General features: G+C 44.9%; 2 protein-coding genes across 2 annotated transcripts; one reads left to right on the top strand and one right to left on the bottom strand.

Annotated features, from left to right (window-relative positions):
• Positions 1–31,983: 31,983 nt before the first annotated feature.
• On the top strand, positions 31,984–34,760 carry RPL37A (ribosomal protein L37a). The gene is made up of 4 exons (XM_007520052.2): positions 31,984–32,094; positions 32,389–32,517; positions 32,881–32,963; positions 34,638–34,760. The coding sequence occupies exons 1-4, from the start codon at positions 32,092–32,094 to the stop codon at positions 34,699–34,701; spliced, it is 279 nt and encodes a 92-aa protein (XP_007520114.1). The 5' UTR covers positions 31,984–32,091; the 3' UTR covers positions 34,702–34,760.
• A 4,153-nt stretch (positions 34,761–38,913) lies between these two features.
• Positions 38,914–39,669, bottom strand: LOC103110834 (cell division control protein 42 homolog). Its single transcript, XM_060193940.1, has one exon. The coding sequence runs from the start codon at positions 39,571–39,573 to the stop codon at positions 38,998–39,000; it is 576 nt and encodes a 191-aa protein (XP_060049923.1). The 5' UTR covers positions 39,574–39,669; the 3' UTR covers positions 38,914–38,997.
• Between the last annotated feature and the right edge of the window lie 31,843 nt (positions 39,670–71,512).

Here is a 71,512-nt window from a genome sequence, read left to right as displayed (position 1 = left end):
CATGTAGGCTGGTGGTTTAACAGGCTGAGTTATATTGGGAGTTGGGGGTATGTTTTGTGAGTGGTGAAGTAGGGTTGCAGGTACCTCTCTCTCTCTCTCTCTCTCTCTCTTCCTCCCTATTTCCCACACCCTTTCAATTTCACTGTCTATATACATATTTTAGAAAGTAGCTCTTCTCACGGCCAGGTAGTGGCTCACCTGGTTAAGTGCACACACTACAGTGCGCAAGGACCCAGGTTCAAGCCCCTGGTCCCCACCAGCAGAGGAGAAGCTTCACGAGTGGTGAAGCTGGGCTACAGGTGTCTCTCTGTCTCCCTCCTCCTCCCCTCTCAATTTCTCTATCTCTTATTCATAATAAATAAAAATTTAAAAAAATGAAATGTCTTTTAAAAATGTAGTACTTGTCTAAGTATCAGTGAACAAGGCACTTGTAATTGGAGTCATTGGATCTTTCGACAATCAGGTAGCATAATAGTTGTGTAAAAGACTTCCATGCTTGGGGGTCAGGTGGTGGTGCAGTGGGTTAAGTGCACGTGGCGCAAAGCAAAGTGCAAAGACTGACTTGAGGATCCCAGTTCGAGCTCCCGGCTCCCCACCTACATGGGTTTGCTTCATAAACAGTGAAGCAGGTCTACAGGTGTCTCCCAGTCTTCCCTTCCTCTCTCAATTTCTCTCTGTCCTATCCAACAACAACACATCAATAAAAACAACAATAGTGGTCCAGTAGGTGGTGCAGTGGAAAAAGCACTGGACTCTCAAGCATGAGGTCCTGAGTTCAATTCCCGGTAACACATGTACCAGAGTGATATCTGGATTTTTCTCTCCTCCTATCTTTCTCATAAATAAATAAATAAATAAATAAAATCTTTACAAAAAACACAATAATTACTACAACAATAAAACAACAAGGGCAACAAAGGAGAATAAAGAAAAATTTTTAAAAAATAACAGGGCAACAAAAGGGAAAAATATCCTCCAGGAGCAGTGGATTCACAGTCCAGGCATGGAGACCAGGAAAAAAAAAAAAGAAAAAGAAAAAATGTCATCCCAAATGGGCCTCTGCGGGGTGCTCTCCAACATCTCCATCCTCTGATTCTTCACCCCCGCATCCCTGCCATCTCCATCATCTCCATCTTCTCCTTCTGCGTCACCTGAAACCTTCCCATTCCATCATCTCCAACCTCTGCTTCAGCATCCCCTGCAAGCCACTATCTCCATCCCCTCCATCTCCATAATAACCCAAATCCCAGCCATCTCCATCCTCTCCATCTCCCTCTTCTGAAGATGAAGATGATGGAGATGGTGGGCATGTGGGAATTGCAGCAGAAGGAAACGGGAGAATATAGAGATGGCAGGGATGGGGAAGATGCAGAAGAAGGCGAAGGAGATGATAGAGATGGTGGGGATGGAGATGATGGAGATGGCGGGATGGGGATGATACAGAAGACAGGGATAGAGATGATGAAGAATGCGGGGATGGTGTGGTCCGGGAGGTGGCGTAGTGGTAAGGCTTTGGATTCTCAAGCATGAGGTCACGAGTTCAATCCCCAGCAGCATATGTGCCAGAGTGATGTCTGGTTCTTTCTCTCTCTCTCCTCCTATCTTTCTCATAAATAAATAAAATCAAAAAAAAAAGGAAGAATGTGGGGATGGGGAAGATGCAGAAGGAGGTATGGAGATGATGGAGATGGTGGGGATGGGGATGATGCAGAAGGAGGCAATGGTGATGATGGAGATGGCGGGGATAGGGATGATGCAGAAGAGGGCGATGGAGATGATGGTGATGGCGGGGATGGGGATGATGCAGAAGGAGCGGATGGAGTTCTGCATCATCCCCATCCCCACCATCTCCATCATCTCCATCCCCCTCTTCTGCATCATCCCCATGCCTGCGATCACCATCATCTCCATCCTCTTTTTCTGCATCTTCCCCAGCCCCGCCATCTCCATCATCTCCTTCCACTCCTTCTGCATCATCTCCATCCCCGCCATCTCCATCATCTCCATCCCTGTCTTCTGCATCATCCCCATCCCTGCAATCTCCATCCTCTCCATTTCCCTCTTCTGTATCTCCCGCATCCCCGCCATCTCCATCCTCTGTTTCTGCATCTCCTGCATCCCTGCTATCTCCATCTTCTACATCCTCTGCTTCTGCATCACCCGAATCCCCGTCATCTCCATCCTGTCCATCTCCCTCTTCTTCATCCTCCGCATCACTGCCATCTCCATCATCTCCATCTCCCTCTTTGCATCAGCCACAACCTCACCTTCTCTACCATCTCCATTCTATGCTTCTGCATCTCCTTCATCTGCGTCAGCAGCAAGTCCACCAAGGCGCTTTGGGTGATCACAGCTGAGGTAGAGAGACTGAAAACCACAGTCTGTAGTGAGTGTGCCACCGTCTCCAGCTTTCAGACTTCAGACTTGCCTCAGTACTTGACTCAACTAATATGGGTGGAACTTTCTTAGGAACTCTGATCAATTTGACACTTCTTTACTTCTAAAGAGTATCTATCTTGGGGTGGGGGTTGTTAGGAATAAAAGGAAATGATGGTGGCTGGGTGGTGGCAAACCCAGTGAAGCACACAAAGTACTAAGTGCAAGTACCCATGCAAGGATCCAGGTTGGAACCCCACTCCCCACCTGTAGGAAGTGCGCTTCACAGATGGTGGAACAGGTCTGTAGCTATGTCTCTCCATCCTCTCTCAATTTCTCTTTGTCTTTTCCAATAAAATAGAAAAAATGGCTACCAGCAGCAGTTTACTCATAATATAGGCACCGAGCCCCAGAAATAACCCTAAAGGAAAACAAATGAAAAAAAGGAACATGATGATGACAAGAAGGGATGAGGTGGAGACCAGAGTATTGTTCTGGCATATGAGACACCAAGCATTGAACTCAGGACCTCATGCTTTAGAGTCTAGTGCTTTGTCTACTGGGCTACATTCCAATGCCACCTATTTCAAATTTTCTAAATTTTTTTGTGTGTGTGTGGTCATAAGTTTCCCTGTCAGGTTGCATTTTTATTAAAAATACATCTTTATAAAAAGGACCCCTGGGGGAGTAGTTAGCGTGATAGTTATGCAAGGAGACTCTCATGCATAATTTCAAATTTTCTAACTTTTTCATATTATCGAACTTTTTTTTTTTTTTTCCTCCACCAGGTTTATTGCTGGGCTCGGTGCCTGCACCATGAATCCACCGCTCCGGGAGGCCTTTTTTTTTTTCCCCCTTTTGTTGCCCTTGTTGTAGCTTCGTTGTGGTTATTATTTTTGCCCTTATTGACATAATTTGTTGTTCGAAAGGACAGAGAGAAATGGAGAGAGGAGGGGAAGACAGAGAGGGGGAGACAAAGATGGACACCTGCAGACCTGCTTCACTGCCTGTGAAGCGACTCCCCTGCAGGTGAGGAGCCAGGGGATCGAACTGGGATCCTTTCGCCGGTCCCTGCACTTTGCGCCACATGCGCTTAACCCACTGCGCTACCGCCCGACCCCCTATCTAACTTTTTTTTTGTATGTGTGGTCATAAGTATGTTTCCCTGTCAGGTTGCAGTTTATGAGAATGGATCCTTCATACACACGTACACACACACACACACACACACACACACACACACACACCACACACTTTGGGGAATGATTTATTTATTTATTTATTTTTAATTTCTTTATTGGGGAATTAATGTTTTACATTCAACAGTAAATACAACAGTTTGTACATGCATAACATTCCTCGGTTTTCCATATAACAATACAACGCCCAATAGGTCCTCTGTCATCCTTCTAGGACCTGTATTCTCCGCACCCACCCTCCCCAGAGTCTTTTACTTTGGTGCGATACGCCAATTGATTTCAGTTGTGTGTGTGTTTTTTTTCTTATCTTGTTTTTCAACTTCTTCCTGAGAGTGAGATCATCCCATATTCATCCTTCTGTTTCTTTTTTTATTTTATTTTATTTTATTTACTTATTTATTTATTTCCCCTTTTGTTGCCCTTGTTGATTTATTGTTGTAATTATTATTGTTGTGGTTGTTAATGTCATCGTTGTTGGATAGGACAGAGAGAAATGCAGAGAAGAGGGGAAGACAGAGAAGGGGAGAGAAAGACAGACACCTGCAGACCTACTTCACCACATGTGAAGCGACTCCCCTGCAGGTGGGGAGCCGGGGGCTAGAACCGGGATCCTTCCGCTGGTCCTTGCCCTTTGCGCCACATGCGCTGAACCCGCTGCGCCACTGCCCGACTCCCCATCCTTCTGTTTCTGACTTATTTCACTTAACATGAACTTTTCAAGGTCCATCCAAGATCGGCTGAAAACGGTGAAGTCCCCATTTTTTACAGCTGAGTAGTATTCCATTGTGTATATATACCACAACTTGCTCAGCCACTCATCTGTTGTTGGATACCTGGGTTGCTTCCAGGTTTTGGCTATTACAAATTGTGCTGCTAAGAACATATGTGCACACAGATCTTTTTGGATGGGTGTGTTGGGTTCCTTAGGATATATCTCCAGGAGAAGAATTGGAGAACCATAGGGTAGGTGCATTTCTAGCCTTCTGAGTCTTCTCCAGACTGTTCTCCACAGAGGCTGGACCAACTGACATTCCCACCAGCAGTGTAGGACGGTTCCTTTGACCCCACAACCTCCCCAGCATTTGCTGCTGTTCCCTTTTCTGATGTATGACATTCTCACAGGAGAGAAATGGTATCTCATTGTTGTCTTGATTTGCATTTCTCTGACAATCAGAGACTTGGAGCATTTTTTTCATATGTTTTTTGGCCTTTTGGATCTCTTCTGTGGTGATTATGCTGTCTATGTCCTGCCCCCATTTTTGGATGGGGTTATTTGTTTTCTTGTTGTTGAGTTTGGCAAGCTCTTTATATATATTGGTTATTAAAGTCTTGTCTGATGTACGACATGTCAAGATCTTCTCCCATTCTGTGAGGGGTCTCTTGGTTTGGGTAGTGATTTCTTTTGCTGTGCAGAAGCTTTTTAATTTGATGTAGTCCCATAGGTTTATACTTGCTTTAGTCTTCTTTGTAATTGGATTCGTTTCACTGAAGATGTCTTTAACATTTATGCGGAAAAGAGTTCTGCCAATATTTTCCTCTAAGTATCTGATCGTTTGTGGTCTAACATCCAAGTCCTTGATCCACTTGGAATTTAGGTTTGTATTTGGTGAAATACAGTGGTTCAGTTTCATTCTTCTGCATGTTTCAACCCATTGTTTCCAACACCATTTGTTGAAGAGATTCTGCTTTCCCCATTTAATAGTCTGGGCCCCTTTGTCAAAGATTAGATGTCCATAGGTATGGGGGCTCACTTCTGGGCTCTCAATTCTATTCCACTGGTCAATGTGTCTATTCATGTTCCAGTACCAAGCAGTTTTGATGACAATGGCCCTATAATACAATTTGAGGTCTGGGCGTGTGATGCCTCCGGTTCTGTTCTTTTTTCTCAAGATTGTTTTGGCAATTCTAGGTCTTTTCTGGTTCCAGATAAACATTTGTATCATTTGTTCTATTCTCCTAAAAAATGTGGTTGGGATCTTGATGGGATAGCATTCAATTTGTAGATGGCCCTGGGTAGTATATTCATTTTGATGAGGTTAATTCTTCCAACCCATGAACATAGAATATCTTTCCACTTCTTTGTGTCTTTTTCAATTTCCTTGAGGTTAATTCTTCCAACCCATGAAGATAGAATATCTTTCCACTTCTTTGTGTCTTTTTCAATTTCCTTGAGTAGTGACTCATAATTTTCAGTATACAAGTCTTTCACGTCTTTGCTTAGGTTTATTCCTAGATATTTTATTGTTTTTGTTCCTATGGTAAAAGGAATTGATTTCTGGATTTCAATTTCTTCTGACTTAGTGTTTGCATAGAGGAATACCACTGACTTTGTATGTTAATTTTGTAGCCTGACACCTTACTGTATTTCCTGATGATTTCCAAAAGCTTCTTGCTGGATTTTTCAGTCTTTCTGTGTATACTATCATGTCATCTGCAAATAGAGAGAGTTTGACTTCTTCTCTTCCAATCTGTATTCCTTTAAATCCTTGCTCTTGCCTGAGTGCTATGGCAAGAACTTGCACCACTATGTTGAATCGTAATGGTGATAGTGGGCAGCCCTGTCTAGTACCTGATCTGAGGGGAAATGCTTCCAGTTTTTCACCATTGAGTATGATGTTGGCTGTAGGTTTGCTATATATAGACTCCACTATCTTCAGGAAATTTCCATCTATTCCCATTTTTTGTAGTGTTTTGATCATAAAGGCATGTTGTATTTTGTCAAAGGCTTTCTCTGAATCTATTGATATGACCATGTGGTTTTTGGTCTTGCTTTTGTTGATGTGGTGGATCATGTTGATTGATTTACTTATATGAAACCAACCTTGCATACCTGGGATAAACCCCACTTGGTCATGATGAAGGAGAGGATGGAGTTCTACATCATCCCAATCCCCACCATCTCCATCATCTCCTTCCACTCCTTCTGCATCATCCCCATGCCCGCCATCACCATCATCTCCATCCTCTTTTTCTGCATCTTCCCCATCCCCGCAATCTCCATCATCTCCATCCCCCTCTTCTGCATCATCCCCATCCCCGCCATCACCATCATCTCCATCGCCTCCTTCTGCATCTTCCCCAGCCCCGCCATCTCCATCATCTCCTTCCACTCCTTCTGCATCATCTCCATCCCCGCCATCTCCATCATCTCCATCCCTGTCTTCTGCATCATCCCCATCCCTGCAATCTCCATCCTCTCCATCTCCCTCTTCTGTATCTCCCGCATCCCCGCCATCTCCATCCTCTGTTTCTGCATCTCCCGCATCCCTGCCATCTCCATCTTCTACATCCTCTGCTTCTGCATCACCCGAATCCCCGCCATCTCCATCCTGTCCATCTCCCTCTTCTTCATCCTCCGCATCGCTGCCATCTCCATCATCTCCATCTCCCTCTTTGCATCACCCACAACCTCACCTTCTCTACCATCTCCATTCTATGCTTCTGCATCTCCTTCATCTGCGTCAGCAGCAGGTCCACCAAGGCGCTTTGGGTGATCACAGCTGAGGTAGAGAGACTGAAAACCACAGTCTGTAGTGAGTGTGCCATCGTCTCCAGCTTTCAGACCTCAGACTTGCCTCAGTACTTGACTCAACTAATATGGGTGGAACTTTCTTAGGAACTCTGATCAATTTGACACTTCTTTACATTAAAGAGTATCTATCTTGGGCTGGGGGTTGTTAGGAATAAAAGGAAATGATGGTGGCTGGGTGGTGGCAAACCCAGTGAAGCACACAAAGTACTAAGTGCAAGTACCCATGCAAGGATCCAGGTTGGAACCCCACTCCCCACCTGCAGGAAGTGTGCTTCACAGATGGTGGAACAGGTCTGTAGCTATGTCTCTCCATCCTCTCTCAATTTCTCTTTGTCTTTTCCAATAAAATAGAAAAAATGGCTACCAGCAGCAGTTTACTCATAATATAGGCACCGAGCCCCAGAAATAACCCTAAAGGAAAACAAATGAAAAAAAAGGAACATGATGATGACAAGAAGGGATGAGGTGTAGACCAGAGTATTGTTCTAGCATATGAGACACCAAGCATTGAACTCAGGACCTCACGCTTTAGAGTCTAGTGCTTTGTCTACTGGGCTACATTCCAATGCCACCTATTTCAAATTTTCTAACTTTTTGTGTGTGTGTGTGTGGTCATATGTTTCCCTGTCAGGTTGCATTTTTATTAAAAATAAATCTTTTAAAATAGGACCCCTGGGGGAGTAGTTAGCGTGATAGTTATGCAAGGAGACTCTCATGCATAATTTCAAATTTTCTAACTTTTTCATATCATCGAACTTTTTTTTTTTTGCTCCTCCAGGGTTATTGCTGGGCTCGGTGCCTGCACCATGAATCCACCGCTCCTGGAGGCCTTTTTTTTTCCCCCCCTTTTGTTGCCCTTGTTGTAGCTTCGTTGTGGTTATTATTTTTGCCCTTGTTGACACAATTTGTTGTTCGATAGGACAGAGAGAAATGGAGAGAGGAGGGGAAGACAGAGAAGGGGAGACAAAGATGGACACCTGCAGACCTGCTTCACTGCCTGTGAAGCGACTCCCCTGCAGGTGGGGAGCCAGGGGCTCGAACTGGGATCCTTTCGCCGGTCCCTGCACTTTGCGCCACATGCGCTTAACCCACTGCGCTACCGCCCGACCCCCTATCTAACTTTTTTTTTGTGTGTGTGGTCATAAGTATGTTTCCCTGTCAGGTTGCAGTTTATGAGAATGGATCCTTCATACACACGTACACACACACACACACACACACACACACACACACACACAGCACACACATTGGGGAATGATTATTTATTTATTTTTAATTTCTTTATTGGGGAATTAATGTTTTACACTCAACAGTAAATACAACAGTTTGTACATGCATAACATTCCTCGGTTTTCCATATAACAATACAACCCCCACTAGGTCCTCTGTAATCCTTCTTGGACCTGTATACTCCATACCCACCCACCCCAGAGTCTTTTACTTTGGTGCGATACGCCAATTGATTTCAGTTGTGTGTGTGTTTTTTTTCTTATCTTGTTTTTCAACTTCTTCCTGAGAGTGAGATCATCCCATATTCATCCTTCTGTTTCTTTTTTATTTTATTTTATTTACTTACTTATTTATTTATTTATTTATTTTCCATTTTGTTGCCCTTGTTGTTTTATTGTTGTAATTATTATTGTTGTGGTTATTAATGTCATCGTTGTTGGATAGGACAGAGAGAAATGCAGAGAAGAGGGGAAGACAGAGAAGGAGAGAGAAAGACAGACACCTGCAGACCTACTTCACCACCTGTGAAGCGACTCCCCTGCATGTGGGGAGCCGGGGGCTAGAACTGGGATCCTTCCGCTGGTCCTTGAGCTTTGCGCCACATGCGCTTAACCCGCTGCGCCACTGCCCGACTCCCCATCCTTCTGTTTCTGACTTATTTCACTTAACATGAACTTTTCAAGGTCCATCCAAGATCGGCTGAAAACGGTGAAGTCCCCATTTTTTACAGCTGAGTAGTATTCCATTGTGTATATATACCACAACTTGCTCAGCCACTCATCTGTTGTTGGATACCTGGGTTGCTTCCAGGTTTTGGCTATTACACATTGTGCTGCTAAGAACATAGGTGTACACAGATCTTTTTGGATGGGTGTGTTGGGTTCCTTAGGATATATCTCCAGGAGAAGAATTGGGTAGGTGCATTGAGAACCATAGGGTAGGTGCATTTCTAGCCTTCTGAGACTTCTCCAGACTGTTCTCCACAGAGGCTGGACCAACTGACATTCCCACCAGCAGTGTAGGACGGTTCCTTTGACCCCACAACCTCCCCAGCATTTGCTGCTGTTCCCTTTTCTGATGTATGACATTCTCACAGGAGAGAAGTGGTATCTCTTGTTGTCTGATTTGCATTTCTCTGACAATCAGAGACTTGGAGCATTTTTTTCATGTGTTTTTTGGCCTTTTGGATCTCTTCTGTGGTGAATATTCTGTCCATGTCCTCCCCCCATTTTTGGATGGGGTTATTTGTTTTCTTGTTGTTGAGTTTGGCAAACTCTTTATATATGTTGGTTATTAAACTCTTGTCTGATGTACGACATGTCAAGATCTTCTCCCATTCTGTGAGGGGTCTCTTGGTTTGGGTAGTGATTTCTTTTGCTGTGCAGAAGCTTTTTAATTTGATGTAGTCCCATAGGTTTATACTTGCTTTATTCTTCTTTGTAATTGGATTCGTTTCACTGAAGATGTCTTTAACATTTATGCGGAAAAGAGTTCTGCCAATATTTTCCTCTAAGTATCTGATCGTTTGTGGTCTAACATCCAAGTCCTTGATCCACTTGGAATTTACTTTTGTATTTGGTGAAATACAGTGGTTCAGTTTCATTCTTCTGCATGTTTCAACCCATTGTTTCCAACACCATTTGTTGAAGAGATTCTGCTTTCCCCATTTAATAGTCTGGGCCCCTTTGTCAAAGATTAGATGTCCATAGGTATGGGGGCTCACTTCTGGGCTCTCAATTCTATTCTACTGGTCAATGTGTCTATTCATGTTCCAGTACCAAGCAGTTTTGATGACAATGGCCCTATAATACAATTTGAGATCTGGGCGTGTGATGCCTCCGGTTCTGTTCTTTTTTCTCAAGATTGTTTTGGCAATTCTAGGTCTTTTCTGGTTCCAGATAAACATTTGTATCATTTGTTCTATTCTCCTAAAAAATGTGGTTGGGATCTTGATGGGGATAGCATTCAATTTGTAGATGGCCCTGGGTAGTATATTCATTTTGATGAGGTTAATTCTTCCAACCCATTAACATAGAATATCTTTCCACTTCTTTGTGTCTTTTTCAATTTCCTTGAGTAGTGACTCATAATTTTCAGTATACAAGTCTTTCACGTCTTTGCTTAGGTTTATTCCTAGATATTTTATTGTTTTTGTTCCTATGGTAAAAGGAATTGATTTCTGGATTTCAATTTCTTCTGACTTAGTGTTTGCATAGAGGAATACCACTGACTTTTGAATGTTAATTTTGTAGCCTGACACCTTACTGTATTTCCTGATGATTTCCAAAAGCTTCTTGCTGGATTTTTCAGTCTTTCTGTGTATACTATCATGTCATCTGCAAATAGAGAGAGTTTGACTTCTTCTCTTCCAATCTGTATTCCTTTAAATCCTTGCTCTTGCCTGAGTGCTATGGCAAGAACTTGCACCACTATGTTGAATAGTAATGGTGATAGTGGGCAGCCCTGTCTAGTACCTGGTCTGAGGGGAAATGCTTCCAGTTTTTCACCATTGAGTATGATGTTGGCTGTAGGTTTGCTATATATAGACTCCACTATCTTCAGGAATTTTCCATCTATTCCCATTTTTTGTAGTGTTTTGATCATAAAGGCATGTTGTATTTTGTCAAAGGCTTTCTCTGAATCTATTGATATGACCATGTGGTTTTTGGTCTTGCTTTTGTTGATGTGGTGGATCATGTTGATTGATTTACGTATATGAAACCAACCTTGCATACCTGGGATAAACCCCACTTGGTCATGATGAACAATCTTTTTAATATACTGCTATATCTGGTTGGCTAGACTTTTGTTCAATATTTTAGCATCTATGTTCATCAGAGATGTTGGTCTGTAGTTTTCTTTTTGGGTTGTGTCCCTGTCTGCTTTTGGTATCAAAGTGATGTTGGCTTCATAGAAGCTGGCAGGGAGTAGTCCAGTGTTTTCAATCTTCTGGAAGACTTTTAAAAGTAGAGGTATTAGTTCTTCTTTGAAGGATTTTGTAGAATTCGTTTGTAAAACCATATGGTCCAGGACTTTTATTTTTGGGGAGATTTTTGATGACTGTTTCAATTTCATTAGCTGTGATGGGCCTGTTCATGTTATATCCACTTCCTCTTTACTTAGTTTTGGAAGCTGGTAGGTATCTAGGAAATCGTCCATTTCTTCCAGGCTCTCTAGCTTGGTGGCATATAGTTGTTCATAGTTATTTATTTATTTATTTTTAACCAAAGCACTGGTCAGCTCTGGCTTATGGTTGGGGGGCGGTATCGAACCTGGATTGAACCTTCAGAGCCTCAGGCATGACAGTTTGCATAACCATTATACTATCTTCCCCTGCCCTGTAGTGTCTTTTTTAATTTTTATTTTCCCAAAGCACTTCTCAGCTCTGGCTTATGGTGGTGTGTGGGGAATTGAACCTGAGACCCAGAAGCCTCAGGCATAAGAGTCTCTTTGCATAACCATCATGCTATCTACCCCCCCACGTGTCTTTTTTTTTTTTTTAGCTTTATTTTTTATTATTTATATGAGAGAAGAGGAAACGAAAGAGGACCACTACTCAACTCTTATTTAAGGTGGTGCCAGGGATTGAACCTGTGGTCTCTGGGGTCTCAGGCATGTAGGCTGGTGGTTTAACAGGCTGAGTTATATTGGGAGTTGGGGGTATGTTTTGTGAGTGGTGAAGTAGGGTTCCAGGTACCTCTGTCTCTCTCTCTCTCTCTCTCTCTCTCTCTCTCTCTCTTCCTCCCTATTTCCCACACCCTTTCAATTTCACTGTCTATATACATATTTTAGAAAGTAGCTCTTCTCAGGGCCAGGCAGTGGCTCACCTGGTTAAGTGCACACACTATAGTGCGCAAGGACCCAGGTTCAAGCCCCTGGTCCCCACCTGCAGAGGAGAAGCTTCACGAGTGTTGAAGCTCGGCTACATGTGTCTCTCTGTCTCCCTCCTCCTCCCCTCTCAATTTCTCTATCTCTTATCCATAATAAATAAAATAAAAAAAAATGAAATGTCTTTTAAAAATGTAGTACTTGTCTAAGTATCAGTTAACAAGGCACTTGTAATTGGAGTCATTGGATCTTTAGACAATCAGATAGCATAGCATAATAGTTGTGTAAAAGACTTCCATGCTTGGGGGTCAGGTGGTGGTGCAGTGGGTTAAGTGCACGTGGCGCAAAGCAAAGCGCAAAGACTGACTTGAGGATCCCAGTTCGAGCTCCCGGCTCCCCACCTACATGGGTTTGCTTCATAAACAGTGAAGCAGGTCTACAGGTGTCTCCCAATCTTCCCCTCCTCTCTCAATTTCTCTCTGTCCTATCCAACAATGACAAATCAATAAAAACAACAATAATGGTCCAGGAGGTGGTGCAGTGGAAAAAGCACTGGACTCTCAAGCATGAGGTCCTGAGTTCAATCCCCGGTAACACATGTACCAGAGTGATATCTGGTTTTTTCTCTCCTCCCATCTTTCTCATAAAGAAATAAATAAATAAATAAATAAATAAAATCTTTACAAAAAAACACAATAATTACTACAACAATAAACAACAAGGGCAACAAAGGAGAATAAAGAAAAATTTTTAAAAAACAACAGGGCAACAAAAGGGAAAAATATCCTCCAGCAGCAGTGGATTCACAGTCCAGGCATGGAGACCAGGAAAAAGAAAAAGAAAAAGAAAAAATGTCATCCCAAATGGGCCTCTGAGGGGTGCTCTCCAACAACTCCATCCTCTGATTCTTCACCCCCGCATCCCTGCCATCTCCATCATCTCCATCTTCTCCTTCTGCGTCACCTGAAACCTTCCCCTTCCATCATCTCCAACCTCTGCTTCGGCATCCCCTGCAAGCCACTATCTCCATCCCCTCCATCTCCATAATAACCCAAATCCCAGCCACCTCCATCCTCTGCATCTCCCTCTTCTGAACATGAAGATGTTGGAGACGGTGGGCATGCGGGAATTGCAGAAGAAGGAAACGGGAGAATATAGAGATGGCAGGGATGGGGAAGATGCAGAAGAAAGCGAAGGAGATGATAGAGAAGGTGGGGATGGAGATGATGGAGATGGCGGGATGGGGATGATACAGAAGACAGGGATAGAGATGATGAAGAATGCGGGGATGGTGTGGTCCGGGAGGTGGCGTAGTGGTAAGGCTTTGGACTCTCAAGCATGAGGTCACGAGTTCAATCCCCAGCAGCACATGTGCCAGAGTGATGTCTGGTTCTTTCTCTCTCTCTCTCTCTCTCCTCTTATCTTTCTCATAAATAAATAAAATAAAAAAAAAAAAGGAAGAATTTGGGGATGGGGAAGATGCAGAAAGAGTCACTGGAGATGATGGAGATGGCGGGGATGGGGATGATGCAGAAGGAGGCAATGGAGATGATGGAGATGGCGGGGATAGGGATGATGCAGAAGGAGGCAATGGAGATGATGGAGATGGCGGGGATGGGGATGATGCAGAAGGAGGCAATGGAGATGATGGAGATGGCAGGGATAGGGATGATGCAGAAGAGCGGGATGGAGATGATGGTGATGGCGGGGATGGGGATGATGCAGAAGGAGAGGATGGAGTTCTGCATCATCCCAATCCCCACCATCTCCATCATCTCCTTCCACTCCTTCTGCATCATCCCCATGCCCGCCATCACCATCATCTCCATCCTCTTTTTCTGCATCTTCCCCATCCCCGCAATCTCCATCATCTCCATCCCCCTCTTCTGCATCATCCCCATCCCCGCCATCACCATCATCTCCATCGCCTCCTTCTGCATCTTCCCCAGCCCCGCCATCTCCATCATCTCCTTCCACTCCTTCTGCATCATCTCCATCCCCGCCATCTCCATCATCTCCATCCCTGTCTTCTGCATCATCCCCATCCCTGCAATCTCCATCCTCTCCATCTCCCTCTTCTGTATCTCCCGCATCCCCGCCATCTCCATCCTCTGTTTCTGCATCACCCGAATCCCCGCCATCTCCATCCTGTCCATCTCCCTCTTCTTCATCCTCCGCATCGCTGCCATCTCCATCATCTCCATCTCCCTCTTTGCATCACCCACAACCTCACCTTCTCTACCATCTCCATTCTATGCTTCTGCATCTCCTTCATCTGCGTCAGCAGCAGGTCCACCAAGGCGCTTTGGTTGATCACAGCTGAGGTAGAGAGACTGAAAACCACAGTCTGTAGTGAGTGTGCCATCGTCTCCAGCTTTCAGACCTCAGACTTGCCTCAGTACTTGACTCAACTAATATGGGTGGAACTTTCTTAGGAACTCTGATCAATTTGACACTTCTTTACTTCTAAAGAGTATCTATCTTGGGGTGGGGGTTGTTAGGAATAAAAGGAAATGATGGTGGCTGGGTGGTGGCAAACCCAGTGAAGCACACAAAGTACTAAGTGCAAGTACCCATGCAAGGATCCAGGTTGGAACCCCACTCCCCACCTGCAGGAAGTGCGCTTCACAGATGGTGGAACAGGTCTGTAGCTATGTCTCTCCATCCTCTCTCAATTTCTCTTTGTCTTTTCCAATAAAATAGAAAAAATGGCTACCAGCAGCAGTTTACTCATAATATAGGCACCGAGCCCCAGAAATAACCCTAAAGGAAAACAAATGAAAAAAAAGGAACATGATGATGACAAGAAGGGATGAGGTGGAGACCAGAGTATTGTTCTGGCATATGAGACACCAAGCATTGAACTCAGGACCTCATGCTTTAGAGTCTAGTGCTTTGTCTACTGGGCTACATTCCAATGCCACCTATTTCAAATTTTCTAACTTTTTGTGTGTGTGTGTGGTCATATGTTTCCCTGTCAGGTTGCATTTTTATTAAAAATAAATCTTAAAAAAAGGACCCCTGGGTGAGTAGTTAGCGTGATAGTTATGCAAGGAGACTCTCATGCATAATTTCAAATTTTCTAACTTTTTCATATTATCGAACTTTTTTTTTTTGCTCCTCCAGGGTTATTGCTGGGCTCGGTGCCTGCACCATGAATCCACCGCTCCTGGAGGCCTTTTTTTTATTTTCCCCCTTTTGTAGCCCTTGTTGTAGCTTCGTTGTGGTTATTATTTTTGCCCTTGTTGACACAATTTGCTGTTCGATAGGACAGAGAGAAATGGAGAGAGGAGGGGAAGACAGAGAAGGGGAGACAAAGATGGACACCTGCAGACCTGCTTCACTGCCTGTGAAGCGACTCCCCTGCAGGTGGGGAGCCAGGGGCTCGAACTGGGATCCTTTCGCTGGTCCCTGCACTTTGCGCCACATGCGCTTAACCCACTGCGCTACCGCCCGACCCCCTATCTAACTTTTTTTTTGTGTGTGTGTGGTCATAAGTATTTTTCCCTGTCAGGTTGCAGTTTATGAGAATGGATCCTTCATACACACGTACACACACACACACACACACACACACACACACACACCACACACTTTGGGGAATGATTATTTATTTATTTTTAATTTCTTTATTGGGGAATTAATGTTTTACATTCAACAGTAAATACAACAGTTTGTACATGCATAACATTCCTCGGTTTTCCATATAACAATACAACCCCCACTAGGTCCTCTGTCATCCTTCTTGGACCTGTATACTCCGCACCCACCCACCCCAGAGTCTTTTACTTTGGTGCGATACGCCAATTGATTTCAGTTGTGTGTGTGTTTTTTTTCTTATCTTGTTTTTCAACTTCTTCCTGAGAGTGAGATCATCCCATATTCATCCTTCTGTTTCTTTTTTATTTTATTTTACTTACTTATTTATTTATTTATTTATTTTCCCTTTTGTTGCCCTTGTTGTTTTATTGTTGTAATTATTATTGTTGTGGTTATTAATGTCATCGTTGTTGGATAGGACAGAGAGAAATGCAGAGAAGAGGGGAAGACAGAGAAGGGGAGAGAAAGACAGACACCTGCAGACCTACTTCACCACCTGTGAAGCGACTCCCCTGCAGGTGGGGAGCCGGGGGCTAGAACTGGGATCCTTCCGCTGGTCCTTGAGCTTTGCGCCACATGCGCTTAACCCGCTGCGCCACTGCCCGACTCCCCATCCTTCTGTTTCTAACTTATTTCACTTAACATGAACTTTTCAAGGTCCATCCAAGATCAGCTGAAAACGGTGAAGTCCCCATTTTTTACAGCTGAGTAGTATTCCATTGTGTATATATACCACAACTTGCTCAGCCACTCATCTGTTGTTGGATACCTGGGTTGCTTCCAGGTTTTGGCTATTACAAATTGTGCTGCTAAGAACATATGTGTACACAGATCTTTTTGGATGGGTGTGTTGGGTTCCTTAGGATATATCTCCAGGAGAAGAATTGGAGAACCATAGGGTAGGTGCATTTCTAGCCTTCTGAGAGTTCTCCAGACTGTTCTCCACAGAGGCTGGACCAACTGACATTCCCACCAGCAGTGTAGGACGGTTCCTTTGACCCCACAACCTCCCCAGCATTTGCTGCTGTTCCCTTTTCTGATGTATGACATTCTCACAGGAGAGAAGTGGTATCTCATTGTTGTCTTGATTTGCATTTCTCTGACAATCAGAGACTTGGAGCATTTTTTTCATGTGTTTTTTGGCCTTTTGGATCTCTTCTGTGGTGAATATTCTGTCCATGTCCTCCCCCCATTTTTGGATGGGGTTATTTGTATTCTTGTTGTTGAGTTTGGCAAACTCTTTATATATGTTGGTTATTAAACTCTTGTCTGATGTACGACATGTCAAGATCTTCTCCCATTCTGTGAGGGGTCTCTGGTTTGGGTAGTGATTTCTTTTGCTGTGCAGAAGCTTTTTAATTTGATGTAGTCCCATAGGTTTATACTTGCTTTATTCTTCTTTGTAATTGGATTTGTTTCACTGAAGATGTCTTTAACATTTATGCGGAAAAGAGTTCTGCCAATATTTTCCTCTAAGTATCTGATCGTTTGTGGTCTAACATCCAAGTCCTTGATCCACTTGGAATTTACTTTTGTATTTGGTGAAATACAGTGGTTCAGTTTCATTCTTCTGCATGTTTCAACCCATTGTTTCCAACACCATTTGTTGAAGAGATTCTGCTTTCCCCATTTAATAGTCTGGGCCCCTTTGTCAAAGATTAGATGTCCATAGGTATGGGGGCTCACTTCTGGGCTCTCAATTCTATTCCACTGGTCAATGTGTCTATTCATGTTCCAGTACCAAGCAGTTTTGATGACAATGGCCCTATAATACAATTTGAGATCTGGGCGTGTGATGCCTCCGGTTCTGTTCTTTTTTCTCAAGATTGTTTTGGCAATTCTAGGTCTTTTCTGGTTCCAGATAAACATTTGTATCATTTGTTCTATTCTCCTAAAAAATGTGGTTGGGATCTTGATGGGGATAGCATTCAATTTGTAGATGGCCCTGGGTAGTACATTCATTTTGATGAGGTTAATTCTTCCAACCCATGAACATAGAATATCTTTCCACTTCTTTGAGTCTTTTTCAATTTCCTTGAGTAGTGACTCATAATTTTCAGTATACAAGTCTTTCACGTCTTTGCTTAGGTTTATTCCTAGATATTTTATTGTTTTTGTTCCTATGGTAAAAGGAATTGATTTCTGGATTTCAATTTCTTCTGACTTAGTGTTTGCATAGAGGAATACCACTGACTTTGTATGTTAATTTTGTAGCCTGACACCTTACTGTATTTCCTGATGATTTCCAAAAGCTTCTTGCTGGATTTTTCAGTCTTTCTGTGTATACTATCATGTCATCTGCAAATAGAGAGAGTTTGACTTCTTCTCTTCCAATCTGTATTCCTTTAAATCCTTGCTCTTGCCTGAGTGCTATGGCAAGAACTTGCACCACTATGTTGAATAGTAATGGTGATAGTGGGCAGCCCTGTCTAGTACCTGGTCTGAGGGGAAATGCTTCCAGTTTTTCACCATTGAGTATGATGTTGGCTGTAGGTTTGCTATATATAGACTCCACTATCTTCAGGAATTTTCCATCTATTCCCATTTTTTGTAGTGTTTTGATCATAAAGGCATGTTGTATTTTGTCAAAGGCTTTCTCTGAATCTATTGATATGACCATGTGGTTTTTGGTCTTGCTTTTGTTGATGTGGTGGATCATGTTGATTGATTTACGTATATGAAACCAACCTTGCATACCTGGGATAAACCCCACTTGGTCATGATGAACAATCTTTTTAATATACTGCTATATCTGGTTGGCTAGACTTTTGTTCAATATTTTAGCATCTATGTTCATCAGAGATGTTGGTCTGTAGTTTTCTTTTTGGGTTGTGTCCCTGTCTGCTTTTGGTATCAAAGTGATGTTGGCTTCATAGAAGCTGGCAGGGAGTAGTCCAGTGTCTTCAATCTTCTGGAAGACTTTTAAAAGTAGAGGTATTAGTTCTTCTTTGAAGGTTTTGTAGAATTCGTTTGTAAAACCATATGGTCCAGGACTTTTATTTTTGGGGAGATTTTTGATAACTGTTTCAATTTCATTAGCTGTGATGGGCCTGTTCATGTTATATCCACTTCCTCTTTACTTAGTTTTGTAAGCTGGTAGGTATCTAGGAAATCGTCCATTTCTTCCAGGCTCTCTAGCTTGGTGGCATATAGTTGTTCATAGTTATTTATTTATTTATTTTTAACCAAAGCACTGGTCAGCTCTGGCTTATGGTTGGGTGGGCGGTATCGAACCTGGATTGAACCTTCAGAGCCTCAGGCATGACAGTTTGCATAACCATTATACTATCTTCCCCTGCCCTGTAGTGTCTTTTTTAATTTTTATTTTCCCAAAGCACTTCTCAGCTCTGGCTTATGGTGGTGTGTGGGGAATTGAACCTGAGACCCAGAAGCCTCAGGCATAAGAGTCTCTTTGCATAACCATCATGCTATCTACCCCCCCACGTGTCTTTTTTTTTTTTTAGCTTTATTTTTTATTATTTATATGAGAGAAGAGGAAACGAAAGAGGACCACTACTCAACTCTTATTTCAGGTGGTGCCAGGGATTGAACCTGTGGTCTCTGGGGTCTCAGGCATGTAGGCTGGTGGTTTAACAGGCTGAGTTATATTGGGAGTTGGGGGTATGTTTTGTGAGTGGTGAAGTAGGGTTGCAGGTACCTCTCTCTCTCTCTCTCTCTCTCTCTCTCTTCCTCCCTATTTCCCACACCCTTTCAATTTCACTGTCTATATACATATTTTAGAAAGTAGCTCTTCTCAGGGCCAGGCAGTGGCTCACCTGGTTAAGTGCACACACTACAGTGCGCAAGGACCCAGGTTCAAGCCCCTGGTCCCCACCTGCAGAGGAGAAGCTTCACGAGTGGTGAAGCAGGGCTACAGGTGTCTCTCTGTCTCCCTCCTCCTCCCCTCTCAATTTCTCTATCTCTTATCCATAATAAATAAAAATTTAAAAACATGAAATGTCTTTTAAAAATGTAGTACTTGTCTAAGTATCAGTTAACAAGGCACTTGTAATTGGAGTCATTGGATCTTTCGACAATCAGGTAGCATAATAGTTGTGTAAAAGACTTCCATGCTTGGGGGGTCAGGTGGTGGTGCAGTGGGTTAAGTGCACGTGGCGCAAAGCAAAGCGCAAAGACTGACTTGAGGATCCCAGTTCGAGCTCCCGGCTACCCACCTACATGGGTTTGCTTCATAAACAGAAAGCAGGTCTACAGGTGTCTCCCAGTCTTCCCCTCCTCTCTCAATTTCTCTCTGTCCTATCCAAAAACGACACATCAATAAAAACAACAATAGTGGTCCAGTAGGTGGTGCAGTGGAAAAAGCACTGGACTCTCAAGCATGAGGTCCTGAGTTCAATCCCCGGTAACACATGTACCAGAGTGATATCTGGTTTTTTCTCTCCTCCTATCTTTCTCATAAATAAATAAATAAATAAATAAATAAAATCTTTACAAAAAACACAATAATTACTACAACAATAAACAACAAGTGCAACAAAGGAGAATAAAGAAAAATTTTTAAAAAACAACAGGGCAACAAAAGGGAAAAATATCCTCCAGGAGCAGTGGATTCACAGTCCAGGCATGGAGACCAGGAAAAAAAAAAAGAAAAAGAAAAAATGTCATCCCAAATGGGCCTCTGAGGGGTGCTCTCCAACATCTCCATCCTCTGATTCTTCACCCCCGCATCCCTGCCATCTCCATCATCTCCATCTTCTTCTTCTGCGTCACCTGAAACCTTCCCCTTCCATCATCTCCAACCTCTGCTTTGGCATCCCCTGCAAGCCACTATCTCCATCCCCTCCATCTCCATAATAACCCAAATTCCAGCCACCTCCATCCTCTCCATCTCCCTCTTCTGAACATGAAGATGTTGGAGATGGTGGGCATGCGGGAATTGCAGAAGAAGGAAACGGGAGAATATAGAGATGGCAGGGATGGGGAAGATGCAGAAGAAGGCGAAGGAGATGATAGAGAAGGTGGGGATGGAGATGATGGAGATGGCGGGATGGGGATGATACAGAAGACAGGGATAGAGATGATGAAGAATGCGGGGATGGTGTGGTCCGGGAGGTGGCGTAGTGGTAAGGCTTTGGACTCTCAAGCATGAGGTCACGAGTTCAATCCCCAGCAGCACATGTGCCAGAGTGGTTCTTTCTCTCTCTCTCCTCTTATCTTTCTCATAAATAAATAAAATCAAAAAAAAAAAAAAAGGAAGAATGCGGGGATGGGGAAGATGCAGAAGGAGGCAATGGAGATGATGGAGATGGCGGGGATAGGGATGATGCAGAAGGAGGCAATGGAGATGATGGAGATGGCGGGGATGGGGATGATGCAGAAGGAGGCAATGGAGATGATGGAGATGGCAGGGATAGGGATGATGCAGAAGAGCGGGATGGAGATGATGGTGATGGCGGGGATGGGGATGATGCAGAAGGAGAGGATGGAGTTCTGCATCATCCCAATCCCCACCATCTCCATCATCTCCTTCCACTCCTTCTGCATCATCCCCATGCCCGCAATCTCCATCATCTCCATCCCCCTCTTCTGCATCTTCCCCATCCCCGCAATCTCCATCATCTCCATCGCCTCGTTCTGCATCTTCCCCAGCCCCGCCATCTCCATCATCTCCTTCCACTCCTTCTGCATCATCTCCATCCCCGCCATCTCCATCATCTCCATCCCTGTCTTCTGCATCATCCCCATCCCTGCAATCTCCATCCTCTCCATCTCCCTCTTCTGTATCTCCCGCATCCCCGCCATCTCCATCCTCTGTTTCTGCATCTCCCGCATCCCTGCCATCTCCATCTTCTACATCCTCTGCTTCTGCATCACCCGAATCCCCGCCATCTCCATCCTGTCCATCTCCCTCTTCTTCATCCTCCGCATCGCTGCCATCTCCATCATCTCCATCTCCCTCTTTGCATCACCCACAACCTCACCTTCTCTACCATCTCCATTCTATGCTTCTGCATCTCCTTCATCTGCGTCAGCAGCAGGTCCACCAAGGCGCTTTGGGTGATCACAGCTGAGGTAGAGAGACTGAAAACCACAGTCTGTAGTGAGTGTGCCATCGTCTCCAGCTTTCAGACCTCAGACTTGCCTCAGTACTTGACTCAACTAATATGGGTGGAACTTTCCTAGGAACTCTGATCAATTTGACACTTCTTTACTTCTAAAGAGTATCTATCTTGGGGTGGGGGTTGTTAGGAATAAAAGGAAATGATGGTGGCTGGGTGGTGGCAAACCCAGTGAAGCACACAAAGTACTAAGTGCAAGTACCCATGCAAGGATCCAGGTTGGAACCCCACTCCCCACCTACAGGAAGTGGGCTTCACAGATGGTGGAACAGGTCTGTAGCTATCTCTCTCCATCCTCTCTCAATTTTCTTTGTCTTTTTCAATAAAATAGAAAAAATGGCTACCAGCAGCAGTTTACTCATAATATAGGCACCCAGCCCCAGAAATAACCCTAAAGGAAAACAAATGAAAAAAAGGAACATGATGATGACAAGAAGGGATGAGGTGCAGACCAGAGTATTGTTCTGGCATATGAGACACCAAGCATTGAACTCAGGACCTCATGCTTTAGAGTCTAGTGCTTTGTCTACTGGGCTACATTCCAATGCCACCTATTTCAAATTTTCTAACTGTGTTTGTGTGTGTGGTCATATGTTTCCCTGTCAGGTTGCATTTTTATTAAAAATAAATCTTTAATAAAATGACCCTGGGGGAGTAATTTGCGTGATAGTTATGCAAGGAGACTCTCATGCATAATTTCAAGTTTTTTAAATTTTTCATATTATCGAACTTTTTTTTTTTTTCCTCCTCCAGGGTTATTGCTGGGCTCGGTGCCTGCACCATGAATCCACCGCTCCGGGAGGCCTTTTTTTTTCCCCCCTCTTTTGTTGCCCTTGTTGTAGCTTCGTTGTGGTTATTATTTTTGCCCTTGTTGACACAATTTGTTGTTCGATAGGACAGAGAGAAATGGAGAGAGGAGGGGAAGACAGAGAAGGGGAGACAAAGATGGACACCTGCAGACCTGCTTCACTGCCTGTGAAGCGACTCCCCTGCAGGTGGGGAGCCAGGGGCTCGAACTGGGATCCTTTCGCCGGTCCCTGCACTTTGCGCCACATGCGCTTAACCCACTGCGCTACCGCCCGACCCCCTATCTAACTTTTTTTGTGTGTGTGTGGTCATAAGTATGTTTCCCTGTCAGGTTGCAGTTTATGAGAATGGATCCTTCATACACACGTACACACACACACACACACACACCACACACTTTGGGGAATGATTATTTATTTATTTTTAATTTCTTTATTGGGGAATTAATGTTGTACATTCAACAGTAAATACAACAGTTTGTACATGCATAACATTCCTCGGTTTTCCATATAACAATACAACCCCCACTAGGTCCTCTGTCATCCTTCTTGGACCTGTATTCTCCGCACCCACCCACCCCAGAGTCTTTTACTTTGGTGCGATACGCCAATTGATTTCAGTTGTGTGTGTGTCTTTTTTCTTATCTTGTTTTTCAACTTCTTCCTGAGAGTGAGATCATCCCATATTCATCCTTCTGTTTCTTTTTTTATTTTATTTTATTTACTTATTTATTTATTTATTTTCCCTTTTGTTGCCCTTGTTGTTTTATTGTTGTAATTATTATTGTTGTGGTTATTAATGTCATCGTTGTTGGATAGGACAGAGAGAAATGCAGAGAAGAGGGGAACACAGAGAAGGGGAGAGAAAGACAGACACCTGCAGACCTACTTCACCACCTGTGAAGCGACTCCCCTGCAGGTGGGGGGCCGGGGGCTCGAACTGGGATCCTTCCGCTGGTCCTTGCGCTTTGCGCCACATGCGCTTAACCCGCTACGCCACTGCCCGACTCCCCATCCTTCTGTTTCTGACTTATTTCATTTAACATGAACTTTTCAAGGTGCATCCAAGATTGGCTAAAAACAGTGAAGTCACCATTTTTTATAGCTGAGTAGTATTCCATTGTCTATATATACAACTTGCTCATCTGTTGTTGGACACCCGGGTTGTTTCCAGGTTTTGGCTATTACAAATTGTGCTGCTAAGATCATATGTATACACAGATCTTTTTGGATGGGTGTGTTGGGTTCCTTAGGATATATCTCCAGGAGAAGAATTGGAGAACCATAGGGTAGGTGCATTTCTAGCCTTCTGAGAGTTCTCCAGACTGTTCTCCACAGAGGCTGGACCAACTGACATTCCCACCAGCAGTGTACGAGGGTTCCTTTGACCCCACAACCTCTCCAGAATTTGCTGCTGTAACCTTTTCTGATGTATGGCATTCTCACAAGAGTGAAGTGGCATCTCATTGTTGTCTTTATTTACATTTCTCTGACATTCAGAGACTTGGAGCATTTTTTCATGTCTTTCTCAACCTTTTGGATCTCTTCTGTGGTGAATACTCTATCCAAGTCTTCTCCACATTTTTGGATGGGGTTATTTGTTGTCTTGTTGTTGAGTTTGGCAAGCTCTTTATATATGTTGGTTATTTAACTCTTGTCTGATGTATGGCATGTAAAGTTCTTCTCCCATTCTGTGAGGTGTCTCTTGGTTTGGTAGTGGTTTTTTTTGCTGTGAAGAAGCTTTTTAATTTGATGTTGTCCCATAGGTTTATACTTGTCTTAGTGTTCTTTGTAATAGGATTCATTTCATTGAAGATGCCTTTAAAATTTATGCAGAAAAGAGTTCTGCTACTATTTTCCTCTAAGTATCTGATAGTTTGTGGTCTAACATCCAAGTCCTTGATCCACTTGGAATTTATATTTGTATTTGGTGAAATACAGTGGTTCAGTTTCATTCTTCTGCATGTTTCAACCCATTGTTTCCAACACCATTTGTTGAAGAGGTTCTGCTTTCCCCACTTAATATTCTGGGCCCCTTTGTCAAAGATTAGATGTCCATAGGTATGGGGGCTCACTTCTGGGCTCTCAATTCTATTCCACTGGTCAATGTGTCTATTCATGTTCCAGTACCAAGCAGTTTTGATGACAATGGCCCTATAATACAATTTGAGATCTGGGCGTGTGATGCCTCCGGTTCTGTTCTTTTTTCTCAAGATTGTTTTGGCAATTCTAGGTCTTTTCTGGTTCCAGATAAACATTTGTATCATTTGTTCTATTCTCCTAAAAAATGTGGTTGGGATCTTGATGGGGATAGCATTCAATTTGTAGATGGCCCTGGGTAGTATATTCATTTTGATGAGGTTAATTCTTCCAACCCATGAACATAGAATATCTTTCCACTTCTTTGTGTCTTTTTCAATTTCCTTGAGTAGTGACTCATAATTTTCAGTATACAAGTCTTTCACGTCTTTGCTTAGGTTTATTCCTAGATATTTTATTGTTTTTGTTCCTATGGTAAAAGGAATTGATTTCTGGATTTCAATTTCTTCTGACTTAGTGTTTGCATAGAGGAATACCACTGACTTTTGAATGTTAATTTTGTAGCCTGACACCTTACTGTATTTCCTGATGATTTCCAAAAGCTTCTTGCTGGATTTTTAAGTCTTTCTGTGTATACTATCATGTCATCTGCAAATAGAGAGAGTTTGACTTCTTCTCTTCCAATCTGTATTCCTTTAAATCCTTGCTCTTGCCTGACTGCTATGGCATGAACTTCCAACACTATGTTGAATCGTAATGGTGATAGTGGGCAGCCCTGTCTAGTACCTGGTCTGAGGGGAAATGCTTCCAGTTTTTCACCATTGAGTATGATGTTGGCTGTAGGTTTGCTATATATAGACTCCACTATCTTCAGGAATTTTCCATCTATTCCCATTTTTTGTAGTGTTTTGATCATAAAGGCATGTTGTATTTTGTCAAAGGCTTTCTCTGAATCTATTGATATGACCATGTGGTTTTTGGTCTTGCTTTTTTTTTTATTTATTTTTTATTTAAGAAAGGATTAATTAACAAAACCATAGGGTAGGAGGGGTACAACTCCACACAATTCCCACCGCCCAATCTCCATATCCCACCCCCTCCCCCGATAGCTTTCCCATTCTCTATCCCTCTGGGAGCATGGACCCAGGGTCATTGAGGGTTGCAGAAGGTAGAAGGTCTGGCTTCTGTAATTGCTTCCTCGCTGAACATGGGCATTGACTGGTCGGTCCATATTCCCAGTCTGCCTCTCTCTTTCCCTAGTAGGATGGGTCTCTGGGGAAGCTGAGCTCCAGGACACATTGGTGGTGTCTTCAATCCAGAGAAGTCTGGCCGGCATCCGGATGACACCTGGAACCTGGTGACTGAAAAGAGAGTTAACATACAAACCCAAACAAATTGTTGAGCAATCATGGACCCAAAGCTTGGAAAAGTGGAGAGGAAGTATTAGGGAGGTACTCACTGCAAACTCTAGTATACTTCTGCTTTCTTACTTTGGTGCCATACTCCAAACTCAGTCAATTTCTGCTTTGCGTTTCTACTTCTTTTTTTTTTACATGCATAACATTCCCCAGATTCCTATTTAGCAATACAACCCCCACTATTTCATTCATCATTTTTCATGGACCTGTATTCCCCCCACCCACCCACCCACCCCAGAGTCTTTTACTTTGGTGTAATACTCCAATTCCATTTCAGGTTCGACTTGTGTTTTCTTTTCTAATCTTGTTTTTCAACTTCGGCCTGAGAGTGAGATCATCCCATATTCATCCTTCTGTTTCTGACTTATTTCACTCAACATGATTTTTTCAAGGTCCATCCAAGATCGGCTGAAAACGGTGAAGTCACCATTTTTTACAGCTGAGTAGTATTCCATTGTGTATATATACCACAACTTGCTCAGCCACTCATCTGTTGCTGGACACCTGGGTTGCTTCCAGGTTTTGGCTATTACAAATTGTGCTGCCAAGAACATATGTGTACACAGATCTTTTTGTATGGATGTGTTGGGTTCCTTAGGATATATCCCCAGGAGGGGAATTGCAGGGTCATAGGGTAGGTCCATTTCTAGCCTTCTGAGAGTTCTCCAGACTGTTCTCCACAGAGGTTGGACCAATTGACATTCCCACCAGCAGTGCAGGAGGGTTCCTTTGACCCCACACCCTCTCCAGCAATTGCTGCTGTTCCCTTTTCTGATGTATGACATTCTCACAGGAGAGAAGTGGTATCTCATTGTTGTCTTGATTTGCATTTCTCTGACAATCAGAGACTTGGAGCATTTTTTTCATGTGTTTTTTGGCCTTTTGGATCTCTTCTGTGGTGAATATTCTGTCCATGTCCTCCCCCCATTTTTGGATGGGGTTATTTGTATTCTTGTTGTTGAGTTTGGCAAGCTCTTTATATATATGTTGGTTATTAAACTCTTGTCTGATGTACGACATGTCAAGATCTTCTCCCATTCTGTGAGGGGTCTCTTGGTTTGGGTAGTGATTTCTTTTGCTGTGCAGAAGCTTTTTAATTTGATGTAGTCCCATAGGTTTATACTTGCTTTAGTCTTCTTTGTAATTGGATTCGTTTCACTGAAGATGTCTTTAAAATTTATGCGGAAAAGAGTTCTGCCAATATTTTCCTCTAAGGATCTGATAGTTTGTGGTCTAACATCCAAGTCCTTGAACCACTTGGAATTTACTTTTGTATTTGGTGAAATACAGTGGTTCAGTTTCATTCTTCTGCATGTTTCAACCCATTGTTTCCAACACCATTTGTTGAAGAGACTCTGCTTTCCCCATTTAATAGTCTGGGCCCCTTTGTCAAAGATTAGATGTCCATAGGTATGGGGGCTCACTTCTGGGCTCTCAATTCTATTCCACTGGTCAATGTGTCTATTCATGTTCCAGTACCAAGCAGTTTTGATGACAATGGCCCTATAATACAATTTGAGATCTGGGCGTGTGATGCCTCCGGTTCTGTTCTTTTTTCTCAAGATTGTTTTGGCAATTCTAGGTCTTTTCTGGTTCCAGATAAACATTTGTATCATTTGTTCTATTCTCCTAAAAAATGTGGTTGGGATCTTGATGGGGATAGCATTCAATTTGTAGATGGCCCTGGGTAGTATATTCATTTTGATGAGGTTAATTCTTCCAACCCATGAACATAGAATTTCTTTCCACTTCCTTGTGTCTTTTTCAATTTCCTTGAGTAGTGACTCATAATTTTTAGTATACAAGTCTTTCACTTCTTTGGTTAGGTTTATTCCTAGATATTTTATTGTTTTTGTTCCTATGGTAAAAGGAATTGATTTCTGGATTTCAATTTCTTCTGACTTAGTGTTTGCATAGAGGAATACCACTGACTTTTGAATGTTAATTTTGTAGCCTGACACCTTACTGTATTTCCTGATGATTTCCAAAAGCTTCTTGCTGGATTTTTCAGTCTTTCTGTGTATACTATCATGTCATCTGCAAATAGAGAGAGTTTGACTTCTTCTCTTCTAATCTGTATTCCTTTAAATCCTTGCTCCTGCCTGACTGCTATGGCAAGAACCTCCAACACTATGTTGAATAGTAATGGTGATAGTGGGCAGCCCTGTCTAGTACCTGATCTGAGGGGAAATGCTTCCAGTTTTTCACCATTGAGTATGATGTTGGCTGTAGGTTTGCTATATATAGACTCCACTATCTTCAGGAATTTTCCATCTATTCCCATTTTTTGTAGTGTTTTGATCATAAAGGCATGTTGTATTTTGTCAAAGGCTTTCTCTGAATCTATTGATATGACCATGTGGTTTTTGGTCTTGCTTTTGTTGATGTGGTGGATCATGTTGATTGATTTACGTATATGAAACCAACCTTGCATACCTGGGATAATCCCCACTTGGTCATGATGAACAATATTTTTAATATACTGCTATATCTGGTTGGCTAGACTTTTGTTCAATATTTTAGCATCTGTGTTCATCAGAGATGTTGGTCTGTAGTTTTCTTTTTGGGTTGTGTCCCTGTCTGCTTTTGGTATCAAAGTGATGTTGGCTTCAGAGAAGCTGGCAGGGAGTAGTCCCGTGTCTTCAATCTTCTGGAAGACTTTTAAAAGTAGAGGTATTAGTTCTTCTTTGAAGGTTTTGTAGAATTCATTTGTAAAACCATATGGTCCAGGACTTTTATTTTTGGGGAAATTTTTGATAACTGTTTCAATTTCATTAGCTGTGATGGGCCTGTTCATGTTATCCACTTCCTCTTTACTTAGTTTTGGAAGCTCGTAGGTATCCAGGAAATCGTCCATTTCTTCCAGGCTCTCTAGCTTGGTGGCATATAGTTGTTCATAGTTATTTATTTATTTATTTATTTATTTTTAACCAAAGCACTGGTCAGCTCTGGTTTATGGTTGGGGGGGCGGTATTGAACCTGGATTGAACCTTCAGAGCCTCAGGCATGACAGTTTGCATAACCATTATACTATCTTCCCCTGCCCTGTAGTGTCTTTTTTAATTTTTATTTTCCCAAAGCACTTCTCAGCTCTGGCTTATGGTGGTGTGTGGGGAATTGAACCTGAGACCCAGAAGGCTCAGGCATAAGAGTCTCTTTGCATAACCATCATGCTATCTACCCCCCACCAGGTGTCTTTTTTTTTTTTTAGCTTTATTTTTTATTTATATGAGAGAAGAGGAAAGGAAAGAGGACCACTACTCAACTCTTATTTAAGGTGGTGCCAGGGATTGAACCTGTGGTCTCTGGGGTCTCAGGCATGTAGGCTGGTGGTTTAACAGGCTGAGTTATATTGGGAGTTGGGGGTATGTTTTGTGAGTGGTGAAGTAGGGTTGCAGGTACCTCTCTCTCTCTCTCTTCCTCCCTATTTCCCACACCCTTTCAATTTCACTGTCTATATACATATTTTAGAAAGTAGCTCTTCTCAGGGCCAGGCAGTGGCTCACCTGGTTAAGTGCACACACTACAGTGCGCAAGGACCCAGGTTCAAGCCCCTGGTCCCCACCTGCAGAGGAGAAGCTTCACGAGTGGTGAAGCAGGGCTACAGGTGTCTCTCTGTCTCCCTCCTCCTCCCCTCTCAATTTCTCTATCTCTTATCCATAATAAATAAAAATTTAAAAACATGAAATGTCTTTTAAAAATGGAGTACTTGTCTAAGTATCAGTGAACAAGGCACTTGTAATTGGAGTCATTGGATCTTTAGACAATCAGGTAGCATAATAGTTGTGTAAAAGACTTCCATGCTTGGGGGTCAGGTGGTGGTGCAGTGGGTTAAGTGCACGTGGCGCAAAGCAAAGCGCAAAGACTGACTTGAGGATCCCAGGTCGAGCCCCCGGCTCCCCACCTACATGGGTTTGCTTCATAAACAGTGAAGCAGGTCTACAGGTGTCTCCCAGTCTTCCCCTCCTCTCTCAATTTCTCTCTGTCCTATCCAACAATAATGACATCAATAACAACAATAATAATAACCGCAACAACAAGGACAATAAAGGGGGGAAAAAGCCTTCCCTGCTTTGGGCCAGGTGGTGTTGCACCTGGTTGAGAGCACACGTTACAATGCACAAGAACCCAGGTTCCAACCCCTGGCCCCCCTGTAGGTGGAAAGCTTCACAGGTGGTGAAGCAGGGCTGCACCTGTCTGTCTCCCTCCCTCTAGCTCCCTCCACCTCTCAATTTCTGGCCTTGTCTATCCAATAAGCAAATAAAGTTAATTAAAAGAAAAGACTACCCTGTTTGAACCTTACAAGTTACTGAAATATTTTTAGTTGTTATTTATTTTAATGAGGCAGAGAGATACAGAAAGACCAGAGCACTGTTCAGCTCTGGTTTATGGTGGTGTAGAGATTAAACCTGGAAATTCAGAGTTTCAGGCATGAAAATCTATTGTATAGCTATTATGCTTCTTCCCCCACCCCTCAAATCTTTTAGTTTGACATGGTTTGGGAGATGGTACTTTGGGTAAAGCATTGGTCTCTCAGTCCTGAAGTCCTGAAGTCCTGAAGTCCTGAGCTCAATCCAATCGTCACCTGTCAGAATGATGGTCTGGTCCTGTCTTCTGCTTTTATTTATTATTATTATTTTTTTTTAGAGCACTACTCACTGCTCAGCTCTGGCCTGTGGTGATGCAGGGGATTAGAAACTCAGGCATGAGTCTCTTTGTTTAACCATTCTGCTCTCTACCCCTGCCCTATCTTCTGCTTTCTCATAAATACAATTTAAAATATTTATTTATGTGATTTTTCCTACTTTGGGGGAGGCAGAGAGGCTAATTAATTTATTATTATTTTTATTTTTACCAGCGTGCTGCTTAGCTCTGGATTATGGTGGAGCTGGAGATTGAACCTGGGACTTCAAAGCCTCTAGACATGGAAGGAACTTTGAGTAACCACTATGCTATCTCCCCAGTAGTTATTTATTTATTTATTTATTTATTTATTTATTTATTTATTCATGAGAGAAACAGACTGAAAATGAGTCAGAGTATCACTCTAGCACATACACAGCAGGGATCAAACTTAGGTCCTCCTGCTTGAGAACTCCACACTTTATCTATGGAGCACCATCTTTGGCTGCAATAATAATAAAAATCTTAATAAAAGAATGAAAAAAGGAAGGGTGGAAGAGAGGGAGGAAGGAAGGAGGGAAGGAGGGAAAGAGGGAGGGAAGGGGGGAAGGAAGAAAAATGTAGTGCAGTGGGTTAAGCGCACGCACGTGGCGCTAAGTGCAGGACCCGCTCAAGGATCCCTGTTCCAGACCCAGGCTTTCCCACCTACAGGGGTCACTTCACATGGGTGAAGCAGGTCTGCAGGTGTCTATTATTCTCTCTTCCTATCTCTCTTTCCCTCTCAATTTCTGTCCTGTCCCCCCCCAAAAAAAAAAAATCATCTTAGTAAAATGAACATTTAAAACAGGAAAAAGAACGTATATGTATGAAGGCATATCCACAATCCTTAAATGCAGGTAAACCTTAGGAAGAGATTTACCGCCAATCCTTCACAGTTTTAAAAAAATATTTTCCTTTGTGTTGCCCTTTTTTTTTTTAACTGTTGTAGTTATTGTTGTTGTTGTTATTGATGTCGTTGTTGTTGGATAGGACAGAAAGAAATGGAGAGAGGAGGGGAAGACAGAGAGGGGAGACCTGCTTCACACCGCCTGTAAAGACGACTCCCCTGAAGGTGGGAAGCTGGGGGCTCGAACCGGCATCTTGAAGCCGGTCCTTGTGCTTCGCGACACATGTGCCTAACCTACTGCGATTCCGTCAGGCTTCCAATACTTCCCATTTCTAACGGGTGGGGGAGACCTCCGAACCATAGAGACGAAATCCTAGCCGGGCCCTCCAATCTCTACTTCCTCTCGTCCGCCTAAAACCGCGCCTGCGCAGTAAGCCTCTTCCTCTCTGGGCTCGGACCTAGTTGGCGGCGCCATGGTGAGTGTGGGCCCCTCGGTGGCCTAAGTGTTTATCCACCAGCATCTGTGCTTTGCTTTTTGCTTCGCCTTCAGGGGCCTTTGTTCTCATCTTGTGTCGTGCCCCCCAGCCTTTGTCGCGAATGTCCCAAGTGCACGAAGGCAGTTAGCCCGGGGGCGGCATGTCGGAGGCCGGGCGGTCCCGGTGCGGGTGTCCTCCCCGGGGGATGCTGTTGGGTGGGGGTTGGGGCCCCGGTGCCTGGAGGGGGGAAGCCGCGGGGGTGCCCGACAACCCCGGTTTTCTGCCGTTGAACAGGCCAAGCGTACCAAGAAGGTGGGCATCGTGGGTAAATACGGGACCCGCTACGGCGCCTCCCTGCGGAAGATGGTGAAGAAGATCGAGATCAGCCAGCACGCCAAGTACACCTGCTCCTTCTGCGGCAAGGTGCGGCGCGGGTTGTTCAACTACGGACCACAGTTCGGCCCCTGGTCCCCATCTGCAGGGGGGAAGGTCAGGGGTGGTGAAGCAGGGCTGCAGGTGTCCGTCTGTCCCTCCCCTCGCAGTTTCTGTCGATCCAGTAACGAAGGAGGGAGGGAGAGAGCGAGCGCCGGACAGCCCTGAGCTCCGTGTGCCGCTGGGGGCGGGACGCGGGCGCCTCGCTGATGGATCTTTTCACTTTCTCTTTTTCGTTTATCGGCTCTGCTTTCTGGTAGTGGGGTGGGGGGGTTTGAACCCGGGACTGCTGGAGCCCAAAAGCCCAGCAGCTGTGTCCCGCGGTGTGAACGGGGCGGCCGGGCTCTCCCGCAGACCAAGATGAAGCGGCGCGCCGTGGGCATCTGGCACTGCGGCTCCTGCATGAAGACTGTCGCGGGCGGCGCCTGGACCTACAAGTAAGCGTCTCGGCGGTGGGCTGGGGGCCCAGGGTGGGGCTGCTGCTTTGCACAGGGGACCCCTGTCCCCTGTTTCTGGAGCCTTGCAAGCGCTGCAGCCGGGGTGTGCTGGGCCTGGGCTGGACGGCGAGCCGCGTCTTGTGGCAGGTGGTCGGGGCAGAGGCGGTGGGGGCCGGGCCTCCGCGCACTTACTGCTTCTGGAAAGACCAAGAAATAAATGGCAGAAGCATCCGGCCCCCGGCCCTGAGCTCCATCCCAAGTGAGTGAGTGTCACATGTGCCACAGTGGTGCCCTGGTCCTATTTATCCAGCATTAAAATAAACATTGGGGGGGTTGGGAGGTGAAGCAGTGCTGCAGCTGACTCCTTCCCTCTCAGTTCTGGTCTCTTTAAAATACCAAGAGCGAAAATAAGGTATCGCCTAAAGGAATATGGAGTGGTACTTGGGAAAAGCAGCCTCAAGGCTGCTACAGATAAGAAACCTAAAAATCTCGTGTTTACAGTCAGGGTCCTGGTTTTGAGCAAAGCCCCACAAAAATGCTTGTAGACCGCTGGCATGGGGACACAGGTTAGGGGAAGGCTGCCTGCCATCTCCAGGGCCAGCAGAAAATTCCAGAGTTCAGTTTTTGGGCTCCTTGTACGTCGTGACACATGTGCTCGACTTTGCAAAACTCTTGTAGCAGCCTTAAGGCTGTTTTTCCCAAGTACCACTCCATATTCCTTTAGGCGATACCTTATTTTCACTCTTGGCATTTTGCCTGCTCCCAGGGTTATTGCTGGGCATGACAGGCCACAGCTCCCAGTGGCCTTTTTTTAAAGACCAGAATTGAGAGGGAAGGAGTTAGCTGCAGCACTGCTTCACCTCCCAACCCTCCCATGTTTATATATTTATTTTCCCTTTTGCCCTTTTTTATTGTAGTTAATATTACTGGTGTCTTTTATTGTGCTTAATGTTGTTATTGATGTTATTGTTGGATAGGACGGAAATGGAGAGAGGAGGGGAAGATGGGGAGAGATAGACCCCTGCAGGTGGGGAGCCGGGGCCTTGAACCAGGGTCATTTAATGGGTTTTGCTCACAAGACAGGCTCTTAATGCTACTAGCCGCCACCACCCACCTCCTTCCTTTTTTTTTTTTTTTTTGCTTGATAAATTCATTTACTCCTGGTAATTAAACCTTTTTAATTGAGGGAGGGTCAGTGCAATCACTGACATGCATACAAGTTGATTATGCACCAAGCCACCCCAGAGTCTTTTGCTTTGGTGCACTGTGTCGTGTTCAGTCCCTGCACACTTGTGCTCTCCCTCCCCGGAGTCTTTTGTTGATGAGGGTGGAGACCCTGGCAAATGCCCAGCTAGGAGTTGAACTTGGGACCTCATGCTTGAGAGTCCTGTGCCACCTGCCCAGTTAGTTGCCTTTTCTTGTCTCCCCACCTTTACTTAGAGCCGTTGCTCAGCTCTGGCTAGTGGTGGTGTGGGGATTGAACTTGGGTTCGTGGGGCCTCAGACACGAGGAACCATTCTTGGATTTAAATGCTCTGAGGAGTCAGGCATGATATATTGCCTATCATCCTCCAGGGGCCTGAGGTCGTGGGTGCTGCCCACACGGTGAAGCACATTTACTTAGGAGCCACCTCACATGTTAGCTGTTTGAAACCAAGTTTGTGTTTCTTTCCAGCACCACTTCTGCTGTCACAGTGAAGTCTGCCATCAGGAGGCTGAAGGAGTTGAAAGACCAGTAGAGGCGCTACCACCTGCAATATTACTAGCCTGTAATAAATGGGTTAATTTATAATAGTGACTTTGTGTTAATTTTCTTGGTGAGATGATCTGACGTGTAATGATTATGCTTCTCAAAAAAAATATATATATATATATATATATAAAACTTAATAGTTGCCTGGGAGGTGGGTAAAGTGTTGGACTCTTGAGGTCCAGAGTTGGCACCATGTACCACAGTGATGTGGTTCTCTCCTTTCTCATTGAGAGACCAACATCACTGCTCAAAGATTGTGATGCCAGTCAGTCACCAGCTGAGGCCTCGTGCACAGGTCCTCCCGGGTTCCAGTTATATCCAGTGGTGTCTGAGAATTGTTTTAATAGGACAGACCTGCTTCACCCCCTGTAGGTGTGGGGCTTGGGGTTGAGCCCTGCCGTTGGCACATGTCCAGCTCCACCTGGTGTGCCACTGCCCGGACACATGGAGCTTCTGTTACAGCAATAGCACACATGTATGTATTTTAATGACTCCCAAAGATGCAGCGCTATGCTGGTTCAGTTTAAAGTGTCAGTGGACGGGACCAGAGCACCTCACGTTTGTCATAGATGGTGCTGGGAGTTGGGCCCGGGCCTCTAACCTGTAGGTCTCTGTAGCCTGTCACTTTTCGATTTGTACACAAGGGCTATGGGATGGAATTGTTGAGGTTGATGCAGGTGCTCATGGAAACATGAGTTAACTTGGAGGCACCCAGAAGTGAGTACTTAGTAACTTTGTCCTCTTACTCTTAGCACTTTCCAGCCACTCTCCTGTTTCCCCTATCTCAGCCTTAAGCTGCCTCTTAGGATCTAACAGCTTGTATCTACCTTGTCTACTCCAAAGACAGAAGTGATGTGGCTAAAAATGGGAATTTCTTAGCCCTTGGGACTGGGTGGTGTCTGGTTTTGTGCTGTGCAACAAAGGAGTAGAATGGCGAGCCGGAATCTCAGGCTGTAGGCGTGCCTGACGGAGGAGTTTGCAGGTGAAGAGCCAGCACTGCTACCAGCTGTTGGGTGGTAAGTATTTGGTGCCAGGGACTTGACAAGCATCAGCTTAACCGAACTGCCAAGGAAGGTTCTGCTCTCTGGGTTTAATTACTTAGTCCTGTCTGCCTTTGTCATGTCAGGGGCACCACCAAACATGAGCTGTGGTCTCAGTCATAACCAGTCTCTGCTATAACAGCTGTGTCTGGCCTTGGCATACTGTTAACCTAGCCAGGGTCTCATTTCCTGTCTAGTCCCCATGAAAAGTTTACAACCTAGCAAATTGCAACAGGATAGAAGTATTAGTGGCAAACAATAGCTCTACGATGCCCCCACTATCTTGAAGTAAGCTTTGGTGCTGTGCCCCCTTTCTCTGCTTCTCTGCCTTGAGAGAGAGAACAACATTCTATTCCAAAATTCATGTTTGGGTTTCCTAGGTCCTACCTAGAGTAGCACAGTACTCAAAGCTGATCTTACTGGTGACAGTGTCATTTTACCTCTAAAATCCAAATGCCCGGGAGTCGGGCGGTAGCGCAGTGGGTTAAGCACGTGGCGCAAAGCACAAGGTTTGTGTAAGGATCCTAGTTCGAGCCCCCGGCTCCCCGCCTGCAGGGGAGTCACTTCACAGGCAGTGAAGCAGGTCTGCAGGTGTCTTATCTTTCTCTCCCCCTGTCTTCCCCTCCTCTCTCCATTTCTCTCTGTCCTATCCAACGACGACATTCATAACAACTACAACAATAAAACAAGGACAACAAAAGGGAATAAAGAAATATTTTTTTAAAAAATCCAAATGCCCAACAAAAAGTATGCCCCTTTCTTAGTTTGTGCTCATCTTTTTCATGATTTTGTTAGAACCAGACATCACTGGTACATGTGCTGTCAGGAATTAAACTCAGGATCTCATACTTGAGAGTCCAACTCGACTCTGCGCCACCTCCTGGACCACAACCTAACATCTATTTTAGAAGCTTTGCAGGTTGGGGAGGTAGCGTAATAGTCATGTATAATCTGTCTGAGGCACCAGAAGTCCCAGGTTCCATCCCCAGCACCACCATCATCCAGAGCTAAGCAGAAGGAAGCCGGTGGTGGCACACTGTTGTAAAGTGCACACATTATAGGGACCTGGGTTCAAGCCCTTGGTCCCCACCTGCGGTGAAACCGGAGTGGTGAAGCAGGGCTGCAGGTGTCTCTTGCTCTCAATTTATCTGGCATCCAAGTATACAAGAAACAAGGTAATTTGCTTTTAAAAAACAGTGGAGCAAAGAGATAGCTTAATGGTTATGCAAAAGATGGCCTGAGGCTGAGGTCCTGGGATTAAATCCCCACACCACTTTGAGCCAGAGTTGAGCAGTGCTTTGAATCAAATTTATTTGACTTCAGCCCTCCTTCCAGCATTATCAACTCACACTACACATGGAGAGAGTCATATCTCCTGTTTCATAGAAGAGAAGAAATTGCTTAAAAGGGCTGGGGAGGGGAGTCCGGCGGTAGCGCAGCGGGTTAAGCGCACATATCACAAAGCGTCAGGACCCGCATAAGGATCCCAGTTGGAGCCCCCGGCTCCCCACCTGCAAGGGAGTGGCTTCACAGGTGGTGAAGCAGGTCTGTAGGTGTCTGCCTTTCCTCCCCCCTCTCTGTCTTCCCCTCCTCTCTCCATTTCTCTCTGTCCTATCCAACAACGACAACAACAACAATAACTACAACAATAAAAAGGGCAACAAAAAGGAAAATAAATATTAAACAAAAAAAAGAAAAAAGGGGCCTGGGGCGACAGCATGCAGGCACTGAGGCACTGATAATCCTGCCAAAAGACACCAGGAGAGTCTTTTAAGACTTCACGTAAACATACAGGACCTTGCCTTTGCATAAGTTTTTGCACACTAAGGAGTGCGGCCAGGTGGGTTCTCAGTACGGCGAGTGCAGAGAATGGACAGCAGAGGGAGCCCTTGACCAACCTTGGTCTTCACGTTCGAGTTCGGAAGACTAGGGGACGTTTTCCCTGGTGCTTCTCTACCTTGGACCTCTTTCTCCACACTCTAGTCTGTGTTCAGGCCACACATATCTTTTTCCTACTAGAAGTGCCTGCAGGTATGGGCTCCTCACACCACTCTGCGAAGTTGCTGCTTTACCTGATTTCTCTTTATCTAAAAACACTATTCGTATTGACAGGCCAGGCAGTGGCACGCCTGGTGGGGGCAACATGCTGTCTGTCATAAAGCAAGAAACAGAGTTCAAGCCCCTGATCGCCAGCTGCAGGAGAAAGTTCATGAGTGGTGAAGCAGGGCTGCAGGTGTCTCTCTATCTCCCCCTTCCCTCTTGGTTTCTGTCTGTCTCTATCCAATAAGTAAAATAAAAATTGCTTTATTATTTTAGTTAGAGAAGTATAGAGATGGAGTAAGAGACCACAGCTCCAATGCTCCCTTCAGCACACTGGGGGGGAGGGGGCGGTCAGGCTGGAGCCTGGGTCCTTGCACAAGGCAGCCTTATCCCAAGTGAGCTATTTCACTGGCCATTATGATTATGATTATTGTATTTATTTATCAATGAGAAGAGAGGAGGAGAAAGAGAACCACCAGTCACTCTGTCACATGTACTGCTGGGGATCAAACTCAGGACCTCATGCTTGAGAGCCCAGCACTTTATTCACCTCACCGCCTCCGACACTGCTCAGCTCTGGCTGATTGGTGATGCTGGGGATTGAACCCGGACCTTAGAGCGTCAGGCATGAAAGTCTTGTGCATAATCATTATGCTATATACCCCACCCCATTTTTCTCTTTATTTTTTTTAAAGAATTTCTTTAATTTATTTTATTATCTTTACTTATTTATTGGATAGAGACAGCCAGAAGTTGAGAGGAAGGGCAGGGAAGAGAGAGAGAGAGGACTGCAGCCCTGCTGCTTTACCATTTATGAAGCTTTTTCCCCTGCAGGTAGGGACTGGGTGCTTGAACCTGGGACCTTGTGCATTGTAACATGTGCACTCAACCAGGGGCGTCACCACTTGGCCCTTCCCGTTTATTTTCCTTTAGTGACTGTTGTGGACTGAGTTGCGTTACCCCAAAGTCATATATATATATATTTTTTTTTTTTCTTTTTCCTCCAGGGTTATTGCTGGGGCTGGGTGCCTGCACTAGGAATCCACCGCTCCTGGAGGCCATTTTTCCCATTTTGTTGCCCTTGTTATTGTTGCCATTGCTTTTTTTTTTTTTATTTTAATTTTTGATCTTTAGTTTGATTTAAACATTGCTTTTAGTACGATGACAACATCAGCTGTGCAGAAAGGGCTCTGGAGAGATGCTCATAGCAACACACACCTGCGGCTCTTCTTTGGTTCTGGAGGCTCCAAGGCAGCCAATATTGCTTCATCAAATACATTCTTTAGGCCTTTCTGTGTGAGTGCTGAACACTCCACATACTTGACAGCCTTCAGGTCACGGGCCAGCTTTTCAGCAGTCTCTGGAGTGATAGGCTTCTCTTTGTTCTTGGCAAGTTTCTCAATAGTAGAGGCGTCATCTCTGAGATCAATTTGGGTCCCCACAAGCAAGAAAGGAGTCTTTGGGCAGTGGTGAGTTATCTCAGGCACCCACTTTTCTTTCACATTTTCAAATGAGGATGCAGAAACCAGTGAAAAACAGACTAGAAATGCATCTGTTTGTGGATAACTCAGCGGCCGTAATCTGTCATAGTCTTCTTGCCCTGCAGTATCAAAAAGTCCCAGAGTATATGGCTCTCCACCAATCATAACTGTGACTGCATAGTTGTCAAAAACAGTCGGCACATACTCCGATGGAAATTTGTTTGTCGTGTAGGATATCAGAAGACATGTTTTACCAACAGCACCATCACCCACAACAACACACTTAATTGTCTGCATTGCTGAAGCAGTTTTGTATCACTTTATATATTTCAAATTCGATGATGACCTCAGCTTCTCTTGCCGGGGCGTTGGCAGCATTGCGTGGGGTCTCCTTGACTCATTGCTGTTGTTGATGGATAAGACAGAAATGGAGAGAAATGGAGAGAGGAGGGGAAGACAGAGGGGGAGAGAAAGAGACACCTGCAGACCTGCTTCACCGCCCGTGAAGCCACCCCCCTGCAGGTGGGGAGCCTGGGGCTGGAACTGGGACCCTTGTGCCGATCCTTGAGCTTTGCGCCATGTTCACTTAACCTGCTGTGCCACCAGAGGCCCCCAAAGAGGACTATATTGACCGCTGGCAAAATAGGTCACTTGGATAGTGCGTTGCTTCACATGTGCGGGACCCAAGTTTGCCACACTGAAGGACGCTTCAATGCTCTGGGCTCTTCCTCTTTCTGAGGTTGCTGCTTTACTCCTTTACTGGCTCGAGGACACAGAGCCTCAGAAAAATGACATACTGCCCCCAGTTCAGGCACACACCTGCTGAGCCCTTGAGTCAGGAGCTCGGTCCTTAGGGCACTGGCCTCCTCATCTCAGAGTCACTTTTTTGTGCCCCTCCCTCCGCTCAGGGTCTGTGTGACCTGTGCTGCCAATGCAAACAGACATCCTGGGTGTGGAGTGGGATCAGAAAGCACGCTCAAGGGGAGCACGAGGGGTTCACACTAGCAGGCACATGTTAAAAACACAAAGCTTGATTTATTTTATTTCTTTATTATTTAAAAAATTATATTTATTTTCTCTTTTGCGCAAAGTGCAAGGACCGGAGTAAGGATCCTGATTGGAACCCTAGGCTCCCCACCTGCAGGGGAGTCACTTCACAGGCAGTGAAGCAGGTCTGCAGGTGTCTATCTTTCTCTCCTCCCTCTGTCTTCCCCTCCTCTCTCCATTTCTCTCTGTCCTATCCAACAACAACATCAATAACAATAATAACTACGACAATAAAAAAACAAGGACAACAAAAGGGAATAAATAAATATTTTTTAAAAAGCCCTATGTGGTAGCCCCCTCCCAGACTCTAGAGTATTCCTTTTTCTTTCTTTTCTTCTTTCTCCCTCTCGCTCTCTATCTTTTTTCCTTTTGTATCGGCTAGAGACAGAAATTGAAAGGAGAGGGAGAGATAGAGAGGGAGAGAAACAGAGACACCCGCAGTCCTGCTTCACCACTCATGAAGCTTTCCCCCTGCAGGAAGGGACCAGGGTCATGAACCTGGGTCCTTGCGTACTGTAATGTGAGCGCTTAACCAGGTGCACCACTGCCTGGCCCCTGAGTATTCCTTTTTCTTTGAAGATTCATTTATGATTTTGTTTGCTTGTTTATTGTCTCCAGGGTTATTGCTGAGGTTCAGTGCCTGCACAATGAATCTACTGCTCCTGGCAGCCAACCACCCCGCCCCAAACATACACACTTTAAAAAATATTTAACAGGACAGAGAAAAATTGAGAAGGAAGAAGGAGACAGAGAGGAAGATGAGAAACATTTGCAGATTTACTTCACAGCTCGTGGTACAGGTGGGGACTGAGGCCTTCAACCCATATCCTTGGGTATAATAATGTTAGGGAGTCTGACGGTAGCGCAGTGGGTTAAGCGCATGTGGCGCAAAGCGCAAGGACCTGCATAAGGATCCCGGTTCGAGCCCCCGGCTCCCCACCTGCAGGGGAATTGCTTCACAAGCGGTGAAGCAGGTCTGCAGGTGTCTATCTTTCTCTCCCCCTCTCTGTCTTCCCCTCCTCTCTCCATTTCTCTCTGTCCTATCCAACAACAATGACATCAATAACCACAACAATGTTAAACAACAAGGGCAACAAATGGGAAAATAAATAAATAAATAAAAATAATAATGTGTGTGCTCAGCCGGTGTGACACTACCCAGCCCTCATTTATGCATTTTTATGGACCGGATGGCAGCACACCTGGTTGAGTTAACTCAAGGACCCAGGTATAAGCCCTCAGTCCCCACCTTGCAGGGGCATAAGCTTCATGAGCCATGAAGTAGTTCTGCAGCTGTCTTTTTTTCTTCCTTTCTACCTTTCCTCCTCTTCCTCCTTTCCCTTCCCTTGTATTTCTTTATTTTAAAATATTATTTATTTATTTATTTTGGGTAGAGACAGAAATTGAGAAAAGATAGAAAGGGGGAGAGACAGAGAGACACCTGCAATTCTGCTTCACCACTTGTGAAGCTTTTCTCCTGCAGGTGGGGACCAGGGGCTTGAACCTCCTTGTATTTATTTTTATTTTATTTATTTTAACAGAGCACTGCTCAGCTCTGCCTTATGGTGGTGCTGGGGATTGAACCTGGGACCCTTGGTGCCTCAGGCATTAAAGACTATTTGTATAAACATTATGCTAGCTCCTCAGCACTCTCTCCAATCTCCCCTTTCCTTCTCAATTTCTCTCTATCTCTCTCCATAATAAATAGATAAAAATGTTTTAAAAAGGGCAGGGGTAAATAGCATAATGATTATGCAAAGAGACACTCATGCCTGAGGCTTTAAAGCCCCAGGTCCAATCCCTGAAATGCCATACAATCAAAGCTGATCAGTGCTCTTATAAAAATAAATAAAAACAATAAAATAAGAATCACAATAATAATAAAATAAAAAGAAAGAAAAGCAAAAAGAGAAAGACTTGACCAACACTTCTGGCTAATGGTAGTGACTGGGATTGAACGGAGGCCTTTGAGACCTCAGCCAGGATTTTTCTTTTTTTTTTTTTTTTTTTACAACAGTCTTCTGGTGACATTTGAACTTCATCCTCTGGGAATGGTGGTGAGTTACACTACAGCATGCTGGGGAACTGCAGAAATGAAAGCGTCCAACTCCACATGTTGAAAGACTCTTGCCCTCTCCCCTTCTCCCGGGACTCGGCCATCTTGCAGCTCTGCCCGGAGCAAGCGCTTGAGGGTGTGGGTGGGAGGGGCAGACAAAACCTTGGTGACAGGTTGATTGATGGCTCACTCCCGCAGGCTCCGGCCGCCCACTGCAGGGCTGCCCGAGGGGTTTGCTTTTCTGCGTGGAGTGAGCACTGGGGAGTTAGGGCTAAGATCAGCTTGGGGGCAGGAGAGTACAGCAGGATATTGAGAAGGAAGAAAGAGTTTCCTGACCCTAAAGAAGCTTCTGATGAAGCCCTGCCCTTGAGCTCACAAAAGCCTGAGCCAGAGCTGCCAAGGTCACTGACCATGGCTGTTGGTGAAACTCCTTTTCTTCCTTGCTTCCTTTCTTTTCTCTTTCTTTTTTCTTTATTTGATAGAACAAAGAGGAATAGAAACTGGAGAAGGAGATATAGGGATGGAGACAGAGAGACTCCTGCAGCACTGCTTCACCACTTGGGAAGTTTCCCCCTGCTGGTGGGGAACTGGGACTTGAGTCTGGGTGCTTGCAGGTGCTAACAGGGCCCCACGTTCTACCTCTGGTGTTGCAAGTGTCAGGATGTTCTGGTTCTCTCCCTTTCCCTCTTTCATCAATCAATCACTCAATTAACCTTTTCTTTTTTTTAAATTTTTTTAAATTAAAAAAATTTTTTTAATATTTATTTTATTTATTCCCTTTTGTTGCCCTTGTTGTTTTATTGTTGTAGTTATTATTGCTGTTGTCATTGTTGGATAGGACAGAGAGAAATGGAGAGAGGAGGGAAAGACAGAGAGGAGGAGAGAAAGATAGACACCTGCAGACCTGCTTCACCGCCTGTGAAGCGACTCCCCTGCAGGTGGGGAGCCGGGGTTCGAACCAGGATCCTTATGCCGGTCCTTGTGCTTTGTGCCACGTGCGCTTAACCCGCTGCGCTACCACCCGACTCCCCTTCTTTTTTTTTAATCACAAGATTAGGACTGGCAAGACAGCTCACCTTCCATCACTTGCGCTTGCCCTTTCTTTTCCTTCTCTTCTCCTTTTACTGCCACCAAGGTTATCGTTGGGCCTCGGTGCTAGCAAATGAATCCTGCTCCTAGGGCCAGGGTAGGTAGCATAATGGTTATGCAAAGAGACTCTTGTTCCTGAGGCTCCAAGGTCCCAGGTTCATTCACCTGCACCACATTAACCAGAGCTGATCAATGCTCTGGTTAAAAAAAAAAAAAAAAAAACCTGCTCCTGGTGGGTAATTTTTCCTTTTCTTCCTTTCTTTTTTATTTGCTAGGACTGAGAGAAATTGAGAGGGTTGGGGAGATAGAGAGGGAGAGAGGCAGAGAGACACCTGCAACACTGTTTCACCACTTGTGAAGCTTCCCCACGAATAGGTGGAGATCTGAGACTTGAGCCCAGGTCCTTTCAGACTGTCATATGTGCCCTCAACCATCCAGTAACTGATTTTCATCCACAAAGGAAAACTTCCTAGCCAAGGAGGCAAGGCTTTCTGCTTTGCTGTCACATTTTCACACAGCAAGAGCACTGTGGAGGGGGAGGTGGCTGGAGGGGATCTCCTGAGTCCCCACCCCTCCCCTCGAGAAGGGGGTCACTTCCTGCTTGGTGGCCTGGCTGTCCTCTCTGTTCCTCTGGAGTCTTCCAGTACTAGGCATGTGTGATTTGTTTAGCCCTATGAGTGTAGGGCAGTAGTGAAGACAGACTGGTCTTGATTTTTTAAATTGAAGCTCCAGGGGCAGCTATTCCATGAGATAAAGTCACATAGTCTCAGCCAGGACAAGATTGGCAAACTCTCAGAGGGGACCCTACAGACACAGAGGACAGGAGGCTGGCTCCTGTGTGAGGCCATTTGCCTCACTAATTATTCTTGGGCCCTTTCCATTATTATTATTATTATTATCATCATCATCCTTATTCTATGATTTTATTTATTTATTCATGAGAAAGATAGGAAGAGAGAGAGAGAAAGAACCAGACATCACTCTGGTACATATGCTGCCGGGGATTGAACTCGGGACCTCATGCTTGAGAGCCTAATGCTTTATCCACTGTGCTCAAGAAAAGGACCACCCTTTTCTTGAGCAAATCTCATATTCCTTCTCAGCCTGATTCCATATCCATAAATCAAGAGAGAGATAACAGGGGCTCACTGCCTGCACAACTCCACCCCTCCTGACAGACATTTTTGTTCTCTCTGCTCTAGGAAGAAAGTTATGGGGGGGGGGGTAGCATAATGGTGATGCAGAGAGACTTTCAAGCCAGAGGCTCCAAAGTCCTAGGTTCAATCCCTGGCACCATCATAAACCAGATCTGAGCAGTGCTATGGGGTTTCTCTCCCTCTCCCTCTCCCTCTCTTTCTCTCTCTCCTCTCTGTCTTTCTTTCCTAAATAAAATAGGGGGGTTGGGCAGTAGCGCAGTGAGTTAAATACACAAGGCGCAAAGCGTAAGGACTGGTGTAAGGATCCCGGTTTGAGTCCCTGGCTCCCCAGCATGTCTGCAGGTGTCTATATTTCTCTCCTTCTCTGTCTTCCCCTTCTCTCTCCATTTCTCTCTGTCCTATCCAACAACAAGGACACACCTGTTTAAGTGCTCGTAGTACTAAGCACAGATAGTACTAAGTGCGGAAGACCCAGGTTTGAGCCCCTGGCTCCCTGCCTGCAGAAGGGATGCTTCATTATTGGTGAAGCAGGACTGCAGGTGTCTTTCTCTCTCTTTCTTCCCATACTCCCTCAATTTCTCTCTGTCCTGTCCAATAAAATGGCAAAAATAGCCACCAGGAGCAGTGGATTTGTAGTGCCTACACTGAGCTCCAGTAATAACCCTGGAGGCAAAAAAAAAAAAAAAAAAAAGGAAAGAAAGTGGAACCCTCCTGCACTGCTGGTGGGAATGTCAAACTTCTATGGTCATCTACTTTGGACTGACACCTCCATCGGACTTACTGGTACACGCTGCTGTGTTTCTCAAAGACTAACTTCAGCCAATTGCCTTGAGACTTTATAGACCATGTCCCCTCGCCTGCAGGCTCTGTCCTCCGAGGTAGAAAACTTCCCCTCCTTATTAGGTTATGCCCACAGAGGTAGGAAACGCCCTTTGAGGCAAGAGATGCCCCCAGAGGCATGAAGCGCTCCCAGAGACAAGAAATGCTCTTTCGCCTGCTAGGCCTTTCCCTTTGAGGCAGGAAACGCTCCCCTTGGCATCACACTAGTTATTGCTGCTCACCTATTTTGTTTTCCATGTCTTAGGCCAGTTCTTTTGAAAATCCCTGTATGATATAGGTTTCTGTTCACCCCTACACTGCTATTCCCCTGACAGAGATGAAGCCTTTTACAGACATTGACCCAGTTATATATGGCCATAAAGTAAGAGAGAGATGTTGGGGAATTGTGAGGATGTGGTTGAGCTTGGAAGGGCTTGAGCTTGAGGGGTGTGTCAATCCTGTTAGTCTCTCTCTCCATGGAGAGGTTGAGCAAGGAGGGACAGTAGAACCCCAAAAGGTGTGCCTCTTATCAGTCTCCCTGCCTCACAAAGTGCCCTGCAATCCCAATACTATGGCCATTAGTTAAAAAGAAAGAGGGAATTGTTGGTATGCTTCTAAAAACCCCTTCTGTTTCATTAGTTTAATACCCCCTGCTTAACACTGTATTCTATTTACATAACCACTGCTGCAGTCTATTTACATAAATCATTTTTACATTTACATAAAGCACCACCCTCCCTCCAGGGCATTGGTGGTTCAGTGGTAGAATTCTTGCCTGCTCCACCCCCTCTCCTTGTCACACCCTGATTTTCACCAGTCACTTTTCTCTCCACCCTCTGTATGTCACATCTTGTTTACACCCTACTTGGAAAGTATGTAAGGACAACATTGTTCGTTTTAGTTAGTTGGTAGTTGTGTTAGTTTTAGTCTAGCTTGGCTTAGATTGCGCTGCGTCCTGCATGAATAAAGAGATACTGTGTACAGCTCAGCCATGAGTCCCTGGTTGTCTGTCTCCTGTCAATGAAGCTCAGCCCAACACTGTATTGTTATGTGGAAAACTGAGGAATGTTATGCATGTACAAACTATTGTATTTACTGTCAAATGTAAAACATTAATACCCCAATAAAGGAAAAATTTAAAAAGAAAAGAAAGAAATCATTTATTGCAGCAGATCCAAGGATGCTAAAGAGAGGAGTGGGGGGGGGCTGCAAAGAAGGGGTGGTGGCCTAGAGCCCTGTGATGGGGAAAAAGAGGAGTTGGTAGAGGCTGTGGTGAGCTGACACTGCACATGTGTAAACAGGAGACTGAATACCTGTAGCGAAAACAGTCTTGTCGATCCTTATGGCCCTGAAAACAAAGATTAAAAGAAGACATGTTCGCAAGGACTTGGCAAGCCTTGCACAGCCTCAGTTGTTCCCTCTCTGACCTCAACACCCACTGGTGTCCTTTTATCATGTTGCTCCCCAGTTTCACAGACTTCTAGACGTTTATTTGAACAGAGAAATTGAGAGATAAGGGGATAGAGAGGGAGGGAGGCAGGAACACCTGTAGTACTGCTTCATCGTTTGTGAAACTTTCCTTCTGCAGGTGGGGACTGGGGACTTGAACCTAGGCCCTTAAGCATGGTCATATGTGCACTTAATCAGGTGGCCCTCTCCCCCTCAGTCTTCAGATCTTTGCTCAGTCATCACTTTTGCAGTACAGGAGATGGCACAGTGGTTAAAGCCTTGGGCTCTCAAGCATGAGGTCCTGAATTTGATCTCTGGCAGTGAATGTATCTGAGTGATTCTGTGGTTCTCTCCCCACCTCTCTCTTTCATTAATAAATAAATAAATCCCTTAATTTAAAAAAAAAGCATTTAGACTTCCTGATAGTTCTCACTGAATACCAAATGTCTTTGCTTGTTGCTGAGCATTCGTGATAATAAGCTGAACAATTAAAATGATTTTTTAATAATTATTTTTTAATATTTATTTAGTTATTCCCTTTTGTTGTCCTTTTTTATTGTTGTAGTTATTATTGTTGTTGCCATTGATATTGTTGTTGGGTAGGTCAGAGAGAAATGGAGAGAGGAAGGGGAGACAGAGAGGGGGACAGAAAGACAGACACCTGTAGACCTGCTTCACTGCCTGTGAAGTGACTCCCCTGCAGGTGGGGAGCTGGGGCTCAAACTGGATCCTCACGCCAGTCCTTGTGCTTTGCGCCACATGCGCTTAACCCGCTGTGCTACCACCCGACTCCCAATTAAAATGATTTTTAAAAATACTTTATTGGGGGTTAATGATTTACAGTACAGTTGTTGACAAGGAACTATTTTATTTATTTTATGTTTGTTTGGGATAGAGACAGAAGTTGAGAGGAAAGGGGAGATAGAGAGGGAGAGACAGTGAGAGAGGGAGAGACAGAGAGACACCTGCAGCCCTGCTTCACCTTTTATGGAGCTTCTCCACTGCAGGTGGGAACCAGGGGCCTGAACCTGGGTCCTTGCACATGATTACATGAGCACGCAACCTATGAACCACCACCTGGCCCTGTAAGCCAAGCAACTAAAGGATACATTTTGTGCTCTTTGGGACTTAGATGAGGTGAAACAGATAGAGAAGGTCTGGGCTCACTAACGGGTGAATCTGTGAGGAAGCTTGCTTACAAGTGCAGACTTATGTAGGGTCTACCCCAGAGCCTCCAGGGGTGTGCCCCAGAAACTGGCATTCTAAACATAACCTTTCTTTTTAGAAGTACATTTATTTATTTATTTATTTATTTATTTATTTATCTGGATATAGAGAGAAATTGAGGGGGGAAGGGGAGATAGAGAAGGAGAGAGACATACCTACAGCACTGCTTCACCACTCATGAAACTTTCCCCCTGCAGGTGGGGACCGGGGACTTGAACCCACGTCATTGTGCACTGTATTGTGCATGCTCAATCACTGAGAACTTATTTCTATCACGCTTGATTCAGGGTTTAGTGCTTAAACGGCAACCAGGACTGATAAAAGTCGGCAGGTTCCAGGGAAAACAAGCTGAGCGTATTGAACAAAGAAGTACGTCGGCGAAAAAAATATTTGTGTTACCTCCGAGTCATGGGGCCGATGCCCTTTGGAGTGCGGGGCAAAGGCTGGGGAGCTTGGCCTTGCTTTGTCAAGGCTGCTGTTGACTTCAGTGCATGCTCAGTTCCCCGAGCCAGAACTCTTATGCTAACATGTTTGTTTTTTTCCCCCCAATGTGCATTGCCTTTCAGTCTCTTCCAACAGCCAATTCAGTGGCAGAAGCCAGGACTCACTCTGTGTGCAGCAGCCAATTAAGGGTAAAGGTAATTAGTGAAGGGAGCCGCTGACGTCCCTGTTGACTTGGACTCCACATGAACCTGGGTCAGCCCATCTGCTCTTTACCTGGGGCTAGCGACAGGTGTTTCCGCTAGCATTGTTTTGCAATTGAGGAGATGGAGTGTGTGTGTGTGTGTGTGTGTGTGTGTGTGTGTGTGTGTGTGTGTGTGTGTGTCCAGTGGTGGGCATCCCGCCCAGGGTCACAGAAAGGGGCGGGGAAACTAGCTAAGCTGCAAAGTCAGGGGCTCCCTTTGCAAATTCAGCCCTTGGGGTGATATCATGGACTTGAAGTCTCCTGGGGGAACATTTGCTTTCTTTGTGACTCAGTTGCCTCTGACAGGAGGTGCCGTGAAGGCCAGCATGGGGGCTTGAGGGCATATAGCTCAGCTGGTAGCTTTGCAGGCTGCAGTTTCCTGCTTTGATGCTGGGCACTGCACATACTGAGTGGTGCTCTGACTTCCCTCTCTGTTTCATATGAGTAAAGAGAGAGAGGGAGACTGGGTGGTGGCGCAGCCACTTGAGCGCACCTGTCACCATGCTCAAGGAGCTGGGTTCAAGCCCCCGGCCGCCATCTTGGGGGGGGTCGGTGGGAAGCTTCACAAGCGGTGAAGCAGGTCTGCAGGTGTCTCCCTTCCTTCCCTCTGAGTTTCTGCTTTTTTGCTTCACACCATGTGCATTTAACTTGGTGCGCTACCAGAGTTTTTGTCTTTAATAAATGAATCAATAATGTGTTAAAAAAAAAAAAAAAGAGGGAGTCGGCGGTAGTGCAGCGGGTGAAGCGCACGTGGCGCAAAGTGCAAGGACCGTTCGAGCCCCCGGCTCCCCACCAGCAGGGGAGTCGCTTCACAGGCGGTGAAGCAGGTCTGCAGGTGTCTAGCTTTCTCTCCCCCTCTATGTCTTTCCCTCCTTTCTCCATTTCTCTCTGTGCTATCTAACAACGACATCAGCAACAATAATAACTATGACAACAATAGAAAACAAGGGCAACAAAAAGGGAAAATAAATATAAAAATAAAAAAAGAAAGGGAGAAGGAAAGCAGAAAGAAAGAAAGAAAGAAAGAGAAAGAAAGAAAGAAAGAAAGAAAGAAAGAAAGAAAGAAAGAAAGAAAGATAGACAGATAGATTGGCCAGGTGGTGGCGCACTTGGTTGAACGCACATGTTACAATGTTCAAGGAAGGACCCAGATTCCATCCCCTGGTTCCCACCTGCAGGGGGAAAGCTTCACAAGTGATGAAGCAGGGCTGCAGATGTCTCTCTGTCTTCCTCCTTATTATCCCCTCCCCTCTCGATTTCTACCTGTCTCTATTCCAATAAATGAATAAAGATAATTTAAAAAAGAATAGACAGAAAGAGAGAGATTGACCAGTGCACTGTTTGCCTCTGACTTATGGTGAGACTGGAAATAGAACCTGGGACCTCAGAGCCTCAGGCTCTGCAAAGTCTTTCCTTCTCCTTCTCCTCTGCCTCCACCTCCCCCTCCTCCTTATTTCTCCAGAGCACTGCTCAGTTCTGGCTTTTGGGACCTGGGAGCCTGGGGCATGACAGTCTGTTTGCATGACTATTATATTATCTCCCACCCCCTCCACCCCCTGCCTGTCGTGGAAGTCTTTTTGCGTAAGCACTAAGCTAGTTCCTCAGTCCTTTTTTTCTTTTTAAAACTTTTATGTATTTGTTTATGTATTTATTTATTTATTGCCCAGGGGTTGAGGGAGAGCCAGAATATCATTCAGGCACACGCAGTGCTGGAGATGGAATTCAGGACCTCACACATTGAGACTGAGCACCTCACCCACTGTACCACTTCTGGGTCTGTGCCATTATTGCATCTGACTGCATAGACTAAGCCGAGGTCGGTACTGGGCAGGCCTGAGAAATACAGGATAAGACAGAACAAGAACAGGGCAGAGTTCAGTGCTCAGGTGGGTGCAGTCAACACTGGTGCTGACCTGGGACCACCCTGTGTCTGGCTTAGTCTGAGACTTGATCTCCCCCAGGCTCTCAGGGGTGTGGGGATCAGAGCCATCCCAGAGAAGGCCCTGCTATACTGGGGCAGCCTGGGAAACAGGCAGGGCGTCTGGCCTGCCATGCTCCCCTGAGTCCCTAAAAGGAAAGAGAAATCTGGACTCTATAACTGGGAAGCTTTTCATCCTGGTCGTCTGCTTGCTAGCGGTCTTCACTCATGTCATCTGTGTGTTTGTTCCCAGCCCAGAATACACCCCTCACCCTGCCCCATGTGAAGTAGAAGTGAAAATGAGATGTTATGAGGAGCCTTAGTGGCAACAAAGATGTGACTGCCTTCCAACTCTCTCTCTCTTCATGTTTTATTTACTTATCAGCTAGAGACAGAGAGAAATGGAGAGGGAAGGGGAGATAGGAAGAGAGAGAGACACCTGCAGCCCTGCTTCACCACTTGCAAAGCTTTCTCCCTGCAGGTGGGGATGGGGGCAGGGTGGGTGGGGGCTCAAATTTGGGCCCTTGTGCATTGTAGCGTGTGCTTCCAACCAGGTGTGCTACCACTCAGCCTGCCATCCATCCTTCCTTCCTTCCTTCCTTCCTTCCTTCCTTCCTTCCTTCCTTCCACAGAGAGTGAAAGAGACCATAGCACCGAAGCTTCCTTCAGTGGAGCAGGAACCTGGCTCATATTATCTCAGTGAGCTGTTTCACAGTTTCTATTTAGTTATTATAAAGAGACATAGAAGGAGAGAGAAATAGAGAATCAGGGCATCACTCTGAATTATACCCTGCTGGCAACTGAATGTGAGACCTCCTGCTTGAGAGTCCAGTGCTTCACCCACTGTGCTGCCTCCTGGCTTGCTCTCCTCCCCTTCTTGAGGGAGGAAGAATTGTAAGCCTATTCAGGATTCTCACATAGGAGAGATCTCTCTTCTTCACTATTAGTTTGTTAATATTACATATTCATACCAGTATGGATTTATGGTTGTTTGTTTTCCTTTGGGTTAGAAACTGTTTCTATTATATTAATCTTGTGACTCAGATTTTTACAGCTTTGCTTTTCAGTTGACTCCAATGTCCTCTTGACATGCCCTCAGCAATATAAGGTCTAAGCATGTTTTATTTTTTAAGCACCTTCTTCCTTTCTGGCATTACAAGATGTTCTTGTCCTGGATTCCTCCAAGGAGCCATTTTTCCTTTTTTAAATTTGATAGGAAATATAGAGGAGAGAGAAAAAGAGGCACTTTTGCACTTACTTCACTGTTTGTGAAGCTTCCCCCCTACAGGTGGGGGGTGGGGACTTGAACCTGGGTCCTCCTGCATGGTGACATGTTCACTAAACTGAGCATTCCGTCACCTGGCCCCTGTCATGAAAGTCCTAAGCATAACCACTGTACTCTCAAATGGAGAGAGGAGGGGAAGACAGAGAGGGGGAAAGAGAGACATCTGCAGACCTACTTCACCACCTGTGATGCGACTCCCCTGTAGGTGGGGAGCCGGAGGCTTGAACTGGGATCCTTATGCCAGTCCTTGGGCTTTGTACCACCTGCACTTAAAGAATTTTTTATTTATTATTTGAACCAGGACACTCTATCTATCTATCTATCTATCTATCTATCTATCTATCTATCTATTGTCTCTCTATCTATCCTCCCTCTCTCTCTTTTATACCAGAGCACTGCTCAGCTCTGGCTGATGGTGGTGCAGGGGATTGAACCTGGGACTTCAGAGCCTCAGGCATATGAGAGTCTGTTTACATAAGCATTATATCTCTGCCCCTTTCCTCTCTCTGAAAATGGTTTATTTTATTTGCCAGGGCAGAGAGGAATTGAGAGGTGGAGGGCGAAAGAGATACCTGCAGCACTGCTTCACTGCTCATGAAGCTTCCTCCATGCAGCTGGGGACCAGGGGACTGAACCCTTGTTCTTGTACGTGGTAATACAGGCAGGTGTGCCACCGTCTGACACTATGACTTTTCTTCTCTTAAAAAAAGGTGTTCTGATAACTGCTCTGGAGTCAGTGCGGTAGATAAAGTGTTGGACTCTCAAGTATGAGGTCCTGAGTTTGATCCCTGGAATTGCATGTGTCAACGTGATGCTTTGGTGCTCTCTCTTTCTCTTAAATAAATCTTTTAAAAATTGTCTTAATAGGCCTATCCTATACACACTTGACCATCCAACTATACCTGGTGGAAGAAGGATAGCCACATTATTCTCTCTCTCTCCCTCTGTCCATCCCTTCTTTCTCCTCTCCCTCCCTTCTTCCCTTCCTCCCTTCCTCCTTTTTGTTTTTGCCTAGACACTGCTCAGCTCTGGCTCTGACTCTGGTGCAGAGTCCTGAATCTGAGACCTCAGAGCCTCAGACATGAAAGTCCTTTTGCATTATGTTATCTCCCCAGCCCAACCCTCATTTTTTCAAAGATGCCCAGGTTTTGGAACTTGTAAGAATTGTATTAAAAGTCTAGATTTGGGGGTCAGGAAGTAGCGCAGTGGGTTAAGCGCACATGGAAAAGTGTAAGGACAAGTGTAAGGATTCTGGTTCAAGCCCCAGTTCGGTTCGAGCCACAGCTCCCCCCTGCGGGGGGGGTCACTTCATGGGCAGTGAAGCAGGTCTGCAGGTGTCTGTCTTTCTCTCCCCCTCTCTGTCTCCCCTCCTCTCTCAATTTCTCTCTGTCCTATCCAACAACAACAACAGCAATGACAATAATAATAATAATGACAACAACAAGGGCAACAAAATGGGAAAAATGGCCTCCAGGAGCAGTGCATTCATAGTGCAGGCACCAAGCCCCAGCAATAACCATTGAGGCCAAAAAAAAAAAAAAAAAAAAAAGCCTCTTAACAGTCACTGATTTCTCTTAGGCCATATTATATGTTCAGTGTCTCAGTCTCCCTGTCTGTCACACAGGCCTAAGTGTGTGGGGGCCACAGGATCAAAAGCATCCAAGAGCACCCAGAATCTGCCAACATGGGTGTGGGTGGCTGTCAGCCTCTGTCCCCAGGACAGGAATTTGCTGGGACTGTCTTGTAGCATCTCATCTGGGACATCTGGATCCCAAAACAAACAGAAAGCCTTCCTACCACTACTCTCTCTCTCTCTCTCTTTTTGTGTATATACATGTTTATAATGTTAAAAATTTATTAATAGCCAACTATGACACCATCTCCCCAGACAATACCTTGGGTCCACCTGAATGTTAGCTGTCAGACTCAGGCAAAAACTAGTAAGTTGTGGCCCCCTAGACTATACCTAAAATAGACCTACTAGCTTTTACCACAATGGAGACCCCAAATCTTCATCTGCAATATTCTTAACTTTAGGTTCCTGATTTATTTAACAATCTGTTCTGCTTTATTTCTTAATGCTTTTTCAGCCACCAGGTTCCAGATGCTACCATGACACCAACCTGACCTCCCTGTGTGTCCTGCCTCCCCAAACCCCTGCCCCATTAGGGAATGAGAGAGACAGGCTGGGAGTATGAATCAACCTGCCAACTCCCATGTTCAGTGGAGAAGCAATTACAGAAGCCAGACCTTCCACATTCTGTGTCCCATAATGATCCTGGGTCCATGCTCCTAGAGGGATAAAGAATAGGAAAGCGTAGTCTGGGAGGTAGCTCAGTGGATGAAGCATTGGACTCCCAACCATGAGGTCCTGAGTTCAACCCCCAGCAGCACATGTACCAGAGTGATGTCTGGTTCTTTCTCTCTCTCTCTTCTTATCTTTCTCATTAATAAATAAAACCTTTAAAAAAAAAAAGATTAGGAAAGCTTTCAAGGGAAGGGATGGGATATGGACTTCTGGTGGTGGGATTGTGTGAACTTGTGCTCTTCTTATCCTATGGTCTTGTCAATATTTCCATTTTATAGATAAATTTAAAATGTTTTAATTAATGACTTAATACTGATTTATAAAATTATAAGAAGTAGGGGTATAATCGTATACCATTCCCATTATCAGAGTTATATGTCCCCATCCCCCTTCCAGCAAAAACTGCAGTAGTTCTCCTAAGGTCTCAGATATGGGTTGATTATCTATCTATCATCTATCTATCTATCTATCTATCTATCTATCTATCTATCTATCTATCTATCTATCTTTTTGCCCATTTTTATTCACCTCTATAGTCCTGCCTTCACTTCCATTCTAAGTCACACCTACACCTATTACTACTTCCAAGTGTTCTTTTTTTTTTTCTTACTTCTCAGATACGAGAAACAATGCCTAATTTCTGCTAGTGTTTCCCAAATTCTCTTCCCTCTCAGTGAGTATATAAAAACAAAGATTCCTGGTCACAAATATTTTGGGTTCTTGTTGAACTGAGGTTCAGAGAGAGACCTTTGGTCATCTTCCCCTAACATTTCCCTCCTCTGGGAGTATGGATTAGAGTTCTCTATGGGGTGGAAGGTCTGTCTTCTGTAATTGCGTCTCCACTGGACATGGACATCAGCAGGTTCATCTATACTCCCCAGCCTGTTTCTATCTTTTCTTTTTCTAGTGGGGTAAGGCTCTGGAAAGGTGAGGTTCTGGGTCACACTGGTGAGGTCATCTGCCCAGGGAGGTCAGGATGAAATCATAGTAGCATCTGCAACTTTGTGTCTGAAAGGTGGTAAGATATAAAGTAGAACACAATGATTAATGAACAGGAACCAAAGAGTAGGGGTAGAGCAAAAGAGAATAGGGTTCCTGGGGTGCAAAGAAGCCAGGAGGTCTCTTTTGGAATGTTCCTTGGGGCCTAGGACTTTAGTAATCTCAGTTTGAGCTTGGTAGCTAACATGTGTGCCCCACAACTCCTTTCTTGAGCCGGACATGTTACAGGCGCCCTAGTCACAGAGGACACAGTCTGCTCCTTGGCACCCACCCTCGGGGTGGGGGGGACACATGGACAGGAGAGCTGTGTCGCTGGGTCCCAGAGTGTTTGCACAGCCTGCAAAGCAGGCCTCTGGGTGCAGGTGTGAGGGAGCAGATAGGAACTGGAGCAGATGTGCCAACCTCTCCCTCTAGAGCTGAGGCCAGAGACCTGGGGTGCAGGAGGGAGTTACAGGGGACCCCAGAGACGCCTCTACTGAGCTGGGCCTCTGCCTGCTGGCCAGGGTGGAGGCAGTTTAAAGGATCTTCCTGCTGGGGGAGTGGGGGTATGGGGCCCCAATGCTTTCATGGGTCCTGGCCCGCCTATCCCTGCAGGGGACCCCGGGCATGTTTGCAGCTGAACAAGACGTGGCAGGAAACCACAAAACCAGGAGGGTGAAGTCAACTTGTGGTTCTAAATCCCTTCTCTCCACTCCTCCCCTCACTCCATCCACGCTTGCTCTGACCTGTCCCTGACTGCTGGAGCCTGGGGATTATCCTGAGTCTACCTTTCAGGCCACACCAGGAGAGGGAGATGGTGACTCAGCTTGCAGGTGGGGTAGGGTGGGGTGGGGGAGGCTCCATGGTCCAGCGCAGGACTGGCAGACACGATGTCCCCAGCTCTGTTCCTGGCACCACATATACCAGAGTGGGTTCTCGCCCTCATATTAATAGATGGATTAGTCCTAAAAAGAAAAATCAGAGATGCAACTAAAGTAATTTCTTTTAAAATATTTTATTTATTGCATAGAGAAAGAGAAATCGTGAGGGAAAGGAGAGATAGAGCAGGAGAGAGACTGAGAGATATCTGCAGTGCCGCTTCACTGCTTGTGAGGCGTCCCCCGTTGCAGGTGGGGGCTGGGGGCTCAAACCTGGGTCCTTGAGCATGGTAACATATGCACCCAATCTAGTGTGCTACCACCTGGCCCCTAAAGTAATTTCTTTTTCTTTTTTTTTATATTTATTTATTTATTTATTCCCTTTTGTTGCCCTTGTTGTTTTATTGTTGTAGTTATTATTGTTGTTATTGATGTCGTCATTGTTGGATAGGACAGAGAGAAATGGAGAGAGAAGGGGAAGACAAAGGGGGGAGAGAAAGAAAGACACCTGCAGACCTGCTTTACCGATTGTGAATCGACTCCTCTGCAGGTGGGGAGCCAGGGGCTCAAACCAGGATCCTTAAGTCGATCCTTGCACTTGGCGCCATCTGTGCTTAACCCGCTGTGCTACCGCCCGACTCCCTTCTAACGTAATTTCTTAGAAGAGAGAGAGGCCAGTGAAATAGCTCTCTTGGAGAGTGTACGGCTTTGCCATGAGCACAAAGCAGGTTTGAGCATGGTCCCTACTGCATTGATGTGAGCTGCACTGCTGAGGTCTCTCTCTCTCTCTGTCTCCCTCTTTTTTGCATAAATAAATAAATAAATGAAAAATGAAGGGGATGGGGAGTGGTACACATGGTTGAGCACAGTGTGCAAGGACCTGGGTTCAAGCTCCTAGTTTCTACCTGCAGGGGGAGTTTCAAATGCAGGTCTGCAGGTGTCTGTCTCTCTTCCACCCTAACTACTTTTTCCTTCTTGATTTATCTCCAATAAATGAAAAATGTTTAAAAGAAAACTAAAAGAGAGAGAGAGAGAAACCACCAGAGCACCTCTATGACACGAGTGATAGTGATTCTGGGAATTGAGCTCAGAATCAGGCCTTCAAGCCCTCTCTCAACAAGAAAACAGAAAATGATGATTGCTGCAGGAAATGATTCTCTCCTTCAGTATCTTTTTAAAAAAATATCTTTATTTATTTATTGGATAGAGACAGCCAGAAATTGAGAGGGGGAGGGAAGACAGAGAGGGAGAGAGACAGAGAGACACCAGCAGCCCTGCTTCACCACTTACAAAGCTTTCCCGCTGCAGGTCTGGACTAGGGGCTCAAATCTGTGTCCTTTTGCACTGTAACATGTGCTCAACCAGGTGTGCCACCACCCGGCCCCTCAATACCTTTTTTAATTTTTAATTTTTTTATTATATTTATATTTTGGTTTAAAGACAGCCAGAAATTGAGAGGAAAGGGGGTGATAGGGAGAGAGCTAGAGACCCAGAGAGACACCTGCAGTACTGCTTCACCCTCCAGGTGGGGGACCCAGAGGCTTGCAGGTCCTTGCGCATTGTAACATGTGCACTTAACCAGGTTCAACCAGGTGCATGCCACCAGTCTCTCTCCTTCCCTTCTCCCTCTCCCTCCCCTCTCCCTCTCCCTCTCCCTCCCCCTTCCCCTCTCCCTCCCCCTCCCCCCTCCCCCTCTCCCTCTCCCTCTCCTTCCCCCTCCCCCTCCCCCTCTCCCTCTCCTTCTCCCTCCTCCTCCCCCCTCTCTCCAGCATTACTTTCGTGGAAAGTAATGGCAGGACTGTGAGGGACAGGGTGGCACTGAATGGGGACCAGCGAGCTCTTTGTGCCCTGAGCCCTTGATCCAGACTGGCTGAGAGGCCCATAGTGTCTCTGCAGCTTTTCTGTGCTGGCACAAAAGTCCTCCGATGAACAGATGCCACAGTGCTCTCACAAAGCCTTCCTGGTGGACACTGAAATGTGAATTTCACATGATTCTTATCTGTCACAAAATATTTGTTTCCATTTTAGTTCTCTCCACCCTTGAGTACGGAGAAGTGTAAACACCCCTATTAGCTTGAGAGGCACCAGGGCCAATGGTGAGGAGTTTTCAGAACACTGACAGAAAGCAGGTTCAACTCTGGTTTAGTTGTACATCTGGCGTCTGAACATTGGCAGAAGACATATTCTTTCTGAGTGCCAAGCTTCCCCATCTGGGGGAGAGAGAGAAAGAAGGGGGGGGAGAGTGAGTCTGCCTCACAGTTTTAGACAGCTTTCACCCTCCCTTTCTCCTTCTTTCTCTCTCTCTTTTCCTTTCTTCCTTCCTTTCTCCTTTCTCTGTCTCCTTCTTTTCCCCATCACCATGGCTTTTGTCATCTGCTAGAATTAGGAGTGAGTGTGGGTCCTGCCTGTCATTCCTACTAAGAAACTCAGGCATCCCCCTGCCCTGTAATCAACTCATCCTGCCTGTGCCTCAGTCACTTTGCGGGGCTCAGGGTACTGGAAAGATGAACTTGGCCCTGTTGCTGCCCACAAGATAGTTATCTCCTTAAGAAAGGAGATTAGATGCAACATCCAACAGATGCAAACAGCAGTGAAATCAGACCTCCCAGGAGGCCATCATGGCGGCCACCGGCAGTGCACCAAACTCTGCATTAAATTCTGGACCCCTGCTCTCCCACAGGCTAGGGACTCAATTGTTTGTGTTCTCTCCCTTTCTGAAGAAGGAAATGGAGACAGGCTAGCTACTAAGTGTCGTTAAAGTTCGGGGCGCTCTAGTTGGCTGGGCTAGCTTCACGGCGGTAGACAGAGACTCGAGGACACACGGCTGGGCAGAGAAGCTGTTATTTCTTTATTCAGGAGCAACGATTCAAAAACTAACCTAAACTAATCACCACACAGATCTGTCCTGCATCCTTCTCCTCTGGCAGCAGCAGCGGGGACTCTGGAAGTCCATAGGGGTTTAGGGGGTGGGGAGAAGGGGCCCCCGCGAAACTAGCAGGGGCCAAACCACAATCTCCCAGAGGCGGGGGGGGGGGGGGGGGGGGGGGGAGGCAATGAGACCAAACTAATACGAAACATACCAACAACTAAGGGACTTGCCTGAGGTCCCATCTTGGGGGGGGCTCAGAGGAGACGCAGCTTCACACTCAGGCCTGGTTGAGGTGGGAGCCCAAACCGCCCCTACTGGCTGGAGGAGCCTCTGGTACTTGGGGAGTGTGTCCTGTACACACTTCTGGACCGTTGACCCTGCTGTACTTTCAGGTGGGGGTCCAGGGAGAGGCAAGACCCACGACTGTCCTCCAGTTCCCACGAAGAAGAGTGGCTGCTGACAAAGGAAGCCATCCTTGTAGGCCATCCACCGTGCAGTGTGCTTCATGCTGCCACCTTGTTTTTGCTCCTCCTGATTCTTCTCCCATCTTTCCAGCTGTGGGTACTTCCCCTCTTCCCCCAGTAGTGGAAATGGTTCTGGGCACAGAGGGTGCTGGGTGACTCTGGGCCAGTCACCTGCTCTCTCTTGTCTCAGGTCCCTCAAATATGAAATTAGGGGTTAGGTGATCCCTGGATCCTTTGCAGCTTTTGCCTCCCTAGACCTACCTGACTCCTGTTTCAGTGAGGGCTTTCAGAAGATTGAGGGTGAAAATTCATAGCTGAGCTGAATGAGTGACTGAGGTTGGGACTTGAGGGCACAGGGTGGTCTGGGCCTAGGACTGCCCGTCTGCAGGCTGTCAGTGTGCTCCTTAAGAGAAACCCCCCCTTGGCGAAGCTCATGGGATCCATGTTCTTTTTTTTACTGCTCCTCCAATACCTCAATTAAAAGAACAAAAAAAGATGTGGGCTAGGTGGTGGCACACCTGGTTTATTGCAGATGTTATAATGTGCAAGGACCCGTGTCTAAGCCCCTGCGCGGGGGTGGGGGGAAGCTTCACAAATGGCGAGGCAGTACTGCAGGTGTGTCTGTTTCTCTCTCTCTCCCCATCTCCCACTTCTCTCTTGATTTCTTTGTTTGTATATGTAAGATAAAGACTATAAGAAAGGTGCCTGTGGTCCGGGAGGTGGCACAGTGGTAAAGCTTTGGACTCTCAAACCTGAAGTCTCAAGTTCAACCCCTGGCAGCACATGTGCCAGAGTAATGTCTGGTTCTTTCTCTCTCCTCCTATCTTTCTCATAAATAAATAAAATCTTTAAAAAAGAAAGAAAGAAAGGTGCCTAAGCCTGGCTCGACTGTCTAAAAGACTAACTCTAAACATTAAGAGTTAAAACCCTTGAAGCTAGCGGGGGATGGGTTTTGCTCCTACCTCTTGCACTCCTGAGAGTGCGCTGTTCCCCATATGTGAGTAAGCTGTCCCCGTTTGAAATTGTTTATGGCAGACCTCCACCTCTAATGCCTGTCTTGATCCCCGATACCCTTGCCACTAATCCTACTACTGTTACCAGGTCTTTACAGAATCTCCAGCCTATATTACAGGACAATTGGAAAGCTATGAAGCAGGCTCTGAATGACCACTAACCTCCAGCCCAGCAGCCCTGATAAGAGGTGAACACAACTATAAACACCTGAGTGAGGTGATTGACAAGGAGCTGGGTACCCTAGAACAGAACATAGGGCATCTGGAAAAATCTGTAAACTCCCTTGTGGAAGTAGTGTTGCAAAATAGGCAAGGGTTAGATCTGTTATTCCTGAAACAAGGTAACTTTGTATGGCATTGGGAGAAACTTGTTGTTTTTATGCTAATAATTCTGACATTGTTAAAGATAGCTTGGCTCAGCTGAGGAAAAGATTACAAGATAGAGAGCAGAAAAGACAGAATAAAATAAATTGGTATGAATCGATGTTTAATTGATCATCTTGGTTAACAAGCTTTGTAACTGCTGCCGTAGGCCCAGCTTTGCTTAATATTGGGAATGCTTATTTTTGGACCCTGCATTTTGAATAAGGTAGTTGAGTTTGTAACCTCTAGAATAGACAACATAAAGTTAATGGTAATGAGACAAAATTATAAATTGTTAGGAAAAATAGAAGACCCAGGAGAGTTGGTCTGATGACCTCCCATAGTCACTTGAAGAGGGGGATGAGAGCAAGAGCTCCCCATTTTGAGAGTTCCTCCATCTTCGAGACTTGCTTTACAGGTGAAAGACAGTAAAAGTTGAGAAGCAAGCTGACCTCTACCCCAGGAACACCTGAGTCATTTGGGCAGCCACAGATGACTCGTTTGAACTTACAAGACTGATGCTGCAAAATAAGTGTTTATGTGACCGTTTGAATTTTTGAAATACCCACTCAACTTTACTCGCTCATCTTGCTTCTGTATACCTGCTCTGCTGAGATGAAAGACTGACTCCATAGACAGAGATCAGAGTGAACTATTTAGATAAAGATGTAATGTGTAATTTGTGCCCTTTACTTTGCTCAAGATATTGCTCAGGATGTAATATGCAACTGTTTTCCTTAGATAAAATGTATATCCTGCTTGTGTAACCCCATCCCTTGAGAGTATAAAGCAGTTAGTCTCGGAGTTGCTCAGCGTTCCTAACCCAGAGAGTGGTCCCAACTAGTGAACCCTCAGCCTTCTTGGAGAGGCTGAGTTCCCCTGTATGAGTGAGACTCTGTGTGTGTGCTTGTGTGAATAAATCTTTCCGAACATTGCTACTCTGTCTGTGTCTGTCTTGGTTTGCAGTCAGGCTTGGTTAGTGGCTTCCTAACACCAGGACCTTCCCCTCACCATAAAGTAGCTATGGTAGGGACTGCTCCACTCTGAAAGAGGCTGGGTCAGCCGAATTTGCCAGTCAAGGAAGACTGGCCCTGAAGTGAGGGCATCCTAGAATGTTCCCAGCTATGAACATGGACTGTAGCTCAGACTGACAGGGATGAATAAACATGGGCCCGAGATCAGTTTGATGTAGTGAACAGTTAATTGCAGTTGTATATTTTCTTCAAGTTTGGGAGCTATTCTTTGCCCTAATCTAGTTATAGTTATTTATTTATTTTTTATCAGAGCACTGCTCAACTCTGGTTTATGGTGGTGCAAGGGATTAAACATGGGACTTTGGAGCCTCAGACACAAGAGTCTCTTTATATAACCAATATGCTATCTACCCCCGCCCCAGACAATATTTTGAACCCACCTCCATATTAATTATCAAGCTTAGGCAAAAGTCACTAAAATCATGGGCCCTAATGGACGTACCTCAAACAGACATTCTAGCTTCTTTTTAAAAATATATTTATTTTTTATTTTATTTTTAATTTTTTCTCTTTTGCTGCCCTTGATGTTTGTCGTTGTTACTATTGTTGTTGTCATTGTTGGACAGGACAGAGAGAAATGGAGAGAGGAGGGGAAGACAGAGAGGGGGAGAGAGAGAGAGATACCTTCAGACCTACTTCACTGCCTGTGAAGCGAAACCCCTACAGGTGGGGATCCAGGGGCTTGAACCGGGATCCTGATGCCAGTCTGAGCACTTTCTGCCATGTGCACTTGCTGTGCCAACAGCCGGCTCCCACTTCCTAGCTTCTTACCACCCAAAAATCCCTATTCTTACCTGGCGCATTCCTACTTTCTGGTTCCTATATACTTTGTGTAAACACTTTGTTCTGCTTCATAACTTAACTGCCTTTCAGACACCTAGTTGCAGATGCTACTATGATTCCATCCTGACTTCCCTGGGAAGATGACCTCACCAATGTATCCTGAAACCTTACCTTTCCAAATTTATGCCCCCTAGGGAAAGATAGAACAGGCTGGGTGTATGTGTTGACCTACTAGCACCCATATCCAGTGAAGAAGCAGTTATAGAAGCTAGAACTCCCACCTTCTGCACACCAGAAAGAATTTTGATTCATACTCCCAGAGGGGAGAAAATATTAGGGAAAGATGACTAGAAGGCTCTAATCCCAATTCCACTGGGGCCCAGACAGAGAAGAGGAAAAAAAGAAAGGCACTTAAAAATAATAACAGGTAGTTGGGCTGTAGCGCAGCGGGTTAAGCGCACGTGGCACAAAGCACAAGAACCGGTGTAAGGCTCCTGGTTCGAGACCCCGGCTCCCCACCTGCAGGGGAGTCGCTTCACAGGCGGTAAAACATGTCTGCAGGTGTCTATCTTTCTCTCCCCCTCTCTGTCTTTTCCCTCCTCTCTCCATTTTTCTCTGTCCTATCCAACAACGACGACAACAATAATAACTACAACAATAAAACAACAAGGGCAACAAAAGGGAATAAATAAATAAATATTAAAAAAAAAGTAATAAGTATAGCTGTGACTTAAAATGGAAGAGAAGGCAGGGCCATAGGAAAAAAAATGGAAAAACATATATATATATATAGATAGATAGATAGATAGATATAGATAGATAGATAGGCAGATAATTATAGAACTAATAGCCCATATCTGTGACCTTGGGAGAACTACTGCAGTTTCCAATGGAGGGAATGGGACACAGAAATCTGGTGGTGGGAACAGTGTGGAATTGTATCCCTGTTATTTTGTAAGTCACTAATAAAAATTGAATATATACTTAAATATGTTACTTATATTTTATAGTCGATAGAGATGCCACACAAGATAAGGAGACAGAGAGGCCAGAGCACCACTCCAGGACACATGGGGTTGGGTATTGGAACAGGGAGCCTCAGGCAGGCAAGTCCTGTGTTCTGAGCTGTTTCTCCAACTCTTTAGCAGCTACCAGACCCTTGTAGGTGTGAGACTCCTCTGGCACAGGGTGACTGGGAGGTAGCTCACCTGGTAAGGGTGCCTACTTCCGCATGCAGGACATGCTTCAAACCACCCCTCATGTGTGGTATGCTGTAGGCCTGATGTGTGGTTACTATAAGCTTATTTGTTTGCTTGTTAACTTATTTATTGCTGCTGAGTCAGCTTTTTCAGACACTAGAAAGAGACAGAGGGAGAAAGGGAAAGATACCACAGCACTGAAGCTTCTTCTGGTGCAGTGGGGCCCAGGTTCAAGCCTGGGCTGTGTGCATGACAAAGCTTGTTCACTGTCCAGGACAACTACTCTGATGGCTCAGTATTGATATTTTAATTAATTAATTAATTTTCTTTATTTTTATTTTACCTCATAGGATAGAGAGAAATTGAGAGAGGAGAGGGAAAGAGACAGAGATATCCATAGCACTGCTTCACCACTTGTGAAGCTTCCCCACTGTCTAGTCCTTGCTATTTATTTATTTATTTATTGCCTCCAGGGTTATTGCTGGGGATCGGTGCCTGCACCACAAATCCACTGCTCCTGAAGGCTATTTTTTCCCCTTTCATTGCCCTTTTTGTTTTATTACTGTTGTGGTTATTATTATTGTTGTTGTTGTTGGACAGGACAGAGAGAAATGGAGAGAGGAGGGGAAGACAAGCAGTGAAGCAGGAGCTCAAACCGGGGTCCTTATGCAGGTCCTTATGCTTTGTGCCATGTGTGTTTAACCCGCTGCGCTAGCGCCCGACCCCCCTTGCTATTTATTTTGAAAGATATACTTTATTTATCACATATGACAAAAAGTCAAACATGAGACAGAAAGAGGGAGAGAGGCCAGAGCACTGCTCCTATATGTGTGGTGCTGGGGATTGAGTTGGAAATGCCAGGTATGAGTCCAGTGTTTTCCCCCGTAGAGCCATTGCCCCAGCGTCTAGTATTGTTATTTAAAGCATTTCTGGAGTTGTTAGGTGGTGGTGCACCTGGTTAAGCTTACACACTAGCATGCACAAGGAATAGAGTTCAAATCCGCAGTCTCTACTTGTAGGGGGGATGTTTCATAAGTAGTGAAGCAAGTCACCAAGCGTTTCTCTTTCTCTCTCCCCCCTCTTCTCAATTTCTCTCTGTTCTATCAAATCAAATAAAAATAAACATATAAAACGTTTCTTCCTTCCTTTTTGTCACCAATGTTATCACTGGGGGGGGGGGGGGGGGTTCAGTGCTGCCACTAAAAATCCACTACTCCCGGCAATCAATTTTTCCTTTTTTTTTTTCCTTTTTTATTTGCTAGGGTAGAGAGAAGTTAAGAGAGGAGGATGAGTTAGGAAGGGAGAGAGAAAGAGAAACACCTGGAGACCTGCTTCACTACTCATTAAGGATCTAACCTGCTTAAACCCAGGTCCTTGTGCCTGGTAATGTGTGCACCACTTCCCAGCCCCCAGATAAAACATTTCTTGAGGGAATCTCACAACCCAGCTGCTGTTAGCTGCTTCTGCTGGGAAACAAGGTCTCCACGAGCCTGCTTCCTGTGGGAAGAGAGGTTTGGAAGTGTTCGCATGATGTCTGCCCCCCACATCTGCAGAGGACATGTCAAGCAGGGCCAAGCAGGGTGACCCTGGGCAAGAGCGGGCAGGCCACCTCCTGCCCCGTTATTTAACCCACATCTCATATGACATCCCAGCTGCACTGCTTGGTTCTTGCTCAAACCTGGACTCCCGCTGGGGTCTTGTCTTGAACTGAGCAACTTGCCAACACTTGAGAATCATGTGCAGCCATGAGATTTGGGAGGAGTGGGAGGGCTGTTACTCACAGCCCCAGGCAGCTGGCCCCGGTGGAGAACGTCCTACTTCCAAGCCATCAAGACCTCAACCCTCAGACAAGTGAAGACACTCGTCTCAAGGAATATCCTTAAGGCGGCTGCTACAATGCAGCTTCCTCTTGGCTTTTGTTTCTCTGGCTCCGCACTGTGCAAGTGTCCTGCTTTGCTTGTGGGACACTGGTATGGAAATGAGAAACCAGGAATCGGAGAATTCATTCCTCAGTGCCACATTAAAAATAAACAAATAGGTGGTCCGGGAGGTGGCTTAGTGGATAAAGCATCGGACTCTCAGGCATGAGGTCCTGAGTTCAATCCCGGGCAGCATGTACCAGAGTGACGTCTGGCTCTTTCTCTCTCCTCCTATGTTTCTCATTAATAAATAAATAGCATATTAAAAAAAACAAATAGGGTGGGGTTGGGAGAGTAGATATCATAATGGTTATGCAAAGAGTCTCTCTTGCCTGATGCTCTGAAGTTTAATCCACTGTACCACCATAAACGAGAGCTAAGCAGTGCTCAGTGCCAACAGCCTTTCTCCCCCCTGGCCACCTTGATGTCTGCTCTTGGTTGGGGACTGTCCCACACCTAAGGCAGGAAGATGGTGCCCGCAAAGAAAATGGGAAAACTTGCTGCAGTCAATCAACTCTAGGATCCAGTTTTTTTTTTCCTTAAGATTTTATTTATTTTTTCATGAGAAATGATGAGATAGAGAGAAAGAACAAGGCATCACTCTGGTACATATGCTGCCGGAAATTGAACTCAGGACCTCATGCTTGAGAGTCCAAAGCCTTATCCACACCACCTACCGGACCACTAGGCTCCAGTGTTTTTTTGTTTGTTTGTTTGTTTGTTTGTTTTTTATTTTTATAAAAGAGAGGGGGGCTGGGGGAGGGGCAGGGAGAGACCCCAAAGCACCAAAGCATGCTCCTGTGTGCTGCCAGGGACTGAACCCCTGCTCGCATCATACAGAGTACGCACTCTGCCTACTGAACTATCTCCCCAGCACCCTAGAGTTAACATTTTATTTATTTATTTATTTATTTATTTTAATTTTTTTTTTTTAATTTAAGAAAGGATTAATTAACAAAACCATAGGGTAGGAGGGGTACAACTCCACACAATTCCCACCGCCCAATCTCCATATCCCACCCCCTCCCCCGATAGCTTTCCCATTCTCTATCCCTCTGGGAGCATGGACCCAGGGTCGTTGAGGGTTGCAGAAGGTAGAAGGTCTGGCTTCTGTAATTGCTTCCCCGCTGAACATGGGTGTTGACTGGTCGGTCCATACTCCCAGTCTGCCTCTCTCTTTCCCTAGTAGGGTGGGTCTCTGGGGAAGCTGAGCTCCAGGACACATTGGTGGGGTCTTCAGTCCAGGGAAGTCTGGCCGGCATCCTGATGACACCTGGAACCTGGTGACTGAAAAGAGAGTTAACATACAAACCCAAACAAATTGTTGAGCAATCATGGACCCAAAGCTTGGAAAAGTGGAGAGGAAGTGTTAGGGAGGTACTCACTGCAAACTCTAGTATACTTCTGCTTTCTTACTTTGGTGCCATACTCCAAACTCAGTCAATTTCTGCTTTGCGTTTCTACTTCTTTTTTTTTTTTTTTTACATGCATAACATTCCCCAGATTCCCATTTAACAATACAACCCCCACTATTTCATTCATCATTTTTCATGGACCTGTATTCTCCCCACCCACCCACCCACCCACCCCAGAGTCTTTTACTTTGGTGTAATACTCCAATTCCATTGCAGGTTCGACTTGTGTTTTCTTTTCAGTGTTTTTTTTGTTTGTTTGTTTGTTTTTTAATGAAAACTGGGGGTTATGTGCTGGGATACAAGCAGTCTGAAGATGATAAGACAAGGCAAAGCCAAAAAGCCAAGCTGGTCCTCCTTGCCAGCAACTGCCCAGCCTTGAGGAAGTCAGAAATTGAGAATGACGTCATGTTGGCCAAAAGTGACGTCTGCCGCCACAGTGGCCGTAATGCCGAGCCGGGCACAGCACGCGCAAAATACTCCGGAGTAGGCCGCCACTGATCCAAGTGACTCTGATACCATTAAAAGCATGCCAGCACAGACTGGCGAAAAGGAAATCATGAAAGATTTTTTTTTTCTTTTATTGGATAGAGACAGAGAAAATTGAGAGGGGAGGGGGAGATTGAGAGGGGGAGAGACAGAGAGACACCTGCAGCCCTGCTTCACCCCTTGTGAAGCTTTCCCCCTGCAGGTGGGGACCAGGGGCTTGAACTTGAATCTTTGTGCACTGGAATGTGTGCGCTCAACCAGATGTGCCAGTGCCTGACCTCAAACCATGCAAGAGTTTTCTGTAATCAAGTGTGGAAAGATTAAATAAATAAAACCAGGGGCCAGGTGGTAGTGCAACGGGTTACTTGCACATGGTGCTAAGCGCAAGGACTGGTGTAAGGATCCCGGTTGGAGTCACCGGCTCCCCACCTGGGGGGGGGCGGGTGTCTCTTCACAGGCGGTGAAGCAGGTCTGCAGGTGTCTATCTATCTTTCTCTCATCCTCTCTGTCTTCCCCTCCTCTCTCGATTTCTCTCTGTCCTATCCAACAATAATGATGGGCAACAAAAGGCAAAAAAAATAACAAACAACAAAAAAAAAACCAACCCTCCAGGAGTGGATTCTTAGTGCAGGCACTTCTTCTTCTAGAGTTTGCCCTTCTTCTGTAGCCAGTCAACAGCGTCAGGTTGAAAGCTGTCAGGAGCTGCTTGTTGCTGGCTTTGAAAGTGACTGGGATCCATGTGGATTCAGTCGGCTAGGAAGGATGGTCAGTTTCCCCAATGAATGGGTACTCACGGGATGCACCACGGGAAGGTCGATCCAATGCATCCAGTGCAGGCACTGAGTCCCAGAGATAACCCTGGAGGCAAAAAATAACAGTAACAGTGCATCAGGCTTTTTTTTTTTTCTCAAATAAATGTTATTTATTTATTTATTTATTTATTTTTATCACAGCACTGCTCAGGTTTATGGTGGTGCAGGGATTGAACCTGGAACTTCAAAGCCTCAGATGTGAGAGTTTCTTTACATAACCATTATGCTATCAAGCCCTGTGTTATATGTAATTTATTTAAAAGTGAAATTTATAGGGAAAGAACTTCCTTTTCTTCTACTTCAGAAAATGTAGGAGTAGTGTCTTCATCGCTGAGGTTTGACAAGGTCTTCATAATATGAAGTGATTAGTTTTTCATGATTGGTCTCATTTTGCATTTATTTAAACTTAAAATGTATATCTGTGCCTTAAGTAATAAATGTTTTCTAATTATATAACTAAAATAGTTACCTTTAGCTTTAGCAAATTTTCAATAAATTAAAAACTGATGGTTCTCATTGTGCTTAGTATAAAATCCAAGTCCAAAAACACTATATGAATCATAAAGCCTCAGTAAAACAATTTCCAGTGTTAGGATTTTAAGAGATAAATGTGAAGCCAAGAATGTTGTAGGATTAAAAACAAACAAATAAACCAAGCAGACAAGCAAGTGAGGGAGCAAGGAATCAAACAAACCAAACAGTAACCTATCAAGATAATTAAACCGAGGGAAAGTGCAAGAAATTGAATCAGACTATTTAGTCCAGAAAATCTCCGTTTATCTCACTCCTGTTATGAAAGCTGACAATTTTTTTTTATTATTATTTTGAATTTTGAAACATTTTGAGTTGGGTCTTTTTTTAAAAAAAAATTTTTAAATTATTTATTCCCTTTTGTTGCCCTTGTTGTTTTATTGTTGTAGTTATTGATATTGTTGTTGTTGGATAGGACAGAGAGAAATGGAGAAGGGGAAGACAGGAGGAAAGAAAGACACCTGCAGACCTGCATCACCGTATGTAAAGCGACTCGCCTGCAGGTGGGGAGCCAAGGGCTGGAGCCGGTATCCTTACTCTGGTCCTTGCGCTTTGTGCCACGTGGGCTTAACCCACTGGGCAACCGCCGGACTCCAGAGTTGGGTCTTTTTTTAAAATTAATTTATTTATTTTCCCTTTTCTTGCCCTTGTTGTTTTTATTGCTGCTGTAGTTATTATTGTTGTCATTGTTAGATAGGACAGAGAGAAATGGAGAGAGGAGGGGAAGACAGAGAGGGGGAGAGAAAGACACCTGCAGACCTGCTTCACTGCTTGTGAAGCGACTCCCCTGCAGGTGGGGTCTTTTCCTATTTGGAGTTAGTTTCACCTTAAAATTCTCTCCTGGCAGCATTTCAAGTAAAGCAACATGAAATAGGATTTTTTGGGAGTAGGGCGGTAGTGCGCGGGTTAAATGCACGTGGTGCGAAGCGCAAGGACCGGCGTAAGGATCCCGGTTCGAGGCCCTGGCTCCCCACCTGCCCGGAGTGGCTTCACAGGCGGTGAGGCAGGTCTGCAGGTTTCTATCTTTCTCTCCCCCTCTCTGTCTTTCCCTCCTCTCTCCATTTCTCTCTGTCCTATCCAACAACAACAACAACAATCATAAGTACAATAATAAAACAACAAGGGCAACAAAAGGGAATAAATAATAAAAATTAAAAAAAGAAATAGGATTAATTTTTTAAAATATTTATTTATTTATTCTCTTTTGTTGCCCTTGTTTTATTGTTGTAGTTATTGTTGTTACTGATGTCGTCGTTGTTGGATAGGACAGAGAGAAATGGAGAGAGGAGGGGAAGACAGAGGGGGAGAGAAAGACACCTATAGACCTGCTTCATGGCTTGTGAAGCTATTCCCCTGCAGGTGGGGGTTCGAACCCGATCCTTATGCTTTGTCTCACCTATACTTAACCCATTGGGCTACCGCCTGACTTTTTTTTTTTTATTTTAATGAGATTGAATTCCTGTCAAGAGCTTGTCTAAAATGTCCACTCACAAATGAAATTATTTTGGATCTGGCAGGTGATTGGATACATCTCCCAGAATCCCCTTCAGGAGCGGAAGCCCTTAACTCTCATCTCATCTTTCAATATCTGCTGATATTGAAATAAAATGGTCCCTAATTCCACAATAGATAGACAGGCAGGTCTGCTGTTCCTGCATTTTAGCAAACCTGGGGGACTAGAAATGTAACCAATCAGGTTGAATCTTTTGGTTTTGCAGAAGGTAGCCAACTATATATATGTATATATATATATTTACTTTTCCCATTTTATTCACTTTTTAAAAATTTCTTTATTGGGGAATTAATGTTTTAGATTCAACAGTAAATACAATAGTTTCTACATGCATAATATTCCCCAGTTTCCCACATAACAATACAACCCCCACTAGGTCCTCTGTCATCCTTCTTGGACCTGTATTCTCCCCACCCACCCACCCCAGAGTCTTTTACTTTGTTGCGATACACCAATTCCATTTCAGGTTCTACTTTTTTTTTTTTTTCTGATCTTGTTTTTCAACTTCTGCCTGATAGTGAGATCATCCCATATTCATCCTTCCGTTTCTGACTTATTTCACTTAACATGAATTTTTCAAGGTCCATCCAAGATTGGCTGAAAACAGTGAAGTCACCATTTTTTATAGCTTAGTAGTATTCCATTGTATATATATATATTTTTTTTTTTTAAGGGGGGGGGAAAGCTTTATTTGCTTCCGGATTGGGTGTGGAATGGAACCAATCCATCTCGTCCTTCATCTTACATATACCTTGATGACTCACAATGTGACCAATCCGTTCACACATTACCCTTGTACCTGAACACACCTGATTGGTACACCTTGTAACCAAACAAAATGTAGCTTTTCTTTCTTCTTTTTTAATTTTCTTTTTAAATGTATTTATTTTCCCTTTTGCTGACCCGCCTTTTTAAAACATGGTTGTTGTAGTTATTATT

This window comes from Erinaceus europaeus, chromosome 7 (assembly GCF_950295315.1).
Source record: "Erinaceus europaeus chromosome 7, mEriEur2.1, whole genome shotgun sequence".
In the NCBI taxonomy this organism is placed as follows: domain Eukaryota; kingdom Metazoa; phylum Chordata; class Mammalia; order Eulipotyphla; family Erinaceidae; genus Erinaceus; species Erinaceus europaeus.
This window is presented reverse-complemented; position numbering and strand designations above follow the sequence as displayed.

What these genes read in the sequence shown, in the direction of transcription:
- RPL37A (XM_007520052.2), top strand. An exon ending in CCTGCTCCTTCTGCGGCAAG is followed by an intron (nt 32,518 to 32,880) that starts GTGCGGCGCGGG and finishes GCTCTCCCGCAG; the next exon opens with ACCAAGATGAAGCGGCGCGC. An exon ending in GGCGGCGCCTGGACCTACAA is followed by an intron (nt 32,964 to 34,637) that starts GTAAGCGTCTCG and finishes GTTTCTTTCCAG; the next exon opens with CACCACTTCTGCTGTCACAG.
- LOC103110834 (XM_060193940.1), bottom strand. Translation starts at nt 39,573, where the DNA reads ATGCAGACAATTAAGTGTGTTGTTGTGGGTGATGGTGCTGTTGGTAAA.